Raw genomic sequence first — 72,089 nt, 5'->3', positions numbered from 1 at the left:
TCCTGGCGGCGGTGCAGGCCTTTCCTCCGGCCCGGTGCCCAGCAGGTTTGCCTGAGTCGGCGCAAACCGGGCATCGGGGAACCGCTTGACATCCTCGGGCCAGATGTCCTTGTTGCCCACAGCGGTAACACTGTGAGCTGCGGTCTACGGGGCTATTGCATTGAGCCCTTACGTGGCCACCCTCCAGGCATCTGAAGCACTGGAGGGGGCGAGAGTCAAGGGCTTGTACCCTAGCGGTAAACCATCCAATCAGCATTTTTCCTCCTTTACTGTGGATGGCGTTGAGTGCCGCTAATGGACACCTCACCCAGGCCGTGTTCAGGCCATTGGTGCCACGATGGAACGTGCCTACCTGGACTTGGCCTGCCGCGCAGCCACCTATCTGTGCCACTGCAAGCGCAAGTTCCTCCGTAGTAATGGAATCCTCCATATCAAGCACCCTGAATTCCCCAGTTTTCATTGGGCGGGTTACTTTAACGTCCGGGCGTCCTTTAAATAACTTAGTCAGATGTCTGGCCAATGTATCGGCTTTTTCCGCACTCTCTTTGCCGGGTACCTCTATAATTAGGGCTCCGGTTTGGGCTCGTTTTGGTTTTAGACCGGAATTGAGTCCCAATTCAGCCAGATTAATTTTACTGCGAGCCTCCCGCATTAGTTCCTCGTAGCCTCCATTGAGGCTTGTGAGGGTCACAGCTGCGCAGCGTGGCAGCTTCTTCCTTTTCTTGCCAGTTTTGGCAGGGCCGGCAGGTTGTTTGACCGGTTTAGCCTTGTTAGCCGGTGCATTGGCGCCGGCCAGTGGCTTATTTTTAGCGGGTGGGTTGCCCTCTCCGCTTGTTTTCCGGCCTGTCTTCTTCTGTCCAACTCCTTTCCTTCCCTTCTTTGTCACTGTCGTCCAGTTCGGTTGAACTGGGTTTCCAGCTGGACCTTTCGAGGGTGTAGGCGTGTCTGTGTTGATGTTAGCCTTACCGGCTGTTTTCTTGACACCCGGTCCTGGGGATTTGGCACTCAGTGTACCGGGCCTCTTGTTTACGACTGGGTTTTTGGCCTTTTCAGCATAGGTCGGCTTCGCCTTACCCGCTGCTGCGGGGCCTTTGTTACTCTTCGGTGTTGCTCCTTTCTTGGATATAGGAGGAACACTGCCCACGGTAGGGGGTATGGTCGCCCCAACCGGTGTTGGCCCTCCCTGCGGATTGACGCCAAATTTGGCTGCTAACGTAGCCGCCAGATTGGCGAACATTTCTTCCATTCTGCTCGTCAGCCTGTCCTCCAGTTGCCTCACGGGTGTCTCCCGTGTGTTCTAACTGCTGGAGCGTTTGGGGGAAGTAGCCGCCTTGATTAACGCTGACCTGCCGCCCAGAGCAGGCCTGCGCACCTCAGGCATCCCCTCCTGTTCCACCTCTGCAAGGATTCGGAGCCGGTTTCTCTCAGCCTCTTCTCTCTCTCTCCTTTCCGCCGCCTCCCTGTCCTCCCCTATGCTTTCCAACATGTCCCTTTCCTCATCGGATGATTCGGTTTCGGGGATCACATTGGTCCTTTTTCTCTTACTCTTGTTTTTACCCAGATCGGATGAGTCCGAGGGGTGAGCGTCCAACTCCGTCTGCCTCCCCTCTCTGATCCTGGACATCAGTCGCCCCACTTGCTCTTTGAGCTTACTGTTGTCCTCGCAAAGGGCAGCCAGCTGTGCGCGGAGATCCTCCATCTCCATGTCTTTTTCCAGCTGGCTGTCCCCGCCCATCCTATTGGCGAGATGCGCTACGGCTGCTGAAATCATTCAACATTTTTTGGTCTGTTCCTCTGATTCTCATGGCCGTGGAACAGACCTTATCCACTCCTCGGACTGCCTCCAATATGACATTGGGGAGGTCCACGGTGGGAGCCATTTTAAGTTCCTCCCTCATTTCTGCCTCCCTTATCCTTCTTTTCTTAGACAGGTCGGCCGGAATACTGGGGTCGTTTAGTCGACGGATCCTCTCATCTTCCTTCTCTTTTTCTTTAGCTTTTCTCGTAGCCCAGCCGGCGAGGCTGGCGAGACTAGCCTTACTTCTGGCTTCAGATAGAGAGGAATCCGACACGTTTATCACATCCTCCTCGTCTCGGTCGTTGGGTTCCTCCTCCGTCACATCATCGTCATAGGGTTCCAGTGGATCCTCTTCTGCCATCTCTATGTCGGGAGTTACCGTATTTTGTCCAAGAAGAACTTCGTTCGTTCTTTCGAGGACCACTCGGGACTCCTTCAAGAGAGCGTCCACCTCCGCCTTCTTCCTCACGCTGCTCAGAAGCTCATCGGTCTTCGAGCCCACCGGTGTATTTGCCGGTACAGCAAAGACTTCGTCGCCATCCCTGCTCGGTGTCGAGGCTTTAGATCTGGAGGGACTCCTCCGCGGTGGCTTAGCCTTATTAGCCGACCGATCTCTGACGCTCTTAGGTCCTCCTACGGTCTTTTTCACCGTCCTTGTGGACCTACGAACTTGGGGTTTGGGATTTATATTCCCTTCCCCTTGCTTACTCCTGCTGTTTGCCGATACCGTCGGCCTTGTCGTATCCCTCCCACTCTCTCGCTGAGAGTCGGCCGAAGAACCTCGATCCCGACTCTCTGCCTCCGCCCCTCGGGCACTTAAAGGTGTATGCTGCATATATAAATCTCCTCCCTTACCCCTCACGGCTCCGTCTGTCAGGGCATGCCCTCTCCGACCGGCCATGCCGCCGGCCGGGCCCCGAGTTCCCCCGGGGGACAGACTACACCGCTGTCCCGGAATATTCATCGGGACGGGTCCCTGCCCCTTACTCCCCCGCGGGCGCAGCCCATCAAGGAGCTAACGCACCGCGAGCTTTCGGGGGTCCCTCGCCTCCGACAACGAGGGCACCGTGAGGGGCGTTGCTACGACGGGAGGGGACTCCCCCGACGTTCCGGGCGTAGGAGGCTGCAACCCCTCCACCGCCCTTCCCGCCGAGGGAGCCGGCAGTGCATCCGGGGTCGCCGGCCGAGAAAATCCTCCGCACCGACGCCCCTATTGCCCACTGACGAACTTAGGGTAGGGGAACACCCCACCATACGCCTGCCGCGCGCTAAGCCTGACGGGGGAGCGGATCCGGCCGAGAGTCTCGATCCCGGCCCCCACCCCCGCCCGCCGCCCGCGACAGGCCAGGGCACAGGGTGCCCCCCAGATGTCGCAGTCGTCCGTCAGCGAGCTTCCGCTAGCGCCTCCGGTCTTTGCGTCCGGAGGCCAGACCCGCCAACCCCGACCTCGGAAGTGTCCGAGCGGCCCGACGGGTCTCCCACTCAGGTCGCCCCGGCCCCGACCTCGGAAAACGTCCGAGCGGCCCGGAACGACCCTCCGCGTTGAAGGCACCGTGGGACCACGTCCCTGGTGTGCAAGCCTTCAACACGGGCCTACCCTCCATCCAGCCCAGCACCACGTACTGAGCCGGATGAAAGGCGGTTTCCCCCCCTCCTAGGAGGAAGGGAACTTCGCAGTCCCAAGGAAGGGCGATCTAGACCCGCAGCGCACGCGACCTAAGTCACGACGCCTCCGTCCGAGGACGGAGCGCGGGCCTTTTGACCCCCCAACCAAGGGAACCACGGCCGACTCTACCCCCACCCGCAATAGGGACACCCCGAGCCACCCCCCTGCCGGAGCACCGGCGTGCAATGGGTGAATGGCCCAACCCCGGGATGGGGCGACGTAGGACGGGAAGTGCGCTCACCGAGCCCCAGGGCCGAACGAATGCCGGACCGGGCCATTGCCCGAGAGATTCGACACCCGCGATCAGCGCAGGGGCGAGGCGAGCGACCCCCGCCGCTACCTCACTCCCCAAGGAAACCTGCTCCCTTCCCGAACCTGCCGGAGCACCGACGTGCAATGGCCGAGAAGGGACCCCCATTCCCCGTGGTTTTTTATCGAGGTTTTCCTTCCTCTAGGCCGGCGGGAGGAGTAGAAACTCCCCCCTAACGGTCCCAGCCGACCGGGCGTTTGTAGTCGGGGTCGCCTTCCCCTACCGGCGCTTAGGAACCAGGGAGCAAGTCCCTGGCGGGAGCGCCGGACCCCGTTGTACCCCTCACTTCCAGCGTACTGGAAAGAAGGGTACGGTGTACTCTTAGACCCTGTACCTCCCTACCGGACCCTCCCGACGGTTAGACCGAAGGTACTGCCCCAGTAGATCACTGGTACAAGGAGCCCTCTCACCACGGCAAGGTGGCACACCACGAGAGAGAACCTAACCTTGAAACCGCCTGTAAAAATTCAGACGGCTTCATCGACTCCATCCGTTACCGCAATGACAACCCAGAGATCGAGCCAAAGCACGGAGGGACGGGAGGCAACACCGACGCGTGAACCTGTCAAAACCAAGGCGGCGATCAAGTCGATCGATTCACAATTGCGTTCCTCGACTCCCATTCCCGAGGTCGATCCCAATGATAACGATACCAGCCTGGATATCACAATCCCGTTGGACAGCAGCGACAGCGAGGCACCGGAGGTCGATCAGCTGATGCAGAGCAGTCAGCTGATGAAGCCAGATGACACCGAGACATCAGAGTCACAAAGGTTGAAGAATTAGAAATAGACTTACCTTGCGAGTGACTCGTGTCACTAATTATTCTTTTGTTAGGACAGATGTCATACATTTTGATATATTCGTTTATTTTATTGAGTTAATAATCAAGAGCTCTTCCAAACGAGCTGAATATTACAATAATGGCTAGATATAGTTTTATAACGATAAGAGTAACGTCACATGTAGAGAATAGGACTTATCACGTAATCGTGATGCATGACGACGAGTACTTTGTAATCTTAACAAGACCGATAGAGCACGAGAGCTCATAAGGATGTATTAATCATCCGAGGATTATATTTTCTTTTATTCGACGTATAGAGTCGAAATTGATCGTTTTTCAATATTATTTGGCCAGAAGGGAGATTTCGCGACGAAATAGGCCAACAGCGTAAAAGCAACGTCTATTAACGACATTTTTCGACAGATTCGCAATGAGTGAATCGAGACGAGTCCAAATGTGCTCAATATACGATAACTTTACCATCGGATTCAAATCCAGTGCGATCAGCTGATTAATCGATAGAATGATAAATTCGCGCGGATAACGATAGATCCTGATCATTTGTGATTACCAGACATTAAAAATATGTCAATTATTGATTTTAGATCGATATTTACAAAATTGACACTTTTGTATAAAAATCGTTAGTTTGGATAATTTTGATCAAACGAGAGCATGGATACATTCGTATCGTCTCACGGAACGAGCCTATATAGTTTATTTCAAAGAAATTGCAATATTTTGAATTTTGACACTTTTGGACCGACTTTGCCAATTGTGATGCGATTTAGTGAAATAAGGTTTCAAACGTTTTATTAGATCCTAGAGAGACCGTCTATATAGTTTATTTGCGATTTTTAACGTTATTTAAAGATTTCACCCCTCGGGGGCAACTTCGCCATTTATGATGCGATTTTGATTTTTAAGGGCTTAAACGATTTGTCTTGTCATACGGAGACTGCCCATATAGTTAAACATTAATATTTTTCATTATTGCGAGTTTTCACCATTTAGGGTGCACTTTGCCAATTAGCGACCGATTGAGTTGCGAATCGTCTTAAACGATTCCTAGTGATCCCTGGAAGCGATCCATGTAGTTTAATTTCAAACTTTTTGATTATTTAAAGATTTTCCAGAAAGTGGTGAAAATTGTTGTTAAGTCGAAATATGATGATTCAACGATATGTACGTGTTCGTGGGGACACATGGAAAGAGAATCTGACGTGACTTATGCAATTTTCATCATAATTAAGAAAATGACCATTGGGGGTCAAAACTCGTATTAATTGATTTTTTCAAATTATTATTTAATATTCGTGTTCAGAGGGACCAACCAAAGTCACCTATGGGAAAAAACTTTGAATTTTTCCATAATTACGGATTTTTACTAAATTTTGCAAAATTGTTAATTATCGAATATTTTCGTGATATTTCGATGGATTCATGTTCAGAGGGATGTGAGAAACCATCCTATGCTATTTAAATTCATTTTAAGGCATTAATTGAGAAATGCACCTGTTAGGGTCAAAATCCGTAATTGGCGTAATTTTAATATTTTATCTATAGATATAAGTTCTGAGAGGTAAAACGAATCCAACGAGCCATTGATTACTCAATTCGAGCCAATATTAAAGATTTTTATTATTTTTATGAAATAATTAATTAATGATATATATGCGTGTTTTATTGCATAAAATATATTGTGATGAGAAAAGAAAGACATATATCAAGTCAGAATTGCGTTTAGATGCGTGTATAATTATTGTGTTATCGTAGGTCAGTTACGTGACATTTCGAATTAAGCGTGTTAAATAAATATTAAAGATAGAATCATGTAGCGCGAACAGATATAAATACGTTGGATACCTTTTACAAGAGTTATAAGCGTTTTACTTTACTTTGGCCAAAAGGGAGAAAATATAATTATTATATTACATACTTACCGATACTTACCTGGTGAATCCTGAAGAATCTTAAAGCCAGCGTGATGAATCTGAAAAGGAAAAAGAGAATTAAATGATGTATGCATGAACGAATGTACATACGGGATTAGATAATTATGTAATGAGCAGGGACATCCGTACTTATTGTATTGCGTGCAAGAATGTATATATCAGGGGAAATGGAATAAGAATTAATGTCGGGAACGATATTCGCAGGATTCATCAATTTTATTACATATATTTGTTTGTTAAAAGAATAAGTTTTGTTATTCATGTAGTCGCATGTCTTTTCGTAGAATCAATTAAAATTCCAATGTTTTGATGCAAGCCGCGAGCTTCGAGCCGGCGAGGTAATACGATATCTTAGTTTGTTTACATCGAGCGTGTTCAGACCAGTCGACTACATGATGGAGAGAGAAAGCGAATACGGGCTTCGCAACCGAGTCTCATTGGTTGAGAGCCTGTGGGTGGGAACGCCAGCCCAGTGAGGGTATATAAGCTATCTCGAGCAACCGCTCGAGGTCTTTCCCTGGGAAATCGTCGAACAGTGAACGTCGGTTATTCCATATAGAATCACTCGGAAATATCTTGCGATACGTTCAGAGGAAAGATAGTTTTTCGCATAGCGTATTTTATAAAGCGAGTAGAGTTTAAGATTCGGGATTGAGCCCGGTTAACATCCGTTATCAGTTCCAGAGATAACTTTCTCTTTATTTCGTGTACTTTGTGCCGAAACAAATATATATATTTTATTTTTGTTATTGTTAAATACAAATCTAAATATTCATTCACATTTCTTATCCGATAATTCCATTATCCGAAACGCGAACCGAGTGCGAGTACGTGCCCTTGTCGAACGACATCGTGCCGAAAAACGTGACGAGCCACGCAGCCGGAAGATAATATTCCAGGAAGGAAGGAAGGAAGCTTCTCACTCAAGGCGACCGAGAATATCAGCGTTCTGTGTGATCGCTTAAAAACACAGTGGCGACCTTAAATACTTAAATCCAAGTAAGTCCTACAGATCCTTGATCAAATGTTCGGTCACAGTGATATAGGCATTGCTATTGATCCAGAAAGCACTTAATTCGATACGTGAACTTGGAAGTCCGATAATACATGGTAGTTAAAGCATCGTAGCGGTACTAGAAGGAGAATCGCCGAGATAAGGATAGGATTTTCCGTCGGGATTAATTTACCGAATAGTAGAAAGTAGGTTGAGACATACTTCGACTGAATCGCTTACTTAATAATAGTATTTGTCCACGGACGTCCAACGATACGCAAATGGCGACCGTGACAGGATTTGTGATCGATTAAATTTGCAAATTCGCAAAGACGACCGTCCGTTAATTGTCACTTAACGCGTTCATACCAGAATTTCGCAATAACGACCGTGATTTTGTAAATCGTGCGATACCTAGTATCAGCGTTAAAAACGAAAATTGTCGTTCGTGTGCGCGAGTCTCATTAGCTTAACGTGCGCGAATGAAATTGATTGTCACTGGTTTAAAGACGAACGATATGACGCATAATTTAATGAAAACCGTTGTAATACTCGATTTATTTTATCGCGATTAAATCTCGTGATAGATAAGAGTGAATAATAGTGAAAGTGATTGACGAATGAAAAACATTCCTAAATCAGTTCCTTGAAATAAATAAATATCCATTGCTATCCTGTTCTTGAGTGAATGGAATGCGAGAATATTATGTGTAACGACCGCGTGTGTGATTAAATATCGTTTGTGTAACAAAAACTCGAATTACGCGAGTGAATCATCGTTGATTAACGAGATTGAGAAAACGCTTACGCAAGTTTACCGCAAACGAGACACCGCGAGATCGATAAAGGAAATTCGCTAGATAGGTTTGATATAATTCGCGTGGCACTGCGAAACCGTGAATATGTCGGTGAAACATTCGCCCGTGAAAACGAGAAGTACGCGTCGACGATTAGATCGCGTTGCCGAAACAAATACGGCTGAATCTCAACAATTTAAGAACAACAGTGAAGATTCGATTTTCGACCCGGAAGATCGTAATTTAGACAATATGATTAATAACGCGCGTGATACGCATGATGCGTCGACCGGTGCGGAAGCATCCGGTTCACACCGTGATAATGTAAATGACGACAATGGCGACGTTAATGTTGCACAAGCCATATCCGATTTGGCCAGGCAAATGACTGAATATGCATTTAAGATGGATAACAAGGTAAAGGCGTTAGAACGAAGATTGGTACAGTCAGAGAACGCGAATCGCGATACTATTCGTGTAAGTTCGACGGATCGAAACGCGACGGAGAATAATCCGAACGAAAACGCGAACGTACGTGAAGTCGAGAATAGCCAAGCGATCGTACCGTTTAGATTACCTAGAGGAGGATGGTTGAAAAATCCCTTTTTCGAATTGTCTTACAAAGGCGATACCGATGCGCAAAACCCGATACTTTTTATGCGAAAGTTTAGGAAAGTAGCGTTAAAGGAGGAAGTAGCGGAGAAGGATCAACTCATTTTCTTCGTAAGATGCATGAAAGGATTAGCGGCGGATTGGCTAGAAATTCGCGAGCCGAGTAATATCGACGATGCGATGAATATGTTCAAAGAAAGATATTGGGGGGTACAAGCTCAAGCCAAGTTTAGACGAAGTTTAAATTTCGGCAAATATAAGCAAGCGTCCGGATCAATGTCCGAATACGCGTTACAATTGATTACACGAGCGAAAACTTTAGAGCCACCCATGTCCGAACCAGAATTGATATTTACTCTCAAAGATCATTTTGACGACAATGTCAGAAAGGAATTGAGACCGTCGGTAGTTAAAACCGTAGAGCAGATGATCGAAATGTTGGAAACATTAGATTATGAAAAGTCTAGCCGTAGGAATACGCGTGACGACACTAGAATATCGAAACCGGATAATAAAAACAGGAGTGACATCAGGTCATTTCCGAAATCGCAGAGGGAGAATTATTCGAAAACGCCGTACGACGCGAGTAGAACGTTCCCAACGCGACAATTAGCTATTACCAGTGGGTACGAAGATCAACGTGACAAATCGCAACAACGTTACGGGAATTACGCGAGGAGATATGAACCGCGTAACGATAATCCCCGATACAATGCGCACTTGAATCGTATTCGCGAAGCGCGCGATGATAAACAGAAAGAGCCGAAGATTGAATTTCCACCTTCGTCAGACGAAGAGGAAAGTAAGGTCAGTAGGAATAAATTACAGGTTAAAAATACCGACAAGCGTGATAGTAAACCCGGTAATTTCGATAAATATAAACCGAAAAGAGTTTCCGTAATTGAAAAGAAGCACATGGTGATGAGAGATGGTGTTCCGGTAATAACCGTGGATCAAGACGTAATTTACGACGGTGAAACGAATAAAAACGCAAATTACGCGAAACGTGCCGACAATAATAGCGATAGAAGTAGCGATAGCGATAGCGAGGCGAAACTTAGCAAAAGGGACTCGAAAAGGTTAAACATTCTGAGAACTTCCGAGATTATCAAAAATATCGACGAAGATTTCAAAATTGCCCAAACAGACAAGGTAAGAAATGGCAAGGCGCCATTGATTACGATAACATTCGACAATAATACCACAGCGAGAGCGTTAATCGATACGGGAGCGCAGATTACGGCAATTTCGCAAACCGTATTCGACGAATTGAAAAACGACGGATTAGTCGAAAATATTTTACCGATACGTAGCTTTAAGATAAAAGGCGCGTTCAACGACAAAGGAGCTTCAGTGACGAATAAAGCTAAGCTCACGTTCGATTATAACGGACGAAAATATTCACATGAATTTTACGTAGTGTCAAAGTTAGCATATCAAGTAATTCTGGGAATTGATTTTCTTACGAAACACGAAATGATAATGCATTGCGACGGAGAACTCAAGATTGAATTCGCGAGTAGCAAAGACAATACACGTATATGTTCATTAACTGTTAACGAGGCGAACGAACGTTTAGCTAAGTTGATTGAAGAAAACGCCGAATTATTCGCCGGTACTATAGGACGCGTGAATCATTACAAACACAAGATTGACATAAGATCGAGTGAACCGTTTAAGAAAAAGACCTATCCGATTCCTGAGAAACATTTACCTAGAGTTAGGGAATATATGAAAGAGTTAGAAGCTAAGGGAATTATTAAAAAAGCTGCTACGCAGTATATCAATCCGTTAGTAGTGGTGATCAAAAAGAATGGCGACATTCGACTTTGCTTAGATGCACGGGAAATAAATAAACGAATGGCTAACGACCATGCACAGCCACCTACGATTGAAGAAGTATTTAGGAGAATCGGTAGCAAAAAGTATTTCACGACTTTAGACATCTCACAAGCGTTCTGGCAGATTCCGCTTACGAAGGAATCAATGCAATATGCGGGTTTCATGTTCGATGGACAATCGTACGTATGGAAAAGAATGCCTTTCGGATTGAAGACAGCGGGAGCGTCTTTCACAAGATCCATGAGAGAAGCATTGGGAGACGATAGTTTCGATTACGAGATAGTATATCTGGACGATGTACTTATCGCGTCGGATACCTTAGAAGAACACATTAAGCATCTCGAGATCGTATTCAATAGATTGAGAATAGCGGGATTTAGATTAAACCTTGACAAGTGTGAGTTTATTCAGAGAGAAATAAAATTCTTAGGTCATACGTTCAACGAGATAAACGCGGAGATAAACGATGATACGCGATTAGCGATTATGAATTTCAAAAAGCCTACTAATAAAAAAGAATTGCAATCATTTCTTGGTTTGGTGAATTGGGATCGTCGTTTCATCGAAAATCTAGCGAGAATGACGAAAGATTTAGAGGTGTTACTTCGAAAGGGTGTAAAATTTAGTTGGACTAACGAACATCAAAGTTCGTTTAACGACATTAAACGAGCATTTGCGGAAGCACCTTGCTTATACTTGATTAAACCCGATTATAAATTTGGAATATACGTCGATGCCGCGAGAACAAGACTCGGTGCACGATTGTATCAATATAAAGACGGTAGTGAGGAAAAATATACGATAGCTTATCTTAGTCGTAAATTGAAAGGGGCCGAATCTAGATATACGATAACTGAACTTGACGGAATGTCTTGGTTTAGTATGGTCTCTGAGAAAATGGCATACATTGTTAATGGGTAGACACGTGAAAATACACACGGATCATAAAGCCTTACAATTTTTGAGTACCTGCGTAAAGAACAATAATCGTATAGCGAGATGGTTCGAATTTCTTCAAGAATTCGACTTGGAGATAATTCATGTGCCAGGTAAAGAAAATAAGATCGCGGATATTTTATCTAGATCAAACGACACGGAAATATCTAAAGACGACGAAACGCGAATAGCGATGATTAGAGACGTTTATGAGGGGGCAGATACCGAAAGATGGGTACCGTGGTTAAAACGCATACAACTGCAGGAAGAATCACTTGTTAAAGCTGCTGAAGAAAATCCTGAAAACGTTTATTGGAGAGATGGTTTAATTAGAATCAGGTTCAGGGAATCAGACAGAGTGGCCGTACCTGTAAAGAATACTTGGAGTCTCATTAATAAAGTCCACAAATTGTTAATTCATTTTGGGACGGATAAGATAATTGAGTTTGTCAAAAGATATTTCTACGCACCTAATATAGCCCGAATAACGCGAGACGTAGTTTCTTCGTGTAAAATATGTCAACTCACAAATTATTATACCAGAGCGACACAGGGCGTACAATACTACGAGTTACCTAGGAAACCGGGAAGAGTAGTATCGATGGATATATTCGGACCGTTACCTAAAACCAGATACGGATTAAAATATATACTAGTCATTATGGATCAGTTTTCGAAATTAACGAAATTCTATCCTATGAAAGATCAGAAATTGGACACGATATTGCGAGTGTTGGAGGAGAAATATTTTAGATTAGTCGGTAAGCCAAGGGAGATTTTGACGGACAATGGAGGTCAATTCATTACGGGAAGATGAAGCAAGTTTGCCGAGGCGAATGGCATAGCTACACGTAAAACTTCGCCGTACAATCCTCAGTCAAATCCAGTAGAGAGAGTGATGCGAGAATTAGGCAGAATCATTAGGGCTTACGCGAGCGATAGGCAACATACGTGGTACAGAATAGTCGAACGTGCCGAAAACGTGGTAAACGATACGGTACATTCGTCTACAGGCTTCACGCCCAACGACTTAACATACGGTGCGGAATTTCATTGGCACGTATGCGATGACTTAAGACCGGTAGGACCGATAAATCAATTGACTCTGAGGGAGAAAATTGTAAAAACGAGAGAAAACTTGAAAAAAGCGGCGGAATTTAGACTTAGGCAGGCCGAAAAACATCAGTTAGCTCAGGCATATAAAGCGGGAGATCTAGTGATGACCAGACTTCACCGAAGATCTGATGCATCGAGAAGATTGACCAAGAAGATACATGTAGTCTACGATGGACCTTACAGAATTCAGAGGGAAATCAGACGAAACGCTTACCTGATCGAAAGCCGTGACGGACAAGCCATTGGAGTGTTCAACAGCCGACAATTGAGGCCGTGTAGAGTGTCGAGATTGATCGACAAAGAGGGAAACAGCCATAACGAATCTGACGACGAACAGAGAGAATCCGAGGACGAGATACGGGTGTGTACAATACACACTAACGACGACAATATCGAGCCGGAGAGAAGATCTGACGATTCGGAGACTACCAGAGCAGTACAGTCGATACAAGACTTGCAGTCGGAAAACGAAGACCGAGCGGCGAACCTCAATGCAACATCCAATAACGATTACGTTAATTTAAAAGAGTACATACCACCGAAAGATTCGACCAGCGAAGATTCGTTGACACGCGAAAAAAATCAACGAATTACCAATGAGATGGTTCAAGAAAAGATTTACAATCAAGAGTTGGAAGAACAACACGAAAGTTGCTTTCGAACGAAGTTCAGATTACTCGACGAACAAGAAGAACCGACGAGAATCAGCGAACAAGACGTATTAACAAAAAGGGAAATGAGAGATCGAGTTAAGGTGATACAGCAAGAACTTGATATCCTCAAGGAAGAAATAGGAGAACCTTCCACAAGTTCGGAAGAAGTTTCTCTTATCCACGTCAAGAAACGAAAGTATCCGGGAGAAAAATCCAACGACGAGCAGTCCAAGGAGCCCAGCGAGAACGCCAACGACCTGAAAAAGAGAAGAAAAGGATTAATTAAAACATCAACACCGTTAGAAATGAACAAAATCATGGAGATCGACTATGAAAATGCAAGTCCAAGCTTGTCAATTATTGATGCAATTGACAAAACCAAAAGCGAAGGAGATAGGCCAGGGAGATCCAACCATGTTAGTTATGGCGTGAGCATCGATATGAATAACACCAGTTATGATCCGGATACCAGTATAGTTACAATGATACGAGAAAACGTCATTTCGAATGAAAATTTGATAACAGAGAATGAACAACGAATGGATGATCTATCGAAAGCCACCGTAGGATCATCCCATTTTGATCCGGTCACAAGTAATGTAATAAAATGAGATGTTTTGATTGGTTAACTTATGATGACGCGACGCGTGACGCGCTCAGTGGAAACTCAGCCTTAGTACCACTGTTGGCACTCCGTCCTCCATCTTTGCAATCTTGCTGAGCAGCGCCACCGGCGTCGGCAATGGCGGCGGCATGCGGGTGGCGGCTGGGCCTGCTCTAGCCGCCGGCTGTAAACTCCCCGTTCCGCTAATGGTGGGGAGCATCTTCATCTTTGGCGGTGTTGCACTGGTCGACGCCATTGGCGATCTCGATGCCGATCTTTGCGTCGCTTTTGCTCGCTCGCGTACTTGCACTTCCTTTTCGAGGATCTCACGGTTGACCTCCTTTGCCACCTTGGCGGACTTCCTCTCCTTTGGTGCCGCCACGTGCTGCTCAATGGCCGACGCCTCCGTTGACCGTCCTTTGTTTGTGTGTCTTTCGTTTGTTATCTCTTTGATTGACAACATTAACTATCTGTACTTCATCGTTCTCCCTTGGTTTTGCCTGATTGGCCACACCATCTTGCTTCTCCTTGTTGCGCTGTTCTTCTATTTCGGGTCGCCCCTCTTGATTGAGCATATTCTCGGTCCTCTCCATCATGGCCAAGATGTCCGGCTCGACCGTGATGTGTTCCGCGGCTGGTAAGTCAGGTACCAGGGTAACCGTCTCTATCGGTTCTCTTTCGCCTTGGCCCTCTTGATTCTTCACCAATTCCGTGGCCAATGATAATAATTCTTGGTCGCTCGCCTCCACTATTGCGCGGAATGGCACGGCATTTTCACCGGTGTATGGCGCTGGACGGCTGACCGAAATCACTGCGTCCATCTTGGCGATTTCCGTTTCGCCATACTTCCCGAACGCCGCGATCTCGCGGAGCCACGGCCTGTTGTCCGGCCTTTTCTCCGAACTTGGTAATCGCCTCCATTACCTTATCATTGGCCGCCCTCTCGATGGCCAATTCCTCCCTCGTTGGTATGTGCGCCTGCGCCTCCACCACCTCAACAAAGTTAGCCCCCCCAAGTGGATTATTGATATTTTTTTTTACCAATCGTTTGGTGGTTGATTGGTAGTATTTGGTACCGTATTCAAAACGTTTGGTAGTTTCTCGTTTTTTTTAGGAAATCGAAAACAAATTTTTGATCTTCTTTTAGCCCCCCCATTTTGACTGTGGTAGTTTTTTTTTTAATCGATTGGCGATTGATTGGCAGTGTTTGGTACCGCATTAAAAACTTTTGGTGGTTTCGCGTTTCTTTAGAAAATCGAAAAAACAAATTTTTGATCTTCTTTTAGCCCCCCAACTTTGACTGTGGTAATTTTTTTTTTCTAATCGATTGCCGATTGATTGGCAGTGTTTGGTACCGCATTGAAACCTTTTGGTAGTTTCGCGATTTAAAAAAAAAGAATTAATTGTCAACAAATTTTTAACCTTTTTTAGCGCCTCCACTTTGACTGTTGGGAATTTTAAATTCTGTTTTACCAATCGTTTAGTGGTTGATTGATAATGTTAAGAGATGTAAGTTATTGAAAATTTTATTTTAAAGCCTTGTGTCCACGATGCTAGAACTGTGTCCGAGTTTCGGTTTAAGCCAATAAAACTGCTACTTTTCTGTAAGAGCTGCAAGTTGATTGGCTTAAACCAAAACTCGGACGCAGTTCTAGCATCGTGGACACAAGGCTTAACATTCCAGTTACGTATAGTGACAATTGCACACATTGTGGGCATTCAGGAGCGCAACCGCTATCTATGTACATGTGTACACGCACTAGGCTCTGGGGTCACATGCGCATGCTCTAGGGCTTAGCTGCTCAGCTCATGCGCCCGTGTTTTAAGCCAGTGCAGTGGTGAATGTATTTGTTGGATTGCTTGCAATCTAGTAAATTATTATAATTGCACTACTCAGCACTCAGAAGAATTTCTAGAATTTACTAGATCGCAAGCAATCCAGCCCCGGGATTCTCTAACTCCTTAACGACAGTTTCGGTATTGTTGCGCAGCTTTTTTACCATATATAATACCTGCGCAACGATACCGAAACTGTCGTTAAGGAGTTAGAGTATCCCGGGGCAGACCTCAATATATTTGGCAGACAATTGTTTTTTTTTAATAAGTATTTGTAATTATTTGTAAATCTTTTAGAGAAATTTGGAAAACCATTTTCATAATTTGGAAAAGAGTACATACATAATTATAATGGCCTTGTTTACACCCACCGTTTGATACGCGTACTAAGTACTATATTTGGACTAAATTGGCTTAATTAGTACGTACGATGGTGTAAACAATAAAGGCCGTCACACACAAATTGCATAACGTCGTATAAGCATAGCATAAGACCGCTGTAGTGCAATTCTGTAACTCGTTATGCCGTCGTTATGAGCTATAACGACAATTGCGCAGCTTTTTTACCATATAAAATATCTGCGCAACGATAGTCGATACCTCATAACGAGTTACAGAATCGCACTACTGGACCAATGAGCATCTTACGTAAATTAATATGGCGACATTATGCTGGATGCTCATTGGTCCAGCGGTCTTGTGCTATGCTTAAGCCCCTTACACAATAGGCGATAGCGACAGCGACAAGGTTGCCGACAAAGCTATACCTTTGTCGGCAACTTTGTCGCTGTCGCTATCGCTATCGCTATCGCCTATTGTGCAAGGGGCTTTATGCTACGCTATGCATTTTGTGTATTATAACCTTAAGGTCTATCCAAACAAACTTGCATAGGTGATGAACCATATGCATAAAAAACGGATTGGTCTATTTCCTTATGCACATGCATATGGACCAATCAATTCTCTTATGTTTATATGTTTATGGGTTTATGAAAGTTTGTGTGGATATAGCTTTTAGCGGGGAGCACAATTCTGCACAACGCATAATGCGTAAGCATAAGAAAATTGATTGGTCCATACACATGTGCATAAGGAAATAGACCAATCAGTTTTCTTAAGGCCATCGCACACAAAATTGCATAGCTTAGCATAAGCGTAACATAAGACCGCTAAACCAATGAGCATCCAGCATAAAGTCGCCATATTGATTTACATAAGGTGTTCATTGGTCCAGCGGTCTTATGCTATGCTTATGCAGCCTATGCAATTTTGTATGCGATGGCCTTTATGCTTACGTATTATGCTTAATGCAAAAGTCTGTGTTCCCCGCTTTAAGGTCTATCCAGACAAACTTGCATAGGTGCATAACCATATGCATAAAGAAACGGATTGGTCTATTTCCTTATGCACATGCATATGAACCAATCAATTCTCTTATGCTTATGTTTATGCGCTATGCAAGTTTGTCTGGATTGACCTTTAACGTATTAAGGTATTATAAAGGCGTATCGTACCAAAATAGTACAAACGTCACGTGATCCGTTTTGTCGCTCAAACGATTGGTTTCAGCGGCTTGTGAAAATGCAGCTTTATGCCTCTTCTATAATACTCGTACTTCGTGGTTCGTAGTTCTTGCCGCGCGATTTATAAAATTTATCGACATATGGAGGATTCACACTGAGTCCGGCGTCCGACGTACGACATCCGATATCCAATAGGAGAGCTCGATTTCTAGAGAGTGTATCACGTGACATTTTCATCGTACGATGCTGCTCGTCGTACGAAATGTTTGTCAAGTTTTTCGTACGACGTACGACAGACAGACAAGCACGTCGTGTAGTTTATCAGAAGAAGAGGAGAAAGAAGGATTAAGAAGAATATTTATGAAGAAGGATTTTGATTACATAATGGATGACAATATGGTAATTAATAAAGCTTAATATAAAATGTATTTAAAAGTATTCTAGGTTATGTATGTTTTATCATTTTTTTGTACATTTATATTATTTAATAAATTAGTGTATATAACATTTAATTTATCACATTTTAGTACAAGCTTTGCGTAGATTGTGGCTTATATGTAATGGAAGATGATCATGTGTGTGAATTGCTGGATGCAAACTCTGATGAAGATTTAAAATTGCTGGATGCAAACTCTGATAAAGATTCAAATTTGATGACATCACCAATTGAAGAAACTCCTCTGTTTAACAAAGTCCAGAATATAGAAGAATTAATTAATGAAGTCTTTAAGCGGGCACCATTGTGGGACAGTACTTTACCATATGAAAAACGAGGTCCAACTGTGACTAAATTTTTATGGTCAGAGATTGATGAAATATTAAGTAAGTTGTTCAATTTTTGCAGAAAAAAAGGAAAATATATATTTTTCTAATTAATAGACAAAGAAAAGAGCCATTTACGGTTGTTGCGAATCGAATAAAGGAATATTCGCGAAGTGAATATTCCTGAGTGCGAACATTCTTCGAGATCGCTCGAATGGCTCCAAACCGCGACGGTTTACTTCCCCCCCTTTTTTTGTTGTTTTCGAGCCAACGGCCAGGTGTTTCTCGCGTGATCGCAAGCACCGCGACCAATAGACGATTTGGAGCCAATCAGCGTTTCTCACGTCACCGAATTCCTCGCGGCCTAACGCGAAGCTCCGGCCGCGATCCCTTGCCTGCTCCGGCCGGGACGGGCAGTGAGCCATCATAACTCGTACGCGATACATTTATCGACGTCGAGAACACGGAGTAACATAGCGAGTGCGAAATAGCGAGTGCGAAATAGAAACGCGCATACAGTGTAACCCGCTTTTAATAAAGGGACTGACTTTTTTCTTGTACTTATTTTCTTGTACTTTCCACGTCGCGCAGCGCGAAAACGTCGAGCGGTCCACTAACATTTAATGGTCCTTCGAGCCGGATAGTGAATAAAAGACCGGCATAGACGGTTCGACCGCCTCAATAGTGATCGCGTTGTGCTGCTCCGAGACAGACGGACCGTCGCGCTCACTCGACTCGCTCGAAAAGGAGTTCGCCGTTCGAACCGTTGCCCATCACGGTGTGATCGGACAGTCATTACCGGTTCATCGGGTACTTCGCGATACGTGCCCTCGACTCCGTGGCTCACTCCGAACATTGAGCGCTCTGCACCCGCTCTCCTAAAGATTGGTGCCTTGTGATTTTGTGAAGTGCTTCGGAGGCTCCTGCGTGACCTCCAGCAAACGTATCGTGCTCCTTGCGATACGCATCCGCCGCCCGACGGCGCCCTGCTTTGCGACGTGCTATACGTCCCTGCCTCCCGCGAGTACCTGCTACTCGCCGCGGAGTCGCACACCGAGACGTGTCAGACGTCACTGCCTCCCGCGAGTACCTGCTACTCGCCGCGGAGTCGCACCCCGAGACGTGCCAGACGTCCCTGCCTCCCGCGAGTACCTGCTACTCGCCGCGGAGTCGCACCCCGAGACGTGCCAGACGTCCCTGCCTCCCGCGAGTATCGCCCTGCTACTCGCCGCGGAGTCGCACACCGAGACGTGCCAGACGTTCCTGCCTCCCGCGAGTATCGCCCTGCTACTCGCCGCGGAGTCGCACACGAGCGTTTTCGCTCGACAAGAAGATTGACACGCAAGTGTCTGAAAGATTTCTACACGATCCAGACATCCGCTTGACATGTCTTCGGATCTCGAAAATCTACTCATTGCTCAAGGCAATGCGATTGACCAGCTCCGACGGTCGCTGATTAACTTCAAAAAGCTTCCCAAGGCTCAGGTCACTCTCCCTAAGACGAAGGGGAGACTGACGAATTTGGAGGGTCTCTGGGAGAAAGTACAAGCCCTCCATGTCCAGCTGCTGCAGACGGCTACGGCGGAGGAGAAGAAGTCGACCCACTACTTCAAAGACGAGGAATTTCTTGCCGCCGAGGACGCCTACCTCGACGCGGCGGACCATCTCCACGAGGTCATCGGTAAATTAAGTAGCGACGCCCCGAGCGCGCCGTATCGAGGTAACGAGTCTTCTTACCGCGACGCGCACTCCGGAGTGTCATTGCATCTGCCTCGTATCTCGCTTCCGAACTTTTCTGGTGCTTTCGCTAAATGGGAGAATTTTCGCGGAATCTTCGAGTCTCTCGTAGCAAACAGTGAATCGTTGACAAGAACGCAAAAATTACATTATCTGAAAGCGAGCCTCTCCGGCGAGGCCGCGTCGTTGATTAATAACATTCAAATTTCTGACGCGAACTACGAGGCAGCTTGGCAACTTCTTACCGACGAATACGACAACCGCAACGCGATTATTCACGCGCATATCCATTCGTTCGCCGACTTACCGAAAATGAAAAACGAGAACGTGACCGAGTTGAAAAAACTTCGCGATAGTGTGTCCGCATCTCTCGCCGCGTTAACGAATCTCAAACGTCCGGTCGATATGTGGGACGACCTCCTAGTTTATATTATCTCGCAAAAGTTCAGTCCGCGAACGCGAAATGAATGGCATCTTAAACGAGGCGACACGGATGCCTACCCTACGTATAAGGAGATTCACGACTTCATGACTCTTCGCATTCGCGGTCTCGCGGATTACCCTTCGCAATCCGAATCTGCGTCAAATGGTGCGCGCGGTAATAAAGCTCGTGCTTCGGTGAATACTGTTTCGCCCGTCAAATGCGTCCGTTGTTCCGGAAACCATGGTCTGGCAAAGTGTAATCAATTTCTAAGTCTGTCGGTCGAGCAGCGTCGACTCGCAGCGCGACAGCATAAATGTTGCTTTAATTGTTTGAGAACCGAGCATTTTTTAAACAATTGTCCGAGTAAAGGACGGTGCAATCAATGCCACCAAGCTCACCATTCGCTGCTTCACCGCGAGGGTACGGAAGCTGGTACTAAATGTACGCTTTCCGCGATTAATTCGCCGTCCTCAGCTCCGTCAGCTGTGTCAGTCGCAGCTGCCTCCGAGTCACCGGCCGCGCCCTCAGCGTTCGTTCAAAACGTGCATGCTACTCAAGATTTTGTGAAACAACCGCCTCATGTACTTCTGGCCACGGCGTATGTTAGTTTAAGTACAATCGAGGGCCGCACATTTAAAGTACGTGCACTACTAGATCAAGGCTCGACATACAGTTTCATATCAGAATCTCTTTGTCAGACTATGCGAACCAGGCGTCATCGTGCCGCGTTGAAAATACATTGTTTTGGAGAAAAATTTAATGGAGTCGCGCGGTCACAAGTTAATCTTACTCTCGCGCCCTGCGACAAATAAGGACCGATATTCCCCTTCTCGGGCTACGTATATCAAAGAATCACTTCTTATACAGCCTCTCAACAGAAGCCGGCCGCAATGTGGCCGCATCTACGCGATTTACTTTTAGCAGATCCTGATCCCTCATGTAATCACCCGATTCATGTATTAATCGGCGCGGATTTATACGGGTCTCTGCTACTCGACGGCCTACGTCAAGGCCCGGTCGGCACACCGACGGGCCAGCTTACGATTTTCGGATGGATCCTCTCCGGTCCCGTCGGCCCTGCGCGCCCGGCCGGAGAGTCCGCTTCTGTCCTGAATTGCGTATCCTGCGAGGATACGAATTCTTTAATTCAAAGTTTTTGGGAGGACGAAAGTATCCCCTCTCGAACTCTACTCACCGAAGAGGACGAACGTTGCGAGAGGCATTTTGCGACGACTCATTCTCGCGATTCACAAGGACGCTACATTGTGCGTTTGCCGTTCAAAAACGGCCCCCCTCGCGTCGGCGACACATTTCGAAAGGCTTCCTTTCTGTACTCCAATATGGAGCGCCGACTCTCGCGGAAACCAGAAATCGCCGCGCAGTATCACGATTTTTTAAGGGAATACGAATCGATGGGGCACATGGAGGCGGTGCGGGCGGACGAGCGCCCCCCTTACCCCCCGATATACATCCCGCATCATTTTGTTTTACGCGAATCGAGTACAACGACCCAGTTACGCGTTGTGTTTAACGCCTCTAGCGCATCGACCGACAAAACCTCGCTCAATGATTTCCTAATGGCGGGACCTAAACTTCAACAAGACATCGCCGCGATAATCCTGCGCTGGCGACTCTTTCGGTACGTGTATATGGCTGACATTGCTAAAATGTTCCGACAAATACTCGTGCATCGGGATGACGCGGACTATCAACGAATTCTTTGGCGCCCTCCCGACAGTCTGTTGATTCGGCTTTACCGCTTACTCACCGTGACTTACGGGCAAAAACCTCCGCCTTTTCTCGCACAGCGCTCCCTTCTCCAATTAGCTTGCGACGAAGGTAAAGACTTCCCCGACGCGGTCAATATAATCGAAGAGTCGACCTACGTCGATGATGTTCTTTTCGGAGCAGACGACCTTCTGTCACTGCTCGAAAAGCGCAAGCAACTCGTGGGCATAATGAATCGCGGATGTTTCCCCCTTCGAAAATGGGCCGCGAATTCAGCCGAACTTTTGACGGATATTCCAGAGGACCAACGGGAATCCTCGGACTATCCGATCAATCACGATGACACGCTCAAGGTCCTCGGCCTGTCTTGGTCTCCGCGCGATGACTCGTTTCGTTTCGTAATTTCGCCATACGCCGTGACAGTTCATACTAAGCGCTCCGTTTTATCGTTTATTGCAAAGCTGTATGACCCCCTCGGCTGGGCGTCACCGACAGTCATCGCGGCCAAGATGTTGATGCAAGAGCTCTGGCTCCGTAAAATTGATTGGGATGCTCCCATCCCCGATGATCTTCTGCATCAGTGGATCAATTACGTTTCAGACTTGCCTAATATTAGCAAAATACGCATTCCTCGATGGACAGGGATGCGTCAAGATAAACTCGATGTTGAATTGCACGGCTTCGCGGACGCCTCCACTCGCGCTTACGCCGCGGTAGTTTTCCTCCGAATTGTGCATTCTCCCTCTAACATTCAAGTCATCCTCCTCGCGGCCAAAACAAAAGTCGCGCCATTGAAAACCGTTAGCGTTCCACGCTTGGAACTTAACGCCGTCGTTCTATTAATTCGATTGATAGAATGGGTAAGAAACACCACGGGCTTGATGCGAGCTCTCTTATTTGGATGGACTGATTCCCAAATCGTATTAGCTTGGCTTCTACAACATCCATCCCGATGGAATTCCTATGTCGCGAACCGCGTCTCCGAAGTGCAGACGCGCCTTCCGACCGTACGTTGGCAACACGTTCGCTCCCAGGAAAATCCTGCCGACTGCGCTTCGCGCGGTTTTACTGCCGCCGATCTCGTCAATCATGAATTATGGTGGTCGGGGCCCCGGTGGCTTAGCTCAACCACGGCCGCGTGGCCGATCCCCCCGACTCCTATCAAAAAGGACATTTTACAAACGGTATCTTCCGAAGCGCGTAAAGCTACCGTTCATCTCGTCGATTCAACTCCTGAGTGGGATCTGCCCACCTCCTGCTCGAGCTGGATCCGACTTCTTCGTATTACCGTGTACATTCGACGTTTCGTGCAAAACTTAAAAAATAAAGTCGCCTTTTCGGTGATCGTCAAGTCTCCCTTGACCGCAGAGGAGATCCACGAGGCCTCCGTCTTTTGGCTTCGATCGGCACAAGCGACTTGTTTTTCGGATGACTTGAAAGCTTTAAACGCTCACGCCGCTGTATCGCAATCAAGTTCCTTACGCTCTCTCCACCCCTTTATCGGGAAAGATAAATTAATCCGGCTTGGCGGGCGGCTCGAAAACTCCGCGCTGAGTTACAATGAGCGACACCCCGTCATACTTCCCAGACATCATATTGCCGAACTTTTGATCGATCAAGCACACCGACGCTCCCTCCATGGAGAGACTCAACTCACGCTTAGATGTCTCCGTCAAAATTATTGGTTAATTTCGGCGCGAAGCATGATCAAATCTCACATTCATAAATGTGTTACATGCGTTCGACATTCCGCGAAAACTCCGACGCAACTAATGGGTGATCTCCCGAGTCCCCGAGTAAATCCTGCTCCTCCGTTCTCTCACACGGGCATAGATTACGCCGGACCTATGAACATTACCCCCGTTGTCGGTCGCGGTCAAACGGGGAGCAAACACTACGTCGCGGTATTCGTTTGTCTCGCCACTAAGGCGATCCACCTCGAAAGTGTGGAGGATTACTCCACCGATGGATTCCTCGCGGCATTTCAACGGTTTGTCAGTCGCCGCGGACTGCCATCGGACATGTACAGCGATAATGGCACGAATTTTGTGGGTGCTGACCGCGAGCTCCAACGCAGCTTCCGCGCGCTTGTGAACAACCCCTCCCTTAAGGAAATTCTCGCTAACGACGGTGTACGGTGGCATTTCGTGCCCCCTGCGGCACCACATTTCGGCGGGCTTTGGGAGGCTGGAGTGAAGAGCTTTAAGCACCATCTCAGGCGAGTGACTGGTGCTCGCACTCTGTCTCGCTCTGAATTCGTTACGCTTTTATGTAAGATAGAGGCTTGCTTGAACTCGCGACCGATCTCTCCACTTAGCGACGATCCGTCCGATTATACCGCTTTGACGCCTGGTCATTTCCTTATCGGCCGATCGCTCACGAGCGTACCGGAGGAATCCGTCCTCGAAATCAATGCGAATCGTTTGTCGCGATGGCAACACGTACAATTAATGCTCGAACAAATCTGGCGTTCTTGGTCGTCGGACTATTTACATTCATTGCAACAGCGCGTTAAATGGACCGAATCTCACGATAATCCGAAGGTTGACGAGTTAGTTTTACTTAAGAATAACCTACTCCCTCCTTCAAAGTGGGAACTCGCAAGGATTCAGCAAGTCCATCCCGGACTTGACGGTCGCGTTCGCGTCGTCACATTGCGCACCGCCAATTCCGAGCTTAAACGACAAATAACGCAGATCTGTCGGTTGCCTGCATCTATCCGTCCACCGGGACCCGTAGAATCTCGTTAAATTTAAGTCAGCGTTTTTCTTCTCTCATTAGATTTAAGGACATTGTGTTAACTCTAACAAATGTATATAATGTATATAAAGTTGTATAATAAGACGTCCACACGCTCCTCTGTGCGACCTTGTCAATCCCCGTTTGTTTCGCATTCCGTCGAATACGAGGCGGGCGGCATGTTGCGAATCGAATAAAGGAATATTCGCGAAGTGAATATTCCTGAGTGCGAACATTCTTCGAGATCGCTCGAATGGCTCCAAACCGCGACGGTTTACTTCCCCCCTTTTTTTTTGTTGTTTTCGAGCCAACGCCACAGTGGGCCGAAACAGATCAGAAGCTGGACAAAATTCAAAACCTCATGTAAATGAAAAAATGCATTTTTACAGAGAGTTTTTGAGGTCGCTGAATTCGAATTTAATCTCAAAAATGTCCGTTAGATCCCCGCTCTCGGCATTACCCAGGATCAACGACGTGGACGTGGCGAGGATTTGATCCCTGTGTGTGTGCTTGTGTGTGTGTGTGTGTGTGTGTGTGTGTGTGTGCTTGTGTGTGTGCTTGTGTGTGTGCTTTGGTGTGTGTGTGTGTGTGTGTGTGCTTGTGTGTGTGCTTTGGTGTGTGTGTGTGTGTGTGTGTGTGTGTGTGCGCGCGCGCGTGTGTGCGCGTGTGCGTGTGTGTGTGTGTGTGTGTGTGTGTGTGTGTGTAAAAAACTGGTTTTTACTTAGTACTTATATTTTTTATTTCATTAAGAAGCTCTTGTCCTGAAATTGTTAATCTCCATCAGAATTGTTTTGATCACATTCTTCAGAAGAACTGTCGACACTTTCTGAAAAAGAACTTCTTTCTTGTGTAGGTGCTTGTGGCAGTTTTAAAAGAGCGATAACTTCTTTTGGAAGTGGTCTTAACTTTTTAGACGGAACTGTTATCTTGGAACTAATTACGGGATCGGATGAGATAAGCAATGCGTGAATTAGATCAGTCATAGTATGCAGTCTTGAACACTTTCTCGTATTATTTTCACGGTATTTTTTCATATCTTTATTTCGCGATTCCTGTGCTTCCTCAGAGAGTTGACCAATTGGCAGTACAGCGTTTTCTATGATCGCTGCACCATGAATCAAAATTTTATGTACAGAAGCTGGCATAAAATACCAATCATACAGCTCTACGTAGAGCCTTGCTGCACTGAGAGCTTTTAACCCAAATGCTTCGCTATTGATTTCAAAGCCGGATGCCAGAGTTTTTAAAATCACAGCAAATTGTTCTATTAAACGCATGTCAATTCCAGTAATGTTAGATGATGTAATTGGATCCTCAAAAAACCTACGAGCTGTGTTCCCGTCATTAGTAGTTCCGCTTCCTCCTTGCTTAGGAATGTCAACCAGCAAACCCATCCTACTCTTAAACGCTGTTTGAACAGCTGCTTTCTTGTTTTTCAAACTTGTTTTTTCAGCAACACTTCGAGCTTGCCACTTTTTGAATTCTAAGCGGTAGGAAATATGCAGCAAACATTCGAAAAACCTGATCCAGGCGTGTAAAGGGGAGAGGCCAAATTGAAAAGTCGACGGATCAGTTTCTCTTTTGATAGCTTCGTCAATGTTATTCATCATCTTTGGCTTTGACCCACAAACATAACATTTTTGTGAAGAAGCTGTTTCAGTAAGGGCATTGCAGACTTTACCGTCTACCATTGTCAACACCAAAGAGTGTGTAATTTTTATGTCCCCTAATTCGTCATGTTTAATAACACTTGGAGAAAGATGATCTATTTGGCATTGAATGTGATCTCTTTCAGCTTGAGATACTTGAGTAGTTTCTTTTATAAACTGAATTCTTATTGGTATACAGCCTCGAGGAGATGCCGGGCGATTATTTCTCCACACAATTATTTTTTCTGGTGAATTAGATACAAATGTATACAGCTCTAAGGGTACGAGTGAAGTAATGAAAAGGCTTTGGTCATCTAAATCTGAAAGAGATCGTTGCTTATACAATGAGTGGCCTGTACTACCATCAAAACCCCATTTTACGATCAAAATTAAATTTGAGAGACATGCGGGAGAGAGTGTGCGCAGAACAGATTCACTGACCATCACTAGACGTTTTGTTAGATGATTTAGAAGTGATTGTAACTCTATTTCTGCTCTCTGCTCAGTCACCGTAATATTTTCAGGATAACATCTAGTTTTGGCTTCTCTTATTTTATGGTAAGATGGATATAAATCGACCCCCCTTACTTTTGCTCCTAATCTGATGTTGAGATATTGATGTTTGGTCAACTTATTGGTCACAATCATGGCTAATGCTTCATCAGCAGAGTAAGGTATAAACATCAGATTTCTTTTTAGATTGCCATCAATATTTTTAGAAGTTGAAAGTGCTACATTTCTTACCGCTTTCGCACCTGCAATGTTTCCCTCTAAATGAAGATTTACTGATGCAGCATATGCTAATTCAGTTCCACTTGATCTTCGTAATTCTAGTGTTTTTCTAAGCTTTGTGCGATTACAAGAGTTGTCAAATAATTTTTGTGGTCGTCCCCTTTTAGTACGAGCACTTACAGAGAATGGCGCTTCAATTTGAGAATCAATTTCAATAGAAGGAAACTTGACTTTTTCATTTAACCAAGATTCATTCTGCTTCAAAACTAAATCCCAATGTCTTCGGGCTTGACACAATTTTCTAGAAATATCCTTGCAAAAATTTGTAACAACTCGCAAAACCTTCTGTCTTACCTCTTTATGACGATTATCTAACTTTAGATTTTGAATCACATAATCTTGTAACTGCTTTGTCTTAAAATCAAATGACGTTGACGGATCTCTTTTTGAATACAAAAATAGAAATAAATCTTTTCTTGTAGGACTAAACTCCATTTTATCTAGAGCTATCTTTCACGGCAATCAATGCTGCAATGTACCTAAATATCTTATGCTATGCTATGGAATAATTGAATCAGATTGATGCACGCCTTCTGGTGTGTGGATCAAGAAAAATAGGAAGCTGCTCGAGGCTGATCCGAAGATTGGCCTAAGTTGACGAAGAGCTGAAAAGCACGACAAAAATCGAGAAGATTTGGGAAATCCAGACTCGTCTCAAGAAGATCGATTCTTAAGAAGGTCCGAATAAATTAAAAACCAAGGTTTTCTAATAATAGAGAAATCCTTTATTTGCTCTAAAGAATTAATAATTCTGTTTGCTGGGCCGCCCGTTCTATATACTCTGCCGCCCGACTAGATTAAGGCCTATCTACATAAGACGCAGAACGCGAGTCGCAAGCACACGCACAGTCTACATGTAAATCTAACCTCTATACACAGAGAGGTTAGATTGACATGTAGACTGTGCGTGTGTCTTGCGACTCGCGTTCTGCGTCTTATGTAGATAGGCCTTTAGACTAGAAAAACGCCCGCGGCGCGGGGGTTTTTTTAGTCTGCCATATTGAATCTGCAATTTTAAATTTTTGAATTTTTATTGCAAAATCGTCATCAGCGATCTCAAAAACTTATATATACCGACGTACATGTGAATACAACAACATTTAGCATTTTCGTCCGCCACATTAAATCCGCCATTTTGAAATTAAGTAGCAATATTTTTTATATACCCCTTACGCTTACCTTTAAAATGAGCCTAGAAAGAAGTCGCTATCTTTATTTTTGTGGAAGATATGAATTTTTGAAGGACCATCAGGATATTATGTTCCACTAGGCACGAACGGATTAACTATTACGCCATTTTTGAAAGCGCACGTGAGCGCACAAAAATCAGGCATGATTTTGAAGTTTAAGTATCAACTAACAAAATGCATGTGGTCTCCAAGTGGAACGATGTGGAACACTCAAAATATATTTAAAGAAAAATGACAAATTTTCTTTTCATTACGTTTTACATCAAAAAACCAAAGTTTTTTCATAATATTATTGTATAAGCTGTACTTTTTTCCCATTAAAAATAAACAGTTATATTAAAAATATTCCCAAATAAGCCCCAAGGCTTACATTCAACGATATAATTATAAAATAAACACATATATATTCTGTATGAGAGGTACGCAATTTTAATTGTTATTTACATTGTCAGTACTGAATGAGAACAAGAACACCATTGAAGACCTTATGCTTATGGAAAGTATTATCTCAGGAAGTAAGAAAAACAAAAATATATTGCAAAATAAATTTAGCAACAAGTGCAAAAATGGATTTTTGTCCAGCTCTTGGCCCACTGTGCAACGGCCAGGTGTTTCTCGCGTGATCGCAAGCACCGCGACCAATAGACGATTTGAAGCCAATCAGCGTTTCTCACGTCACCGAATTCCTCGCGGCCTAACGCGAAGCTCCGGCCGCGATCCCTTGCCTGCTCCGGCCGGGACGGGCAGTGAGCCATCATAACTCGTACGCGATACATTTATCGACGTCGAGAACACGGAGTAACATAGCGAGTGCGAAATAGCGAGTGCGAAATAGAAACGCGCATACAGTGTAACCCGCTTTTAATAAAGGGACTGACTTTTTTCTTGTACTTATTTTCTTGTACTTTCCACGTCGCGCAGCGCGAAAACGTCGAGCGGTCCACTAACAACGGTCCAAGCTTGGATCTTAAGTAGCTTAATAATATTTCTATATTATACGCGTATTTTCCAACATATTAGTTTAGTAAATACTCGTATCATATAGAAACATTATTAAGCTACCTAAGATCCAAGCTTGGACCGTAAATGGCTCTTTCCTTTGTCTATTGTATATCTTAATGGTCTTTATATATATTAATTAGAAATTTTTATATTTTTAGAATTGCTATATATGGATATTGTCTTTTTTCTTTTTTAAGATTTACATCCAGGTACTGCAAATACTAAGTGGCGTAATTTACGAGATACTTACGTCAGGAAATTAAGCGAATAGCAAAAGTATATTCCAAGTGGAAGCGGTGCTGAACCTAAGGCTAAACTAGTATCATGGCCATATTTCGAATTGCTAGGATTTTTGAGACCAACAGTAACGCGTAGAAAGTTCGTAAATAATATTATTATATGATAGACTGTAAGTAAGATGTTTAAATTAATTAATTTTCAGGACATTCAGTAACATACAACCACCTGCATCTTGCAGTACTAATAGTGATAAACATTATATCGAGCAACAAAATGTTGATTATTCTAATCAACGCAGATCGGTAACATCAGATTATTCACTAACACAACAAAAGAAAAATCCATCCATAAAGAGAGAAAAATCTGAAATATTAAAAAATATACAGACACCGAATACCAGTTGCAAGAATATAGGTACGACAAATTTTCAGATTTGACGGTTTAACCCCGGCGACGGTTAGGCCCCGGTCTCCCCTACGGATATTTTTCACTTATCTTGAAATTCAAATACAAATGATAATATTTTTCTTTGACATTTTGTAAAGTCATCCTGTGATAATGTACAAAGCTGTGTTGTTAAATAATTACAAAAAGTTATCACTGGATCAGATTTTGTAGCGTTTATAGACTTATCTGTCACTCTTATTTCTGACAATACAGATTGCTGAAGTAATGATAAGTCATCATTCTCTTTGTTAGTATTTATACGTCGTTTCTTTCCTGCTTGCAGATATACACATACATGCACACATAAATATATAAGTAGGGGAGACCGGGGCCTAACCGTCGCCGGGGTTGAACCGTCAAATCAAATATCTCGGAACCTGTATATTGTGCGAACTCGCTATTAACATTGTAAACGCTGCTTATGGTACCCATGTGACCAACGGAGTTTCGGCAGGTTATCTGCCGTGTTATGATTTTTACGAGGGCAAACGTGTTTTCGGAAGGTGAAAGTGAAATTTTCTGCGCGTGGAAATTTTGTAATATCTGCAATAATATTTGCTCTCCAAATCTCAAAGTACGTGATTATAAAGAGTAATGCATGTTGAACACGAATCCAGTGTAGTTTTTTCATTATCGTTGATGTCTAATATTTCGTGGGCGATCAAACCTGAAACTTGTGCTTGGGGCTTATCCGTCAGTAAGCACCCGGGGTTTATCCGTCAGTCTCGTCACTGTGGCGCGCCGGGCGCACGACTTCGGCTCACGGCGATTTCAGGTTAGGTTTCCCTCGAGCGTGATTCTGTCTTCCCTTGCACGTGCGTCAGTTTGTATAGGAGGGAAATGGTACGCACGTATCGTCAGAAAACGGGTGTTTTGGCCGACCGAAAAGATGGCGGACCGTTGTTTTCGAGATCGCTCGCGCTCACAGCACGTCGCGGCGTCGGCGAGGTACGGCGAGGCACGGCACGGCTCTGAGATCCCGCGATTTCCGCGCGAGAGTTGACATGCCGCGCGCGCGGTAGATCGTCCCGACTCCCGGCCGCGGTAAATCGTCGTTGGTCGTTGTGTCAGTGATCGTCTCGGCGTCATTGTCGCCGCCGTTGTAGTGGTGGTGGTGTCGGTGGTGGTCATCGTCGTCGTCGTCGTCGTCGTCGTCGTCGTCGTCGTCGTCGTCGTCGTCGTCGTCGTCGTCGTCGTCGTGGTGGTGGTGGTGGTCGTGGCCGTCGTCGTCGTCGTCGTCGTCGTTGCTCCGTACAAAGCGACGTAAATCACAGAATCCCTGGGTCCTGACGGAGCGATTCCGACGACGTGTCGTCGTCGGCGCGTCGAGGAATCGGCGCGAGGACGCCGTCGATTCCCGTCGACAAGGAGCAACTCAAGAAGGCAGTTCTTGCGGTGAGAAAAGATAAAATAAAAAAAATGCCACACAAACAGAACCGCAGCCTTCGACGAGCAGTGGGCGTAAATCAAAATCAAGGAAGCAGCAGCGGTCGGATTCTGACGAAGACTTGGATAATACGTGCTGCGTGTGCTCAAAGAAGTTGACAATAAACAGAGCATATGGTAAACAGTGCATTGCGTGCGAGCGTAGGGCACACAACACATGCGTGCGCTTGTCAGGATCTGTATTCACGTGCCTAAAATGTTTTATGGAATAGGTAAAACAATTATTTTTTAATAAATTTTTATATTTTTCTCTTAAAAAACAATTATTAAAATGTATCCTATCATTTTTCAGGATTAGATGTATGTATATGTATTGAAAATGCAGTGTGACGGATAAACCCCGGGGGGTGACGGTTAAACCCCGGCATTTTTGAGATTTCAATTTTTCCACCGTTGTCGTTTTTGCTCTATACCGGTTAAACAAAGCGACGTAGATGAAAATTTCCTATATAAATTTTGTAGCTAAAGGTTCACTCTTTACAGTGGTATACCATATTTAACTAAAATTATTTATTTTCTTGTTAAAAATCGGCACCGAAAAAAAACTGACGGTTAGGCCCCGGTCTCCCCTACATCTAATTATCAAAAATTGAAAAACCAAAGATGAGACTATATGAGTTTATTGTTTATGAGTTTATTGTTTATGTTCAAGGTTTGCAAGCTCTATTTTTTATGATTTTACAATTACAATAATTTTAAAAGAGGCAAACGTACAATTATATTACGTAGAGTATATAATGTGGTTAATCTTATGTAACTATGTTCAAATGAACATAGCAAAACTGTATTAAGTTTATTTAACTCAGTTTTTTCATCAAAGCGTACAAAACCCGTATTAAGTTAAAGTTTATATAACTGAGTTCTTTATTTTAAAAGCTTTTGATTCATTGCAAAAATGTTGAATTACGACATTAAAAGCAAGAAACTATATTAATTTCTTTGCGGTATAATTTGCATTTAAAGAAAACCAAAAGTTTTGTTAAAAATGTATACATAAATTTTATATTATATAAATTTCGTTTATATTATTATAAATTTTATATAATAAAATTTATTACATAACAAATGTTACATTAAGATATATAATTATGTATGAAAAGGATTTAAAGAATTATAATAAATATTATTCAGAGAAAAAACATTTATATTTATTTCCTGTATGTGTGTACATTTATTTTTATACAACTTATACTAAAAAGATATAATATTTTGTAATTGCTATGATTCTTAAAATATAACATTAAATTGCTTTATGTAGATGCATTTAACACATATGCATCTTGCCAAGGTACAGAGCCTTCTTCTACAAAATATTGAGCAAATATATCTCTAATCTGTGCTGCTAATCGCGAGTGTGTATTACTTCCCATTGAACGAATATCTTCAAAAGCAGTTGCATTTTCTTGTACAAAATGTTGACACATATTAATACTATTTGCATAATGTGGCGTTGATAATAAAAAATTATGAAGGCAGACGGTTGCTTTAACTATGCTTTCAATTGTTTTTAGTGATGCATTAATAGGTTTCCTATAAATTCTCCATTTACTAGCCATAATGCCAAACGCATTTTCCACAACACGCCTGGCTCGACTCAGTCTTTTATTAAATATTTCTCTGATTCTATTCAATCGATTACCGGGATATGGTCTAAGAGTATATTCATTAAGTTGGAAAGCAGCATCACCCACAAGCATATATGGAACAGGAATATTAGAATTTGACAGCGGACATGGAGGTGGTAACTCCATTTGTCTATTTTCAAATCGCTGTCCCATAATAGATCCTTTGAAAATTCCTCCATCATGATGCCTTCCTTGGGCACCAATATCGACCATTAAAAACTCATAAGATGCTGATACTACCGCCATGAGAACAATGCTGCGTTGCCCTTTATAATTATAAAAAGTCGACCCTGCATGTGGTGGTGCCTGTAAAAAATGTTTATTTTAAATATAGATAAAATTTATCTGATATAGATGAAAGTATGCAAAAATTTTAATATGCCATACCTGTATTACAACATGCTTCCCATCGATAGCTCCTATACAATGCGGAAAGTTCCATTTTCTAGAGAAATCATCTGCTATCTCTTTCCATCGTTGTTGAGAGGGTTGAAATAAAACACGATGTTGTAAAGTCTCCCAAATAGCTTCACATGCCTATTGAATTAGGGATTGTCCCGATTGCGCACATTAAAAATCGGACACGACAATATTTCCCGATCGGACACATTCCCGATCGAACACGGTAACGATCGGACACGGTGTCGATCGGACACGGTGTCGATCGGACACGGTGTCGATCGGACACGGTGCCGATCGGACACGGTGTCGATCGGACACGGTGCCGATTGGACACGGTGTCGATCGGACACGGTGCCGATTGGACACGGTGTCGATCGGACACGGTGTCGATTGCACACGGTAACGATTGCACACGGTGTCGATCGGACACGGTAACGATTGCACACGGTAACGATTGCACACGGTAACGATTGCACACGGTAACGATTGCACACGGTGTCGATCGGACACGGTAACGATTGCACACGGTAACGATTGCACACGGTGTCGATCGGACACGGTAACGATTGCACACGGTAACGATTGTACACGGTGTCGATCGGACACGGTAACGATTGCACACGGTAACGATTGCACACGGTGTCGATCGGACACGGTAACGATTGCACACGGTAACGATTGCACACGATGTCGATCGGACACGGTGTCGATTGCACACGGTAACGATTGCACACGGTGTCGATCGGACACGGTAACGATCGGACACGGTCCCGTTTGGAAATAAAATACGAAAGTTTATATATATATGTTTGAGATTGTAAAACAACAATAAACTAAAAAACTGTAGCATTACGCGAGGTTAAAAAATCTGTGATCGTATTATGTATTTATATTAATTATTTACAGATAGCACATTAAGCGGTAGGCAGGTTAAAAATCTATATAAGGATACGTATTATACTCTAATGTCGTATACTTCAAGTATGAAGTCGATTGACATATTTCCTAACCTCAAGCCGTCCTCTCATTAGAGTGCTTTATTATATTGCTTTTACAGTCTCGAACAGTACATAAAATTTCGAAATATTTGTTCTCTTTTAGACTAAGTGGCGTTAAGTGAGTATACTTTTGTCAAATAAAAAATAACTTGTTTATCTTAATAATTTGAAGTTAATTCTTCCTCTTTATACATAATAAGATACACTAGTGTTACTTATTAATAATGTGAGATTGCAGTTTACTGATTTACAGCAATGTTTTAGCAATGATTTAATAGAGATTTAGCTCCTTTTTCTTTCAGTAGCGCAATAAATAATTATTTTACTGTCAGAAATGACGTATCTCTCTATCTACGTAATTTACAGGAGTACTGTAAAGGCATGCATTTACAGTGAGGACTCCAATTTCAAATCTGAACATTATTTGCTGTTTGCTAACCTTTAATGTGTTATGTTTAGCAGCTGGTAAAGGTACATACTATTGTTGACATTTCTATTAAAATTACTTGTGTACGAAACTCTAATTTATAATGTTTTTAATTTAGATTATTAAGTATCACTTTCCTTTAACTTGATAGGAGCTGGGGATGAGATATTCTATGCATCTATAGTAATTACATAAGCCTGGAATATCCTTAGATATTAAAGAAAAAATCCATTTACAAACCATAAGATTCCGTTAAGCGAGAGTTGATTATTATTGTCTCCGTTTTCAGAATCTTGTGAAATGTTATGGAATCATCTACTGTGATTAACTTGGTTGCTGTGTTTATCATGGAATGATCAATGTGCTTCTAATCTTTACACATGTTTGCAGAATGTATAAAGCGTTTATATTTTTAGGCAGTTAAAACCTGTGTATACTTTATTAATCGTCTTTAACGAATTATCCACAGAATGCAGCGTAATATATTATCTAAGCCGTGTTATTTAAATAATGTACGTGTCGTGCATGTATGAGCATATTCTCACAAATACATATAAATTGGTAAGTAAAATTTGGTAAAATTAAGCTTATAATTATAGTTGTAATATATAATATATATATATATATATATATATATATATATATATATGTAAATACATAATATGGAGACATACATCGGATATAATACCCTTATGAAAAAGTACACTCAACTTTGATGGTTAACACCCAAAGTTAAGTGTCAACACTTAAATTTAGATGTAGATTGAGTGTTGACCATTAAGGTTTAGGTAAATTGTGGGTTTAATCCTCAATGATGAGTGTATATTGGGAGTTTATTCTCAATAATAAGTGTAGGTTGGGGATTAAGCCCCAATGTTTAGTGTAGGTTGGAGATTGATCCTCATCGTTGGATGTTGGTTTGGTGTTAAGGATGTTTTACCTATAGCTATATGAAGTATAATTTTGTTTTCTTGATTGAAGACTTTGCATGTATGTCAAACAACTCAAAATTTTTTATATGTTAGAAGGGATTACTGTTAACAGTTTGAGTATGATTTTTTGTTATTTAAATAATTAGTATTGTTTAAACAATTAAAAAAATTTTTTTGTGGCAAAAATTTTTGAAACTTAAAATACAATATCAATGATGTATGTTTTACACATAAAAAAAGTTTAAGAAATATCTTAATGGTTTATTTATATTTTATTTATATTTACAGCAAAGTGTCGATTCTCTATAAGGGATAATGTTAATTTTATCAACTTTAAACTTAAATAACTCTTAAATAACTTCAAAATTTTACAGAGTATTTTTAATTTAATTTAGAAACAATTTACAGCACTTTTTGAACATATTTGAAATACCTCCAATACATCCTTAATTACAATAACTTTTAAACCAGTAAGAGAATTGTGCTGAAATTTTACACAGATACTTAGACGTAATAATAGAACAATCTATGAAATTTTTAGATTTTTGGTAATGCTTTTGAGATGGCACACATACATCCTTAACAGAGTGTTAACCTTTAATGTTCTATGTCGATTTAATCAGTGTCGCCATGATCCCTTTATCGTTGGGTGTCGTTTAAATGTTATTGTGTTAATTTTCGTTAAGTCTTAATTGACGGCTTGGTTTATTAGAAAAGTGTTTCAGATAAAAATTGAAAGGTTTGAAGGGGGCCAATAGACGATCTTATTGGATTTTGGATCCAGGGCCTGTATTGAGCCCAATAGGGTCTAAGTCAAATTTTTTAAATGAAAACCCCTATTTTTTATTGTACCATCTTTCTATATAATATTTTTATATAATATATAATACTTTTTGAGATATTCAAGGAAAACTTGGTAACTTTTTCAATATATATTTAGCTTGTAATATCTTAATGATTGTTTGCCAGAGAAAAAAAATTGTGGTACAGAGGACTTTTTAACTTAATTTTATTTCAAAAATGTGCTGTTGCAATAGTATACTCCAATTTTTTTTAATTATTTGTGTATGCATCTTCTTGGAGTGTTTACAAATATTTAAAAAAATTGGAGTGCTATTGCAACAGCATATTCTTAAGACAAAATCAAGTCAAAAAGTCCTCTATACCACTTTTTCCTCTGGCAAACAATTATCAAGATATCATAAGCTAAATATTGAAAAAGTTACCAAGTTTTCCTTGAATATCTCAAAAAGTATTAGGCAAGTAAAAGAATTTTTCAAACAAAAGTTGTTCAAATTAATTAATAGAGAAAGATGGTACAATAAAAAATAGGAGTTTTCATTTAAAAAATTTGACTTAGGCCCTACCCAGCGAGAAATGACCCATCGAACTGACCCGTCTAATTGACGTCGAAATCATCGATATTACATCATATCGAAGTAATGCTCGAAATTTGAAGCTTATTTCGATGTTTGTGCTATATGACATTTTTTAAAAGAAGAGATTATTTGTGACATACATTCATCGCGCCAGACTGTAAACAGGCAAATTATGTATTTTCTGTTAAGACATCGATATTTCATCATTTCGATATCCATTCGAAGCTATTTTGATTTGCCTGTCAAATATATAATAACATTCCCATTATATAGAATGCAATATGAATAAAAAATTATATTGTATTGGCAGACATGGATAATGTAAATATTTTATGATTTGAGCATTATAATAATTGCGTTACAATATTTGTTCCGTAATTTCTGTCGCGATCGCGGTCAATACCGTACGGTGACGCCATCCGTCAGACGCCCTCAAAACGAAGGGATTTCGCGCCGCTCCCCGCGTCAACCCTGACCGCGAAGTTTTTCCGACGAGTATCGATCCGTCATGCCGTGATCGCATGATCACGAAAACACGGCTGATTGGTCGATGCCCGTCACGGGCCCGAAAGTTCCCGAAACGCGAGAGCTCCGGGACCAGTAGTAGTCTCACGTACTCCGGAACACGAGGTTGTACACCGCCGTGCGTCCGTTCTATTTTCCGTTTCACGCGGGCTACATTCCGTCGTGCATACGGCTCACTTGCTCGTTACGAGCACCGCTAATTTGTCTCGCGCCGATCGAGCGTCCGCAGCAATCCACCCTCGCTACCGCGAGCGGTGAAACATTGCGTATAAGTCGCGCCGCGCCTCGCCATCATACAACTCGAGCTCCACAGTTCAATACTGTGAACATTACGCGTCTTGTGTCCCGAACGAGTGCGACAGCAATAGACCGCCGTAAGAGCGTCTGCCAGTGCATATCAGAGTGCACTTTAATTGGCCATCGCCACCAAGATCGGTCGTACAAGACCACGTCACGTGACCACCGCGTCGAGCGGTCTCCGCATTACGTGCGCGCAAAGTGACGCCCGAAAACACACCCAACTTTAAGGGTTTTTCTATGGTATTTTTTTAACGGTTAACACCAAAAGTTGAATGTATTTTTCCATAAGGGATATGACGTTAAAGATTTGTAAATGTGGTTGCAGTAGTCCTGAAAACAAGAGAAAAATGTTAAGGACAAATTAATAATATATTTAACAAAATTATACTCAAATTTAATAGTAGATACTCAACATGTTGAAATCCCATTGGTTCTGCTTCTGATGTTGGTGGCGGAATTAAATAACATGACTGTAAATTATCTACGTCTTGGTACTGCTGTAATGACAGCTTTGATGAGATTGGGTCGTGGTGTGATAACTGCTGCAATAGTTGTTGCTGAGACTGTAAATTATCGACATGTTGGTACTGCTGCAATGATGACGGCTCTGTTGAGATCGGGTCGTGGTGTGATGACTGCTGCGGTAGTTGTTGCTGAGACTGTAAATTATCGACATGTGTCAGGGGCGTTTCTCACGTTGGCGCATCGAGGGCCACCCTGCATATCATAAGCCCGATCCGCGAGATAAGCGGGGAGTGCATTCACATACTTTTCCACTTCTGCAGGTGAGTATTTTGAATGCAGCTGCCCACTGTTATCCCGAATTGTCTGTTTGATAAGCCAATCGCGGTGCAGGACTGTAAAAACAAAAAATCTATACAGTATACTCTAAAATTATCGTATGATTTTAAAAACTCTATGTCAACCAGTCACAAACACTTGGCCACCATGAGGAAGTTTTGAGAAAACTTCTCGTTCTCAGAACATTTGCTGCTAATTCGCACCCTCATACGATGTGCTTTATCTCCTTTGAGCAGAGCATATGCCCAGTCAGCGTGGCTCTCTTCCACATTTATCAATTTACTATAAGCAGCTTTGGAGCAGAAAACTCCATCTCCAAGAGGTACCTGGTTGGGAAGAACACACAAAGTTAATAAAATTAGAATAATTAGATGAATGGGAAGCAAATCAAAACTCTGTCACAGACGAACTCCTTTAACCTCACTCACGGAGTGGCAATTCACTCACCTTTTCCTCTGTGTCTGATGAAGCACCACTGCTGGAAACTAAACTGGCAGAAGATACTAAAGACGGTGGCCGCATTCCTATGTAGGATGTTATATTTGATATATAACATAAATAACATGTGGAGCATTATATTGCATAATAACCTTTGCATGTTAAAGTGAATCGCGTAGTTCACATCAACGTTTTCCAGACCTGTTACGTTTCGATGTCTGAGGCAATCATGTATTATATTTCTTGCGTCATACATTATGATTTCAACAGTTGTCACACCCTACTTCCATGAAAATATCACAACCAGCACTCAAGTAAACTTTGTAATTATAGCCGTCTTGGAAAGTATGCTAATTTTTTCATTATACCGCGCGTTGAAAATAAAGCGTCACAATTTTGCTTCTCGGAAACCCGGTACTTTTCAGAAAAATTGCCCAGACAAGAGTTATCTAATTTCAGGGGACAATTTTTCTTAAAAGTGCTGTTTCCGAGATAATTAGTAATGGTTTATTTTGAACACCTGGTATATACTTTTCTAAATTAATATTACTGTTATTATTTATTATTACCAATATATGTACATGTAATATATTACTTTACTTGTAAAACTAAGTCAATATTAACATGATAAATATTCAATATTTTCATTTTCGGGTAAACTGTTCAACCAATGTTGCACATATTGCGGATAAGGTCGTGGAAACTTACTTATCCAGTCTTCTATTTTTGTCATTTTTCCTTCTAACTCCGCTAATTTCTCCAGGTTTGCCTTTCCCACTGAGTCCAATTGCTTCTGAAATTGGTCTTGAATTTTTTCCACTTTTGCTTCAATCCTTTGCAAACATTGCAGAATGTTTGCAATATTCTGATCTTTCCTCACTTCTCCAGGTATATTTTTCTTCTGTTCTGCTTGCAATGCAGATTTCAATTCTACATTCTCTCGCAACAAACACGTAATATCATCTCTGCAGTGACTGGTGCATGAGTTGTAGAACTTTCATACAGACTCCTCGATGCTAATAATTGGGCATGGACTGCATCGGTAGCCTGTTTCTTTGTCTTTTTTTATTTTTCTGAAAGAAAAAAAATGTATTAGTACAGCTAAATTGCCATATGTCTAACATTTGCAAAAATTATACTTACATTTGAATCACGATTGCTCGTGATGGTTAGATTTTACCTTCTTCTAACACAGCATTATCATTATCAGTACTGTCCGGTTCTGACTGATCTCCACCCAATACAATGGGCCAGCTTATTCTCTTCCTAACCATAGCACTTTCCAATGCCTCTCGAGATTCTGTAAAACAAAAAGTAAAAACTAAATTGAATTGCTTTCGTTAACTGGAAACAAATGGCTGAAAAGACCATCTTTGGGTGATTTCAGAGACAAAAATACTAGCTGAGTGGATTCAATCATCTTTGCACAATTCATCATCATTTTTTTTAGGTTATGGTTTTATAGGCTAGGCTTTTAAGAGAATATTACTTACCAGCAAGCAAGCCGATGTGGGCATACCACTTGTGTTCTCTCCCGTCCTTGCTGCCGTGCGTGGTGTTAAAGGTATGAAATTTCATTCTATCGAAGTCCGTTAAGGACTTCGGATTAAATGATACTCGTTCACCTTTTCCGATTTTTAATTTAATTTTCTGTATTGGCAGTACCTCTGTTTTATTGCCACTTTTATATTTAACCAGCGCGTACCACCCGGAATTGTCAACTAAATTTATGACTTTACTGGGAACTCTAAAGCTAATTGTAACGCAAACGAAACGTGGTGTTGAATGGCGTCGATGCCGATACACCCAACGACTGCCGGCCGCCTCAGTGTCAGTGGCGTCGCCTTGCTGATCCGTCAATCACCGCACACGTCGATGCGCAGAACACTGAAAAGCGTTGCCTCAGCGTTGCAGAACTTTCACGAAACGTTTTATACAGCGTTTGATAAGCGTTCCAAAAGCGTTTACAACCCAAAAGCGTTGTGTAAGCGTTCTTACAACGTTCGAAAGCGTATAAACGCTCAGAAAACCTTCACCAAATGTTTGTCAACGCTTTATAAATCGCAAGTCAAGCGACCAATCACAAACGTAGTTGCCGCGACGCACGCATCTTACCGTTACGGAACGTCACCACAGCCAGTGATCGCGTGACGCCTCAGACTGAATTCATTATCGATCAGTTAAAAAAGAATCGTTGTCGATCAAGACAATTACACGAAAATGAAACGCTACAAACGTTTTTTGTTCACTAATGAAAATATCCCTCACTCCACCGTTTGCCGTCGGCGACAACGAACTGCAGGACAAATAGTGTTGTCGGAATCTCAAAACTGTGACAATCCCGACCAGGTCCCGGTAAAATATTGCTCATTTATCATTAGATATAATTATGTATAATTAAATATAATTATAAAGATAAATACGTTTATTGACTCCCCTCAGGGTTGCAAGGCGTTTTGTAGGGACGTTCCCAACCCTTTATTCAATTCTCATCCAATACTACCCTTCTCCTCTCACTTAACCCTTTGGACCAACGGCTTAACGTCTCTTTCCGAAAGACGGAGCCCAGTTTGCTCCGCACAAGAGCCTATCTAGCTCGGAGGGCGCAGCTTTCGGAAAAAACTTTCCATGTCTACATGGTTCTAGTGGACTCGAACCTGGTTCCTCAGATTACGAGTCTGGCGCTCTACCACTAGACCACACTGCCGCCTTAAATATAATTATATTTAATTACATATGATTATATATAAACAATTTTTTCCCGCTAAAAAATTTTTATATAAAAGCATGTCTAAATCTATAGAATTATATAAATTTATGTAAAATTATTGTTACGTCCAACCCCGGGAATAGAGTAAGAAAACTGGGAAGCAAAGGAAAGGCTAACCAGAGGGGTCGGGGTAAGGAAGGACGCAACTAGATTGCAAATGTCGCTCGCAGGGAGTGAGTCCCGATTGCGCACATTACAAATCGGACACGACAATATTTCCCGATCGGACACATTCCCAATCGGACACGGTAACGATCGGACACGGTGTCGATCGGACACGATGCCGATCGGACACGGTGTCGATCGGACACGGTGCCGATTGGACACGGTGCCGATCGGACACGGTGCCGATCGGACACAGTTACTATCGGACACATTTAGTTGCATTCGGACACGGTATCGATTGCACACGGTGCCGATCGGACACGGTAACGATTGCACACGGTGTCGATCGGACACGGTAACGATTGCACACGGTGCCGATTGCACACGGTAACGATTGCACACGGTGCCGATCGGACACGGTAACGATTGCACACGGTGCCGATTGCACACGGTAACGATTGTACACGGTGTCGATCGGACACGGTAACGATTGCACACGGTAACGATTGCACACGGTAACGATTGCACACGGTAACGATTGCACACGGTGTCGATCGGACACGGTGTCGATCGGACACGGTGTCGATCGGACACGGTGTCGAACAGACACGGTGCCGATTGGACACGGTGTCGATCGGACACGGTGCCGATCGGACACGGTGCCGATCGGACACAGTTACTATCGGACACATTTAGTTGCATTCGGACACGGTATCGATTGCACACGGTGCCGATCGGACACGGTAACGATTGCACACGGTGCCGATTGCACACGGTAACGATTGCACACGGTGTCGATCGGACACGGTGTCGATTGCACACGGTCCCGATCGGACACGGTAACGATTGCACACGGTGCCGATTGCACACGGTAACGATTGCACACGGTAACGATTGCACACGGTGCCGATCGGACACGGTAACTATTGCACACGGTGCCGATTGCACACGGTAAAGATTGCACACGGTGTCGATCGGACACGGTAACGATTGCACACGGTAACGATTGCACACGGTGTCGATCGGACACGGTGTCGATTGCACACGGTAACGATTGCACACGGTGTCGATCGGACACGGTAACGACTGCACACGGTAACGATTGCACACGGTGTCGATCGGACACGGTAATGATTGCACACGGTAACGATTGCACACGGTAACGATTGCACACGGTAACGATTGCACACGGTAACGATTGCACACGGTGTCGATCGGACACGGTGTCGATTGCACACGGTAACGATTGCACACGGTGTCGATCGGACATGGTAACGATTGCACACGGTAACGATTGCACACGGTGTCGATCGGACACGGTAATGATTGCACACGGTAACGATTGCACACGGTAACGATTGCACACGGTAACGATTGCACACGGTGTCGATCGGAAACGGTGTCGATTGCACACGGTAACGATTGCACACGGTGTCGATCGGACACGGTAACGATTGCACACGGTAACGATTGCACACGGTGTCGATCGGACACGGTAACGATTGCACACGGTAACGATTGCACACGGTAACGATTGCACACGGTGTCGATCGGACACGGTAACGATTGCACACGGTAACGATTGCACACGGTGTCGATCGGACACGGTAACGATTGCACACGGTAACGATTGCACACGGTGTCGATCGGACACGGTGTCGATTGCACACGGTAACGATTGCACACGGTGTCGATCGGACACGGTAACAATCGGACACGGTCCCGTTTGGAAATAAAATACGAAAGTTTATATATGGGACATTCCACGTCAACTGAGACAGAGCTGTGCCCAAAATTTGTCACGACCAAAAAAATCGTTCCTGGGCACAAAATGTTCGTACTCTCATGTACTTTCGAAGGTCACATGGCGCTTGCGGAAAATTCAAAATGGCGGTCAATAGGGAGCCCATTAACCCCATTAAATATCACATTTCATCCGGAAAATGACGATCCCCAAAATTTGTCACGACCAAAAAAATCGTTTTAGGGCTCAAAATGTTCGTACTCCCATGTACTTTTGAAGGTCACATGGCGTTTGCGGAAAATTCAAAATGGCGGATTAAATATGGCCGCCCGTAAAGAAATGTCACTTGATTCGGATGAAACTCGGTACTAGGGGATTTTCGAGGTCGCTAATTCCGAATGTAAAGTCGAAATTTAGAAATTCAAAATGGCGGATTAAATATGGCCGCCCGTATTGCAGAAATGTCACTTGATTCGGATGAAACTCGGTACTAGGGGGTTTTCGAGGTCGCTGATTCCGAATGTAAAGTCGAAATTCGGAAATTCAAGATGGCGGATTAAATATGGCCGCCCGTAATGCAGAAATGTTACTTGATTCGGATGAAACTCGGTACTAGGGGGTTTTCGAGGTCGCTGATTCCGAATGTAAAGTCGAAATTTGGAAATTCAAGATGGCGGTCAATAGGGAGCCCATTAACCCCATTAAATATCACATTTCATGCGGAAAATGATATTTAATGACGATGAAATGACGATCCCCAAGTTGATGATCATCATTCATTGAATCGTTGTTTGTATCTTGAACATATTTCATATCCTTTCTAAAAAAAGGCATGTTAAGTCGATAGTCGAATTTATTGTTGCCGCTTTTCCGCGATGCTGATTGGTTTTCTCGCTGCGCTTACTTCATTTGCAGCTGTCATCGTATATTTTGACAGTTGTGTGTATCAAGAAATTAATAGTGTAATAGTAATAGCATAATGTTAAAGCTAAATAGCGCGCGCGAAGCGCGCGTCTGTGGTGCTAGTAACATAAAATTGTAATTATGTGGAAAGCTCTCTGCGTTTACCAGGGTTGAGACAAAGAGGCACTTGCAGTTGTTCAATATTAAACGTTATAAAATTGTACATCTTATATAATCTTATCATATCTAATCAAACGAATAACAAAATAAAATTAAAAAAATTTTTAAATTTCAAAAATAAAAATAATAAAATATAAAAAATAAATAAAAAAAGAAAGTAATGCGGGCTTCGAATATTGATATTGAAGACAGTCTCAACCCTGGTAAACGCAGAGAGCTTTCCACATAATTACAATTTTATGTTATATGAAATATGTTCAAGATACAAACAATGATTCAATGAATGATGATCATCAACTTGGGGATCGTTATTTTCCGCATGAAATGTGATATTTAATGGGGTTAATGGGCTCCCTATTGACCGCCATCTTGAATTTCCGAATTTCGACTTTACATTCGGAATCAGCGACCTCGAAAACCCCCTAGTACCGAGTTTCATCCGAATCAAGTGACATTTCTGCATTACGGGCGGTCATATTTAATCCGCCATCTTGAATTTCCGAATTTCGACTTTACATTCGGAATCAACGACCTCGAAAACCCCCTAGTACCGAGTTTCATCCGAATCAAGTGACATTTCTGCATTACGGGTGGCCATATTTAATCCGCCATTTTGAATTTCTAAATTTCGACTTCACATTCGGAATTAGCGACCTCTAAAACCCCCTAGTACCGAGTTTCATCCGAATCAAGTGACATTTCTTTACGGGCGGCCATATTTAATCCGCCATTTTGAATTTTCCTCAAACGCCATGTGACCTTCGAAAGTACATGGGAGTACGAACATTTTGAGCCCTAAAACGATTTTTTTGGTCGTGACAAATTTTGGGCATAGCTCTGTCTCAGTTGACGTGGAATGTCCCATATATATGTTTGAGATTGTAAAACAATAATAAACTAAAAAACTGTAGCATTACGCGAGGTTAAAAAATCTGTGATCGTATTATGTATTTATATTAATTATTTACAGATAGCACATTAAGCGGTAGGCAGGTTCAAAATCTATATAAGGATACGTATTATACTCTAATGTCATATACTTCAAGTATGAAGTCGATTGACATATTTCCTAACCTCAAGCCGTCCTCTCATTAGAGTGCTTCATTATATTGCTTTTACAGTCTCGAACAGTACATAAAATTTCGAAATATTTGTTCTCTTTTAGACTAAGTGGCGTTAAGTGAGTATACTTTTGTCAAATAAAAAATCACTTGTTTATCTTAATAATTTGAAGTTAATATTCTTCCTCTTTATACTTTATACATAATAAGATACACTAGTGTTACTTATTAATAAGCTATCAAATGTTTTTAGGTATCAAAAGAAAATTCACTTACAATGTCCGAGAGTCCATTAAGCGGGAGTTTATGATTATATCCTTTACTAGAATCTTGTGCAACGTTATATACAGAAGTATTAACATTTATGTATCATACATTCTTGTAGCCATTGTAGTTTTTGGGAAAGCAAACCTTTATCTTGAAAGAATTTTTGTAGAATGGCATTTATGTTTGATCATAAGATAGTGTATATATACGAGTCGAAGTAAAATGTCGGAAAGCAATATTATATATATATATATATATATATATATATATATATATATATTACAACTATAATTATAAGCTTAATTTTACCAAATTTTACTTACAAATTTATATGTATTTGTGAGAATATGCTCATAACATGCACGACACGTACATTATTTAAATACCACGGCTTAGATAATATATTACGCTGCATTCTGTGGATAATTCGTTAAAGATGATTAATAAAGTATACACAGGTTTTACCTGCCTAAAAATATAAACGCTTTATACATTCTGCAAACATGTGTAAAGATTAGAAGCACATTGATCCTTCCATGATAAACACAGCAACCAAGTTAATCACAGTAGATGATTCCATAACATTTCACAAGATTCTGAAAACGGAGACAATAATAATCAACTCTCGCTTAACGGAATCTTAAGGTTTGTAAATGGATTTTTTCTTTAATATCTGAGGATATTCCAGGCTTATGTAATTACTATAGATGCATAGAATATCTCATCCCCAGCTCCTATCAAGTTGAAGGAAAGTGATACTTAATAATCTAAATTAAAAACATTATAAATTAGAGTTTCGTACACAAGTAATTTTAATAGAAATGTCAACAATAGTATGTACCTTTACCAGCTGCTAAACATAACACATTAAAGGTTAGCAAACAGCAAATAATGTTCAGATTTGAAATTGGAGTCCTCACTGTAAATGCATGCCTTTACAGTACTCCTGTAAATTACGTAGATACAGAGATACGTCATTTCTGACAGTAAAATAATTATTTATTGCGCTACTGAAAGAAAAAGGAGCTAAATCTCTATTAAATCATTGCTAAAACATTGCTGTAAATCAGTAAACTGCAATCTCAGATTATTAACAAATATTTAAATGCAATAAGCAACTGTAATGTAACTTATTACGTATAAAGAGGAAGAATGTACTTTTAATTATTAAGATAAGCAACTGACCTCATATCTGGACGAAAGTATACTCATTCAACACAACTTTGTGTGAAAGACAAAAAACATTAAAATATTTTATGTGTTTGGAGACAGAAGTAATGTTAAAGCACTGAAATCTGACAGCGTGAGGTTAGGAAATATGTCATGTCAATCTATAGATGTAGTATATATACTGGCTGCACTAGTTCAACATAGAAAGCAGACCTAAGGCCTGTTCTCTTCAGCTGAACTTTTTGCACGGTTCATCTTTTCTCTTTTTCTCTCCAACGTGAAAAGAAAAAGATGAAAGATAAACCGTGCACAAATTCAGCTGAAAAGGACAGGCCCTAATAGGCCGGTATTCATAGTTGAATTAGATCTCTAAAAAAGTAGGTATACTCGTCCGCCATTTTTCTTCCAATGGAATGTAAAAGGTTATGTTTTTGTAAACGTCAAACCGCTTTTTGGTGTCGCGATTAATATAAAAATTTAACTTGAAGTTAGTTTTCTTTATTCTGATTGATTAAATTTCAATCCAATCTCAATCCCAATCCGTAGTTTGATCACGGCTTAAAGCCTTGTATCCACAATACTAGAAGTTGCTCCGAGATCTCGGACGGAGAAAAAATTGATCAATCACATTTAAACAATTCGGCAATTGACCAATGCTTTGGTTAATTCTTTCTCCGTTCATGATCTTGGAGCGATTTCTAGCATCGTGGCACAAGGCTTTAAAGGCTTCTACACACAAATTGCCATAACCATAAACATAAAACGTAAACGTAAGCTGAAATCCAATCAAAATATTGCTTTAGCTTTATGTATTCTACAAGACGATACAGAATTGAAATTCTACTTCCTTCTGCTTACGGCCAACTGTATCATCATTTCAATCATTTTCTAGAATACATAAAGCTAAAGCAATATACTAATTGGTTCTTCAGCTTATGTTTACGTTTTACATTTATGGCTATGGCTATTCATGTGCGAAAGCTCTTAAAACGGGGAGCACACTTCTGGATAACGCATAATGCGTAAGCATAAGAAAATTGATTGGTCTATATACATGTGCATAAGGAAATAGACCAATCAATTTTCTTACGCTTACGCATTAGTGCTGGTCTCTACAACCATGCTTTAAAGGATATTTAAGGTCTATCCAGACAAACTTGCATAAGTGCATAACCATATGCATAAAGAAACGGATTGGTCTATTTCCTTATGCACATGCATATGAACCAATCAATTCTCTTATGCTTATGTTTATGCGCTATGCAAGTTTGTCTGGATTGACCTTTAAGCGGGGAGCACACACTTCTGCACAACGCATAATACGTAAGCATAAGAAAACTGATTGGTCTATTTCCTTATGCACATGTGTATGGACCAATCAATTTTCTTATGCTTACGCATTATGCGTTGTGCAGAAGTGTGTGCTCCCCGCTTTAAGCTCTAAGCCGTAAGAAATTAACCAATCACAATGGAATGTGAGGAGAATACTTGATTGTAAGTGCTGGTCTACAACCTTGCTTTAAAGGATATTTAAGCTCTAAGCCGTAAGAAATTGACCAATAACAATGGAATTTGAGGAGAATATTCGACTGTGATTGGTCAATTTCTTACGGCTTAGAGCTTAAGTACCCTTTAAAGCAAGGTTGTAGACCAGCACTAATTGGTCAATTTCTTACGGCTTAGAGCTTAAATACCCTTTAAAGCAAGGTTGTAGACCAGCACTTATGCGTTATGCAGAAGTGTGTGCTCCCCGCTTAAGGCCATCGCACACAAAATGCATAGCTTATGGGTACTTTCCGTTTCACGCACGATGCGCATAATGCATCATTTATCCTTGTTATTCATCGAGTGTTAAACAAGGATAAATGATGCATTCGATGCATTATATGCATCATGCGTGAAACGAAAAATACCCTCATGGCTTCTGCACACAGGACGCGGAAACGCTTGCCGCGCGGCAAGAAGCGTTTTGGTTCTTACGGAAAAACAACACGTTGATTGGCTACTGCATCGCTTCATGCCGCGCGGCAAGCGTTTCCGCGTCCTGTGTGCATAACCTACAAAATTGTCACCAATTGCTACAACATTCAATAGCTAAAAAGGTATTCTAAAAAATTGTTTGTTTTTTTTTGTCTTTTCACACTCGCACAGGTAGGACACAAGTAGGCTTCCGCAGTTTCCGCACGATCAGTGCGGATAAAATAAAAACTTGCGGATAAAAGTCGGCGAAACGAACGTAAAAGAGGTCGAACCAATCACGAGCGTTCCGCCAATTCCGCATTACGCATACGTTCCGTACCATGGGATTGCACCATAAGGGTGCGTTCTGCGTTCCCACTATACGCGTCGCGCGTCGCGTCACGACGCCGCGTCATGAGTTATCCAATCAAAACGTTTCATTTTATGACGTCATTTCCGACGCGAGATCTTGTCGGAAATGACGTCATAAAATGAAACGTTTTGATTGGATAACTCAGGACGCGGCGTCGTGACGCGACGCGCGACGCGTATAGTGGGAACGCACCCTAAGCCATTAGTATAAGCGTAGCATAAGTGCTGGTCTACAACCTTGCTTTAAAGGGTATTTAAGCTCTGAGCCGTAAGAAATTGACCAATCACAGTGGAATGTGAGGAGAATACTCGACTGTGATTGGTCAATTTCTTACGGCTTAGAGCTTAAATACCCTTTAAAAGCAAAGTTGTAGACCAGCACTAAAGGCCATTGCACGTATCAAAGTTTTAGTCATAATCGTAAGGCCGTAAGAAAATAAACCAATCACAGTCGATTATTCTCCTTAAGCTCGAAGATAATCGAGTGTGTGTTGTAGATAATACATTTAGCTGTACTATCTATTATAAATACTTAGGGCTCGGCATATTCCGTATACACCGAGCTAAACGAACGAGAAGTGGGAAGGACAAAAGGAAAGCCTCTCCCACCTCTCTACACGTGCGAGAGAGCTGAGCTCTCAAGAACAGGCGGGCATCGGTTGTAAGCAGAAGGAATATCAGCTTCGTTCGATAACGGTCAATATAGGCAAAGTGGGCCGGACTGTATCAAATAATATTAAACCAATTTTTCTCCATCAAACTGGTGTTTTCCTTTTATTTCAACATGGTAGCAGAACGTGGTTCCGCTCTAAAGTGAAAAGGTGAATTTCGCTCTTCAGGCTACGGGTTCAGTCACGAGGGAACGTCTGAGCACTGTTCAAAAAGGAATAAGATTGTGTTTTGAATACGAAGGAAAATTCAAACACTGTATACAAAATGGACAAGGAGATCAAGATTCCAGTATTTGATGGAGAAGATTACAGCGTGTGGAAAATAAGAATAAGGATGTTCTTGAAATTGAAGAAATGTGAGACAGTAATAACAAGAGAAAGAACAACAGCTGATACAGAAGAAGATTGGATCGAGCAAGATTTGAAGGCTATGAATATTATATACAGTGCAATCTCCAATAAGCAGTTGGAATTTGTGTGTAACGAAGATTCAGCTTATAAGGTGATCAAGAAATTAGATAATATGTATTTGAAGGAGTCAACAGCACTACAGATTGTCTGCAGAAACAAGTTAGAAAAATTGAGACTGAGTAATTTCAGTGACACTGCGACGTTTTTTAATGAATTTGAAAAATCAGTGAATGAGTTGAGAAGTGCTGGTGCAAAAATAGGTGAAAAAGAGAAGTTAAACTATATGCTAAATACGCTACCAGAATCATATAGTTACATTGGAGATCTAATCGATACACTGAGGGAAGAAGATCAGACTGCTGATTATATCAAAACTAAGATTAAATTGGCTGAAATGAAGAATAGAAGTGAAGATCAAGGGACGAAGACAAATGTATTTGCCGCTAAAAGGAATCAAAGAGGAAGGTGTCACAAGTGCAACAAGGAAGGGCATTTTGCAAGAGACTGCCCAGAAAATGATCAAGCCATGAAAAACAATGGAACGTGGAGAGGATCATCGCGTGGCCGAGGCAGAGGTCGAGGTGGTAGAGGCAACAATACGAAAGGACGTGGTTACTCAAATTATCAGCAACAAGGAGCCAGAAATGACGGTGAGAAGAATAACACGGGAGCGAGTGCTTGGGTAGCAAGAACGTGTTCAGCTCAAGGTGAGAAAATACATAAAAACGATATGTGCGCAGTGGAATGGCTACTTGACAGTGGATGTACAGACCACATCGTGAATAACGAACGTTATTTTGAAAGTTCAATTGTATTGAAGGAACCGGTAAAAATTTATTTAGGTGATAATCGCGTAGTTAAAGCAACGAAAATCGGAAATATTACGACTTATTTTAATGCGTTTGGTTGTGAAAATAGAGTAGATATTAAAAATGTATTTTACGTAAAAGAAATGAAAGTAAATTTAATAAGTTACGGAAAATTAACGGAAAAAAATACAATTATATCGAAAGGTGATTTAACGAGAATTATAGATGGAAATAATAAAGTTATAGCGGTTGGATATAAGGAAAATCGTGTAATTAAATTGAGAGGTACGTTAAAAGAAAATTTAAATTTTGTAAACAATGCCGAGCGAGTAAATAGTATAAGTCAAAAGGAGAAATGGCATCGTACGTTAGGACACGTAAATTTTGGCTATCTAAATATACTGTGTAAACAACAGTTGCTAGAAGGTGTTCCGAAAGATCTAGAATCTGAATTTATGAAATGCCAGACGTGTATTGAAAATAAAATGACAAGTCTACCGTTTGAGAACAATAGAAAGAGAGCAAAAGAAATTCTAGAAATTATACACACTGATGTGTGTGGTAGCTTCAAAACCTCGGGGTTAAGTGGAGAGAAATATTTTGTTTCCTTTATTGATGATTACAGTAAGATAGCTAAAGTTTACTGCATTAAAGGTAAGGATGAAGTTTATGATTGTTTTGTGCGATTTATAAATGAAAGCGAGAATATAACTGGCAAGAAAATTAAATACTTAAGGTGTGACAATGGCACTGAATATTTGAATAATCGTTTTTATAAGCTTGCAAAAGAGAAAGGTATAATTTTAAACAAATGTCCACCTTATGTACACGAACTAAACGGTACGGCAGAAAGGTTCAATAGAACTATAATGGATATGGCGCGTTGTTTATTAGCAGAGGCAAAAGTAGATAAGAAATATTGGCCAGAAATAATATGCGCTGCTACGTATCTGAAAAATCGAACATTAGCAAATACGATTGAGAAAAAGACGCCGTATGAAATATTCTTTAAGAAAAGGCCAAATGTAGAGCATTTATGTATTTATGGTAGTAAAGTATTTGTAAGAAAGCCAGAAACAAAGCGAACGTCTAAATGGGATAAAAAGGGAGATATGGGTATTTTACTGGGATATGATGAAGTAGGATATAGAATATTAATGAATAATAAGATTATTACGGCAAGACATGTAGAAGTAGTAAATGAGAATGTAAAATATATAAATTTTGATGAAAATGAATGTGAAAACGAAAGTACTGTTAGTGATGAGAATGATAGCGTTTTTGAAAGTGCGGATGAAAAAGATAAAGAAAATGTTAAAAATAAAATTAAAAATGATGAATTAAAAGTTCCTCGTAGATCAAACAGGGAAAGAAAAAGCCCAGTAAGATATCCAGACGTTGAAAGTAATAATGTTTATGTAAATTATTGCAGAGTAGAGAGTCCGTGTACATTTGAGGAGGCGATAAATAGCGAAGAGAGTGAAAATTGGCGTAATGCAATGAATCAAGAATTAGCATGTATAGAAAAAAATAAAACGTGGAAATTAGTTGATAAGCCTAAAGATAAAAGGGTATTAGATGTTAAGTGGGTGTATACGAGAAAATCAGATAACCGATATAAAGCTAGGTTAGTTGTGAAAGGTTTTCAACAAACAAATGTAATTGAGGACATATACGCTCCAGTGGCAAAAAGTCAAACATTAAAAACGTTATTTTCATATTGTTGTAAAAATGGTTTGAAAATTGAGCAAATGGATGTTGAAACAGCCTTCTTAAATGGCAAGGTCAACTCTGAGGTATATGTTGCTCAACCTCAAGGTTACGGTGATGGAACGAACAAAGTTTATAAAGTGTATAAAGCTCTGTACGGATTGAAAGAAAGTCCTAGAGACTGGTATGAATGTTTTGATAATTGTGTTACAAAACTCGGATTCGTAAGAAGTAACGTAGATCTTTGTTTGTATAAGAAAGGAAAAGGAAAAGATGAGATTTATTTGCTAATTTATGTAGATGATCTATTGATTTGCAGTAAAAAGAATAGAAATATAAAGAGAATTAAAGAATCGTTGTCAAAAGAATTTAATATGAAAGATTTGGGAGAAATAAATGAGTACCTGGGAATTAATATAAATTATGATTATAATGAAGGGAAAATGAAATTGAACCAAACTAAATACATAGAAACATTAGCAAATAAATATCAAATAGAAAATAGTAAGTTATACAATACTCCTATGAAAACAAATTTAAAAATTGATAAAGCTGAAAATTATGAGCCGAATGTAAAGTATAGAAATTTAATAGGAGCATTATTGTATATAAGTGCGAATACAAGGCCAGATATAAGCTACAGCGTAAACTATTTGAGTAGATATCAAAACAGTTATAATGAGACACATTGGAAGTATGCTTTGCGAATTTTGAAGTATTTATATTTGACAAAAGAATTGAGTTTATACTTTGATAGGAATGAAAATTGCGAATTAGTAGAATGCTATGTTGATGCCGATTGGGCAGGAGATAATATCGATAGAAAATCCACATCAGGATATTTAATTAAATTATTTGGAAATGCAATCGATTGGAGATCTAGAAAGCAAAAATGTATAACAAAGGCATCAACATATGCAGAATACGTGGCCTTATCAGAGTTAGTAAGCGAATTAAAATATATTCGAGAATTGTTGAAGTTTTTTGAAATTAAAATTAATGTACCGATAAAAATTTATGAGGATAATTTAGGAGCATTGAATATTGCAAAAAATGGAAACTTTACCAAGAACTCGAAGCACATTGAAATACACTATCATTTCGTACATGAAAGCGTAAGAGAAAAATTAGTCGATGTATGTAAGATTGAAACGAATGATAATGTAGCGGATATATTTACGAAAGCGTTATGTAAAGAGAAATTTGTTAAATTTAGAGAGAGTTTGAATTTAAAGTAAATGAAGTAAAGATAAGAAAACAGTACAGCGTAAATGTAAGGAGGCGTGTTGTAGATAATACATTTAGCTGTACTATCTATTATAAATACTTAGGGCTCGGCATATTCCGTATACACCGAGCTAAACGAACGAGAAGTGGGAAGGACAAAAGGAAAGCCTCTCCCACCTCTCTACACGTGCGAGAGAGCTGAGCTCTCAAGAACAGGCGGGCATCGGTTGTAAGCAGAAGGAATATCAGCCTCGTTCGATAACGGTCAATATAGGCAAAGTGGGCCGGACTGTATCAAATAATATTAAACCAATTTTTCTCCATCAAACTGGTGTGTTTTCCTTTTATTTCAACAGTGTGATTGGTCTATTTTCTTACGGCCTTATGCCCGTATCAGACTACGGATTGGGATTGAGATTGGATTGAAATTTGACCAATCAGAGCAAAGTTTACTAAACCTGAGATCAGTTTTCTCTGTTCTGATTGATTAAATTTCAATCCAATCTCAATCCCAATCCGTAGTCTGATACGGACTTTATGATTATGGCTAAATCTTTGTTACGTACAATGGCCTTAAGAAATTAGCCAATCACAATCTATTATTCTTCTTGCGGTCGAAGAATAATGAACTGTGATTTGTCAATTTCTTACGACTCTTGCGACTGCGACTCATTGTAGATGGCCCTTAAAACAACACTCAACAGTTGTGTCTGCTGAATGCGGCCAACAACAAACCGGAAAAACCGTCGAGAGGTTAAAAAATCTGTCATCGTAATTATATAAGTATTAATTATTTACGGATAACATATCAAGCAGAAATCGGAGAAACAAATCTGTATAACAATACGTGTTGCTAATTTTACGTAATTCTAGTATGAAATAGAGTCGTGACATATTTCCTAACCTCACACAGTCACCCCATTTCAATATCTTATTATTTCTTCTAACAGTCTCGATCTGATATGTAAAATTTTCAAATATTTTTTATTTTTTAGCAAAAGAAGTATTGAATAAGCGTCTAAATTAATTCTCCTTGTTTGTAAGAAAATATATTACTGTTATTTGCAGGTATTGCTTACTGCATTTAAATATTTAAATATTAATAATCTGAAGTTAGATTAAATGATAGATTAGTGATGTATAGCAATATTTCAATAATTAATTATCTTTTCTTACTTTCAGTGGCACAACAAATTATTATATTACTGCGACAAATATCATATTTCTGTCTACGCAATACACATAAGTACCATAGATAATGAATTTACATAGTGTAAGACTCTAATTTGAAATCTAAATATATTATTTGTTTACTAAAATTTAAATAGGTATTTTTAGTAGCTGGCAATGGTATGTACTACTGCTGACTATATTTCTACTAAAATTATCTGTATATGAAATTGTAATTTATAATGTTTTCAATTTAGATTATTAAATATCAATTTTCTTCAACTTTTACAGGAACTAGGAATGAGATATCTGTGTACATCCATAGTAATCAACAAAACAGATCTTTATCTGTCAACAAATTAAGAAAAATTCCTTTTACAAACCATGAGATTCTGCTAAGCGAGAGTTTATTATTATCGTCTCCGCTTTCAGAATCTTGTGAAATGTTATGGAATCATCTGCTGTCACTAATTTAGTCGCTGTATTTATCAATGTGCTTCCAGCATCAACACATATTTGCATAAACCATTTATATTCATAATTAGGTAATATATATATGGGGCATTCTTCGTGAAATCAGACACCCCCCCTGTCCAAAAATTGGGGTCACCTAAAAAATTCTTTTGGGGCTCATTTTATAGCTACACATATGTAGTTTTAGTTGAGCTGTGGCCTTTTAAAAAATCAACATGGCGGACCCCAATATGGTGGCCGAAGTCTGCGGGTAACGAGGTACGACAGATGAAATCGTTACTTGGAAGTTATAGACTGTCATAGAAAAATGTGTTAATGTGTTTATTTAGTAGTTAGCATTGAATCCATGGAAAAAATAAATTTTTAGTTTGTCCAAAACCAATATGGCGGCCAAATTATCCGTGAAATGCTAAAAAATAACTATTTTGTTCTTTAAAAATTACAAACTGCGTTCAATTTTCATGAAAATTTATATCATGATACATTTTAAGATGTTGATCATAAATTAACAATTGGGACGTCGTATTTGAATATAACGAAACCCAATATGGCGGCTGTATGTTCGAAAAATGCTAAAAAATAATGACGTCGATATTCAAATCATACAGACTCGTTCTAATTATTATTAATTTGAGTGTTACGGTATTTTTTAATTGCTTTTTTTAATTTACTTTTTCAAATTTTTAAGAATTTTCATTATTTTTTTATTTTTGACTATGATTTCGTTATTGCGGTGACAAAATTTGAACGTGGTTGATCAAATATGGCCGCTTTTTTCAAACTTACAAACTTGTGTTATTTGTGGCCGGACAATCTGTCTCTCCTGCCTTCACTGGCTGGACAGTCTGTCTCTCTTGCCTTCACTGGCCGGACAATCTGTCTCTCCTGCCTTCACTGGCTGGACAGTCTGTCTCTCTTGCCTTCACTGGCCGGACAATCTGTCTCTCCTGCCTTCACTGGCCGGACAGTCTGTCTCTCCTGCCTTTACTGGCCGGACAATCTGTCTCTCCTGCCTTTACTGGCTGGACAGTCTTTCTCTCTTGACTTCACTGGCTCGAAAAACTACCTGTCTTGCCTTCACTTACTTATTCAATGTCAAAATAGAGAAAAAGTTCATATTTTGTCGACCAGTGTAACCAGAAATGTACTTAAGTTAACAAATGAGATGATTTTTTATCGGTTTATGGACTTATTCAGATACTAAGGCATATATGCCGTATCGCGTAAACTAGATCTGATAGACCACAAATCTGACGGTATACTTGGATTCTGCACCTTACAATTACCTAGGAACACTTAACAAATCGCAAGCAACAAGATGTGTAATTGGAAAGAGTTTGTATGATTTGAATATCGACGTCATTATTTTTTAGCATTTTTCGAATATACAGCCGCCATATTGGGTTTCGTTATATTCAAATACGACGTCCCAATTGTTAATTTATGATCAACATCTTAAAATGTATCATGATATAAATTTTCATGAAAATTGAACGCAGTTTGTAATTTTTAAAGAACGAAATAATTATTTTTTAGCATTTTACGGATAATTTGGCCGCCATATTGGTTTTGGACAAACTAAAAATTTATTTTTTCCATGGATTCAATGCTAACTACTAAATAAACACATTAACACATTTTTCTATGACAGTCTATAACTTCCAAGTAACGATTTCATCTGTCGTACCTCGTTACCCGCAGACTTCGGCCACCATATTAGGGTCCGCCATGTTGATTTTTCAAAAGGCCACAGCTCAACTAAAACTACATATGTGTAGCTATAAAATGAGCCCCAAAAGAATTTTTTAGGTGACCCCAATTTTTGGACAGGGGGGGTGTCTGATTTCACGGAGAATGCCCCATATATATATCTGTTAGGGAGAATTCACAGCTTGGCAGAATAGTAGAAAACAGAAAAGCCAATCAGGACTTGCGCTGGTAGTAAGCATACTACAGTATGCATGCACAGTGCACTCTGCTTACTACCAGCGCAAGTTCTGATTAGATGCTGCTTTTTCTGCTTTCTGCTATTCTGTGTCAAGGTGTGAATTCTCCCTTAAGGTCTATCCAGACAAACTTGCATAGGTGCATAACCATATGCATAAAGAAACGGATGGGTCTATTTCCTTATGCACATGCATAAGGTCCATATGGACCTTATGCATGTGCATTGGTCCATATGGACCAATCAATTCTCTTATGCTTATGTTTATGCGCTATGCAAGTTTGTCTGGATTGACCTTTAAGCGAGGAGCACACACTTCTGCACAACGCATAATGCGTAAGCATAAGAAAATTGATTGGTCCATACACATGTGCATAAGGAAATAGACCAATCAATTTTCTTATGCTTACGCATTATGCGTTGTGCAGAAGTGTGTGTCCGAGCCCTTACACTCAAACAATAGGTCGAAAATGTAAATATATATACATTACGGGATTTATATATATATTACAACTATAACTATAAGCTTAATTTTACCAAATTTTACTTACCAATTTATATGTATTTGTGAGAATATGCTCATACATGCACGACACATACTACGTTTACGCGAGCGTTACTTCTGTAGTAACTTACGATAATTCCTTCGCGTAAACGGGATTTTGTAGTAACTTACGATAATTTACTCCGCGTAAACGGGTAAATTATCATAAGTTACTACAGAAGTAACGCTCGCGTAAACGTAGTAACATACATTATTTAAATACCACGGCATAGATAATATATTACGCTGCATTCTGTGGATAATTCGTTAAAGATGATTATTAAAATATACACAGGTTTTACCTGCCTAAAAATATAAACGCTTTATACATTCTGCAAACATGTGTAAAGATTAGAAGCACATTGATCCTTCCATGATAAACACAGCAACCAAGTTAATCACAGTAGATGATTCCATAACATTTCACAAGATTCTGAAAACGGAGACAATAATAATCAACTCTCGCTTTTTTCTTTAATATCTCTGAGGATATTCCAGGCTTATGTAATTACTATAGATGCATAGAATATCTCATCCCCAGCTCCTATCAAGTTGAAGGAAAGTGATACTTAATAATCTAAATTAAAAACATTATAAATTAAAGTTTCGTACACAAGTAATTTTAATAGAAATGTCAACAATAGTATGTACCTTTACCAGCTGCTAAACATAACACATTAAAGGTTAGCAAACAGCAAATAATGTTCAGATTTGAAATTGGAGTCCTCACTGTAATTGCATGCCTTTACAGTACTCCTGTAAATTACGTAGATACAGAAATACGTCATTTCTGACAGTAAAATAATTATTTATTGCGCTACTGAAAGAAAAGGGAGCTAAATCTCTATTAAATCATTGCTAAAACATTGCTGTAAATCAGTAAACTGCAATCTCACATTATTAATAAGTAACACTAGTGTATTTTATTATGTATAAAGAGGAAGAATTAACTTCAAATTATTAAGATAAACAAGTTATTTTTTATTTGACAAAAGTATACTCACTTAACGCCACTTAGTCTAAAAGAGAACAAATATTTCGAAATTTTATGTACTGTTCGAGACTGTAAAAGCAATATAATGAAGCACTCTAATGAGAGGACGGCTTGAGATTAGGAAATATGTCAATCGACTTCATACTTGAAGTATACGACATTAGAGTATAATACGTATCCTTATATAGATTTTTAACCTGCCTACCGCTTAATGTGCAATCTGTAAATAATTAATATAAATACATAATACGAGCACAGATTTTTTAACCTCGCGTAATGCTACAGTTTTTTTAGTTTATTATTGTTTTACAATCTCAAACATATATATATATATATAAACTTTCGTATTTTATTTCCAAACGGGACCGTGTCCGATCGTTACCGTGTCCGATCGACACCGTGTGCAATCGTTACCGTGTGCAATCGACACCGTGTCCGATCGACACCGTGTGCAATCGTTACCGTGTGCAATCGTTACCGTGTCCGATCGACACCGTGTGCAATCGTTACCGTGTGCAATCGTTACCGTGTCCGATCGACACCGTGTGCAATTGTTACCGTGTGCAATCGACATCGTGTGCAATCGTTACCGTGTCCAATCGACACCGTGTGCAATCGTTACCGTGTGCAATCGTTACCGTGTGCAATCGTTACCGTGTGCAATCGTTACCGTGTGCAATCGTTACCGTGTGCAATCGTTACCGTGTGCAATCTTTACCGTGTGCAATCGTTACCGTGTGCAATCGTTACCGTGTGCAATCGTTACCGTGTCCGATCGACACCGTGTGCAATCGTTACCGTGTGCAATCGTTACCGTGTGCAATCGTTACCGTGTGCAATCGTTACCGTGTGCAATCGTTACCGTGTGCAATCGTTACCGTGTGCAATCGTTACCGTGTGCAATCGACACCGTGTGCAATCGTTACCGTGTGCAATCGTTACCGTGTCCGATCGACACCGTGTGCAATCGGCACCGTGTGCAATCGTTACCGTGTCCGATCGGGACCGTGTGCAATCAACACCGTGTCCGATCGACACCGTGTGCAATCGTTACCGTGTGCAATCGGCACCGTGTGCAATCGTTACCGTGTCCGATCGGCACCGTGTGCAATCGACACCGTGTCCGATCGACGCCGTGTGCAATCGTTACCGTGTGCAATCGGCACCGTGTGCAATCGTTACCGTGTCCGATCGGCACCGTGTGCAATCGACACCGTCTCCGAATGCAACTAAATGTGTCCGATAGTAACTGTGTCCGATCGGCACCGTGTCCGATAGGCACCGTGTCCGATCGACACCGTGTCCAATCGGCACCGTGTCCGATCGACACCGTGTCCAATCGTTACCGTGTCCGATCGACACCGTGTCCGATCGGGAAATATTATCGTGTCCGATTTGTAATGTGCGCAATCGGGACTCACTCTTGAATTATACCAGAAACAGTAGATTTACCTAAACGATATGACATTGCGAGTGATGACATTAAATCACCAGATGCTAAGTATCTGCAAATATATATTAACATTATAAAAGTAAAAATATATATACAAATAAAAATATATTCTATTGACAGGATAAAATACATAATAATATATAATGTCAACATACCGCAAGGTTATTAACAGCCGGATAGCAGGTGGAATTGGTTTTCGACAGTTTGTTTCTTGTTTTCGTATAATTGGTTCAATTAAATTAAGTAATTCATCGAAAGAATCAGGCATCATTCGTGTATAATTATAATACCAAACCACGTCCCAAAAACGCATTTCTTGCACCAATCTTGAAACTTCACCTCTATTTTCTCGTCCAAGAATACATGCTCTAATCCATACTCTTTTTCTCTTTTTCTTTTTATTTCTTATTTGATTTATTCTCTGCAAATAATTTATCTTCAATAACAAATTTAACAGTTTTCTTTTCTTTCTTAAAAGCCCTAAAATATCCATTTTAAACGCTTTCAAAATTCTTTTTGTGTTTAGGTTATACTTTGATATTCGTATACAGGATCCGATTACTAATCGTACGTGCTGATCGTGCACAATTTGAACTGCTTTTAACATACGACCAATCGGACGTCGGACGTCGGACGTCGTACGTCGGACGCCGGACTCAGTGTGAATCCTCCAATAGTATCACATAAGGTCCATGGAATACAAAAAAGCTTAAGCAGTAAAACGTAGGCAGTAAGTGAATCAACATCCCGTCCCAGCACGGGACAGCGAGCCGCGAGTGTATACTTTGCCGCAGGTTATTTAATGCTTACAATTAGACACACATCAGCGTAATAATGTATATATGCGTAATGCTCTCATGGCCTTATTCTCGAACTGAGTATACATGGTATTCGGAAAAACAGAAACTGTCGTTTAATACGTTTCACAAATGATTCGAGCATTTTGCAGTTTCCTTGCCTTATACTTACTTGCTTTTGTCGCGTCGTCTTTGGTGTAGGATCTACTTAATTAATGCATGTTAATAAGACTTTTAAGTATATATGACCTTTAATTTTAAATTTCAGATATTTCATTAAGCTAACACTTAACAGGTGCATTCTGTTGAGAAACCACATTTCAAAAAAGTTTTCTAAAAAGTTATAGAGGTATAAATGTGCATGGAATTTCGCAAAACGTAGCTAAGGAAATATTGACAGGTTTTAAAACCTATCTCACACCTATCATATCTATCTTCACAGAAGTCTTTTATCTATACTCAGGTATCTAACGTTACTTAATAATATATGTGGATACCTTCAGGTCCTATTAAACATCAAAATTTCATTTATGTTTTTTATCATTTCCTACCATTACAAGATGATTCAAGTTACTCTACACAAATTTGACTGAAAATTAAGATCAAGTTTTAACATCCAAATCTATATTACTAGACCTCGCGCGTCCTTTACCTTACCAAGGTGCTCTTTGTATGTAAATATCTATTTAAGGCTGCGGTCCACTTGACGCTACAAATGCTTTGAAGCGTTCTTCTTCTCTTTCTTTCTTCATTGAAAGAAAGGAGAAGAGGAATGCTTCGAAGCATTTGGAGCGTCAAGTGGACCGCAGCTTATAATTAATTCTTTTGTTTTGCTGTTTACAGTCAAGTGAAACCTGTGCAAGAGTGTGGACCTCTTTTGTACAATAATTACGGTGATTTTGTAAGCAATTACTGGAACTTTCAGATAAATGAATAATTTTGGTCATTCATTCTTCGATAATTTTATCTATATACCTACACAAATCTATATGCGGGTTTAAGTAACGGAATACATCTTCAATTTCGAAGGTATGGAACGAATTTCTAGAACCCTATCAAACTACGCAATGAGAGTTTTCATCAAAATAAGAATAATAATATTATTCTTTAATATACTAAGAATATGAATTTTTTTAGGTGAATGTAAGTGCGATCGACATATGTATTCCTATTTTCTGCATGCATATCAGCAAACGAATAAATAACAAATAAACAAAACACAACAAGACAGAAACAAAAACAAATAACAAAGGACAACTAATAAACAAATAACTTTATGACAATGCCTAAAAAACCGCGAGTTCCAAAAGAAGAAGCCATCAGAGTCTTAGAAAAATATATCGACCATTTCAAAACTTTAACGCTCCCAAAGTACACATCGGAAGTTTGGGTTAACACAAGTAAAGAATTGAATTTAAAGTGGAGCGCGCACGATGTGTATATAGCTGTTCGTGAAGACAGACGGTTCATTTTGTCTACTGCGCGGTTGAATAAAGATGTCATTGTTCCAAATAATAATGAAGATTGTTCTCACCTTAGCGGCAATTCCTTTGAGCAGTCAAGATCCAAGGCTGAAGTTGATTCCGATTTTGAATTCTTCGATAATCCTGAATTTACATCGCTCAAGACTTGGTTTCATTTAAGTTTGAATGTTGAATTATGGAACAAAATCAAGCCACGATTTTCTGTACCATACGGTGAACAAGGCAGAAATTATGACATTTTGAGTCCAAATGAGTAGACAGATATTATTTTCGACGCCTTCTTCAAACGTTATCGGTTCCCATGTGCTTATATATTCAAGAGAGCAAAAGCGTATCCTTCGCCAGACAGTCTCCATTACATACAGATCATTGGCAAATGTAAAAGTAAAAAATGTTGTAATCCTTTCTTTGGATACGTCGAAAAGGAGCCAGGTGTTGACGAGGACCTGCATGTAAAAGTAAAAACTCGAGATACATCACTTGATAATCATGAAGTTGTGAAGCGTCCCCTTCGAGGTGTGAAGAGGAAAGTTATTGGTAAAGAAGTCGCGATAGAAGGATGCTCAAATTATCGAAAAAGAATAGCGAGGGAAAATGGACAAATTGGAGAGATGGAACCTCCAAATATGTATAAACGGAATATTCTCGATCAAGCAAAAAAGGAATATGTAGATTTAGAATTGAATGTTAAACCGACTGATGGTCGGGATCTGATACGAACCATTGAAGGGATGATGACCACTCCACCCTACGTTGGATCTATACAAGCAGTCGGATCAAATCCTTTTTTTGTTTTTTATATGACGACACCACAACTACATGCATATAATGAATATTGTCGACTAGATAATTGGTCGTTAATAAATATTAACACAACCGGTAGTATTGTACGAACTATCAAACAATCGAATAATACGGAAACAAGACACATGTTTCTATCCGCGATAGTCATCAACTTTGATAACACTACATTAATAAATTAACAAATTCTTTTCTTCGTCAGTGAAAAATTAACCAGAGATATATATTTTTTGACCAAACTGACTTTATTATCGAAGATTCTTAACTCGACGTTTCGACACTGGTTTTGTGTCCTTTTCAAGAGATTTCTAAAAAGTATACATAACGAAGTCATTACAAGCACGCTGTTACAGAAACAATGTCACACAAGGAACAATTAAAAAGGAAATATCTACCTATCTAATCCTGTTCACAATTATTTCTGCCATATGTAAAGTTCTTGCAGTTGTAGCAACTTTGTCAAATTCTTAAGAGTCGCAATACAGTGTCCCGTAATCATAATGCAAACGGAACCGACAGGAGACACGTCGTTCCGAAACGAAAGACGGCGATCGACTAATCATCGAAATACAAACAAGTGACTAGGTCAACGGAATAAAAACATACACATAGAGAGAAATGATTAGGTAGTTCTTATAATTCTGTCGTATAGCGGATTGAGATTTTCAGTGTCTTTCTTTAAATTAATCGCGTTCATTTGTTCTTTTTTTATGTAAAACATCTCCGCAATCTCTCTCTTCCTCACATTTCTCTCCCTATGCATAATCTCCGTATCGGACCATTTGAAATTATGTCCGTGTGTAAGTCGGTGCTTACTAACTACGGAGTGCTTATTCACATCTTTTTTAATGTCGCTTAGATGTTCCCTAACACGAGTCTCCAAATGTCTTAGAGTCTGTCCAATGTAGGAGGCGTTACAGTCATTACATTCAATTTTGTAGACGACACCTGTTTCCTTCATATTTACGAGTTTGTCTTTGCCACGTTTTATAATTGAATCCAATTTTTTGGGAATCGTGTAAAGGACATCCAAGCCACATCGATTTACAGTGCGGCGAATATTCTCACTCAAACCTTTAATGTAAGGAAGAGCAATGTATCTGCGGGCGTCGAAAGTATTGCTTACATTATTACAGTCGGTGATGTTATTGCGATAATCCAATTCTTTTAATCTCTTATTAATTTGCTTATCAATCAGATCGTCAGGGAAGCAATTATTCTTAAGGATGTCTCTTACAATTTTAATATTGGAGCTATGGAATTGTTTATCAGAAAGTAAAATTGCGCGGTCAACTAGGCATAATTGTGAACAGGATTAGATAGGTAGATATTTCCTTTTTATTTGTTCCTTGTGTGACATTGTTTCTGTAACAGCGTGCTTGTAATTCGTTATGTATACTTCGTTATGTATACTTTTTAGAAATCTCTTGAAAAGGACACAAAACCAGTGTCGAAACGTCGAGTTAAGAATCTTCGATAATAAAGTCAGTTTGGTCAAAAAATATATATCTCTGACTACATTAATAGTTTCTCAAATGATATCGGAAAGACAAACTACAGAATTTATAGAATATTGGTTAAGAACATGGATTAGAAATAGCGCACACAAGCCAAAAGAGGCTGTTTCTGATTATTCTCGCGCTCTTTTATCTGCCATGTCTCTCGCTTTCAACAATCAAACTATAAAATCTTACGTCGCTGACCAATTTGCAATTGTGTCCGGTACAAGTCAAATTTCAAAGTTCAGCACATACATCCGTGCAGATGTTGCACATCTCATACATGCTGTGAGTAGATGGAAATGCTTCGAGAAAGTCAATCACGCGTGCATACACGAGTTTTTTATACGGTGTGTAGCTCTGATGGTAGATGCTGAAACATTCGAGGAGTTCAGAGAACTAATTTTCCTAACTATCATCGTCGCGGTGAACGATTATGAAGATTCTATAATCGCATCAAAAATATCACCGAAACTTGCACGTAAGAAATTGGAAACTTGTATTGCAATGGCTACAAAAATAATTGATATACCCGATCGTGACGACAATCTCGAAGACGTTGAATCTATTCTGGAAGATGTACATCATGATAGCGATATCACGTCCGTAAGAAATTGGATTGATGGAATATTAAAAAACGCTAAAAAAAACTACGCAGATCGGATTCGAGTTGAATGCATTTTATTTGCCGAAATTCGTAGAAAGATTAATTATACTCGCGACAGAATTCCCACTGTGGACTGGCGTTGCAGTGCCTAATGGTAAAAAACATGCAACATCGAGTTATGTAGAAGGATATTTCAACGACTTGAAAACTCGCATACTGACAGGAAATCCATTAATAAAACGGTTGCCAGTGCGTATAGATCGCTTTCTAAAAGTCCATCTGAAGGATATTATTGGTGGTGCGCTAATGTTCGAATCAAAGTTGACAAATTTCAAGGTAGGACGGTTAACAGAAGTTCAAACATCAAAACTCAAGACAATCAGTGACAGTCGTTCGGTTGTTGCGAAAAAGGTCAAATATCAATTTGAAACCGAGAGTCGTGTCGATTCGCGTTCAGAAGATGAATTCGCCTGTCATGAGATACCAAACACAAATGTTCTGGATGTCGCATCATTTGGTAATGAATGCAATACTTTAACAAGCGATGGCTTAACCATTTCACCCGTCATGTATCCTGATGTTAAGAAAAATCACAAAAATGTACCCATAGAAGATTTATGTGTTAGTTATGTACAGAATGCAGATGATTCAGATTTAAAATCACACGAAAATTGGCGCAATAAGGGTCGACTGAAAGATAACATATTTTCAGCATCTATTATCGAAACAGATGAAATTGATAATGTTTTCGTTGAAACATCTAATTACAACATTCAGATTTCTGACACGTCAAAATCACTAACACACTGCAACGACAAAACTTCAGGAATCAACTTGGTACACTTACCTATTCATGAAAATCATTACGTTATTGAAGTTTCTAATGAATTATCAATCAATAATGAAGATCAAAAGCCTACACCAATAGATAACTCGGACGAAAGTAACATGAACAACACATTTCCGACTCAAGTTGGCGAGAATTATAATGATTATTCTGAGCTATTTTTTAATGATCATTGCTTGGAATCGGCAGATAATCAAGATCTTAACAATAACAATCAAAAACCATTGTCGAACTTATCACCATATAGCAGTACCATCAATACCCAAAAGCCGTTGTCAGCATCATCACCACTTGATAACACTTTGCTAAAGCCTGAAAGCTTAAGAGATAATGAAGAGAAAGAAAGGAAAGTGAAAATAAGAACTGAGGAACAAAATAAAAATGAGATTATATCAAGTGGAGCGAATGTTTCGATAAATTACAGAAACAAAAAAAAAAGGTTTTTATTTTAGGAAATATCCAGAAATTAAATATGTCAATGCTCAAATGCATAAGAACGTGAAAAGGAATTATTTATTACGAAACGGTAATTGCACAGGCATGATTAAACTTGATAAAGTAATGTACAAAATATATAATACTTGTGCATTCGATTCCATCGTACACATTTTACTACGCTGTGTATTTGACGACAATTATTACGCGTCAGTACTAAAAGATTTGGCCAATGAAGTAGGAAAATTTATTTTACTTTTTGCTGAAACCGGTCCAACGGCAAAAATTTATCAAATACGATTGTCCCTTTTAATGCCGCACTATAAACCTATAAGAACTACTAAAGTAGGAAATATAACCACATCAATTTCAATAGGTGCTGAAGATTGTGTGACTATCGTGTGGGAAAAAGTATTTATTGACGAGCCAAGTGCATTCAAGTTATTCACATGTTCTAATCCGGATTGCAAAACAACTACAATCTCTCAATCGTATTTGACTGTCAATCACAAAATTATCGCTAAAGAGGGCTTCAAAGCCATGGAAAAAGCACTTAACTACTTCTCATGTTATTATCATGTAAAATGTACTAAGGAGGGATGTTCAGGGAAGGGCACTATGACGATGTCATTGAACTCCCATATTTTTATCGAACTGGACATTCGAGTAAACATCAAGTCAACAAAGGAATGGGATGCAGATTATCGGACTTCCCAACTACTATACATTTGGCTAATATTGAGTACAGGTAACTTCAACAGATACTTATTATACCAGTCGCATATAATATTGTTATATTTAAACTTTGAAATATAATTTTTTTTACATGCAGACTCGCCGGTGTAATACATTTAGAATCAAGCCACTATGTTGCATATTGCAGAAGAATCGATAGTCACTGGGAATTGCTGAACGATTTATATACGTCAGTAAGATCGTGTAAGGCGGATACTGAGGTAGTACCCGCTGCCGTTATGTATGTTATAGAATATCATAAAAACATATTGTAGTATTTAATATAGATATAGGCGGAATTAACTTTCTTGACGTTAAAAAACTTTTTAATGTTTTTTTTTCAAAAGTTTGTTTTTTTGCCAGACACTGGATTTTACAGTGTAGAATAATAATTAAATTCAGGATTAAATTTTTTATTTTATTTTGTTTATATCTAATTTAAATTTTTTTATTTTTAATAAAAGTAAATAACACTTTCGCTATTTACCGCTAGTTTTTAATCATATACAATTTTGACGTAAATAGTTATTACAGAATCGTTACAGAAAATTCATAAATTCTCTGATATAAAAGCGATGTGTAATACATATAAACGAAGCGGATGTGATATATAAACTAACCCAGGGAGAAACTTTATGAGGGCATTGGCCTCGAAATCACGCCGGTGGGTGATCTCGCGTTTCTCCCTGGGAAGCGATGTATGATATATAAACAAAGTGATATATAAACTAAGCGATATATGATATGTAAAACTAAGCGATGTATGATATATATATAAACAAAGTGATATATAAAACTAAGCGATGCATTATATATAAACGAAGTGATATATATATATATATATATATATATATATATATACATATATATATATATAAACTAAGCGATTTATGATATATATATATATGTATAAAAACGATGTGATGATCACTATATGTTGCATACACTATTATATAATTAGTTACATACACATGTTACTTACTGTCACTAAGTAATTACATATACACTTTATATTTATAAACAACTGAGATAATAAAGTACATACCTTGCTAGAGATATAAAAGTACCTGCAGACTATAGATAGTGGTTATTATTTGTAAAATTTCTCAAAACAAATAGATTTAACTTATTGAAAATTTGGATAATATATATATTTTTACGTTTTTTGAATCAATTAAGTTTAATGTAAATGGATTACAGTTTTAGTCATAGCTAGATAGAAATCTCTATAACTAGACTTAAAATCTTATGGTATATAGGAAAAAAAATAGTATACAAGAAATATAATATATAAAAAAAAAATAGACCGTCTGTCTTCACAAATAGTTATATGTATATGTCGCAGGCTTATTGCAAAATCAGCCTTTTTGCAAAAAGCTAGCTTTTTTGCGAAATGCCGGCCTTTTGCGAAAGCATTTGATTGTTTCTTTAATAAGTCTAACGTATTTTAGACTTTTTGCATAGTTCCTGGCCTAGCACCAGCCCATGTGTGCCAAAAAGCCTAGAGTGCGTTCAGTCTTATTGGGCGCGTTCAGCAGACCAAGCCGCTCAGTAGCACTCGAACGTGATTGGCTCTTACTTTTAGAACCAACCAATCAACGCAGAGTGTTGATAAGACGAACTCAACAGTTGTGTCTACTGAACGCGGCCATTGGGATCAGTGCTTCGCAAAATGGCCTTTCGCAAAGAGGCTAGTCTTTTTGCAAAAGGGCTGATTTTGCAATAAGCCTGCGACATATATACATTATGTAATTGCTCACCATCAGACAAATATGACTTGTAATGGTAGAAAATTATAAAATGTAGTGTAACTTCAGGATGGATTCCAAACAAAGTATTATATGTGATACGTCCATAAATTTTATAAATCGCGCGGCAAGAACTACGAACCACGAAGTACGAGTATTATAGAAGAGGCATAAAGCTGCATTTTCACAAGCCGCTGAAACCGATCGTTCGAGCGACAAAACGGATCACGTGACGACTTTGTACTATTTTGGTACGATACGCCTTCATAATGGCCTAGTTTACACCGACCGTTTGATACGCATACCAAGTACTGTATCCGTATCAAATCCGTATCAAATTTCGGTTTACACCGGGATAACCCGAGATTTGATACGGATTTGATACGGATATAATACTTGGTAAGCGTATCAAACGGTCCGTGTAAACTAGGCCAATACCTTAATACGTTAAGGCTATAATACACAAAATGCATAGCGTAGCATAAGCATAGCACAAGACCGCTGTACCAATGAGCATCCAGCATAATGTCGCCATATTAATTTACGTAAGATGCTCATTGGTCCAGCGGTCTTATGCTATGCTTATACGACGCTATGCAATTTGTGTGTGACGGCCTTTATTGTTTACACCATCGTACGTACTAATTAAGCCAATTTAGTCCAAATATAGTACTTAGTACGCGTATCAAACGGTGGGTGTAAACAAGGCCATTATAATTATGTATGTACTCTTTTCCAAATTATGAAAATGGTTTTCCAAATTTCTCTAAAAGATTTCCAAATAATTACAAATACTTATTTAAAAAAAAAACAATTGTCTGCCAAATATATTGAGGTCTGCCCCGGGATTCTCTAACTCCTTAACGACAGTTTCGGTATCGTTGCGCAGGTATTATATATGGTAAAAAAGCTGCGCAACGATACCGAAACTGTCGTTAAGGAGTTAGAGAATCCCGGGGCTGGATTGCTTGCGAGCTAGTAAATTCTAGAAATTCTTTTGAGTGCTGAGTGGTGCAATTATAATAATTTACTAGATTGCAAGCAATCCAACAAATACATTCACCACTGCACTGGCTTAAAACGCGGGCGCATGAGCTGAGCAGCTAAGCGCTAGAGCATGCGCATGTGACCCCAGAGCCTAGTGCGTGTACACATGTACATAGATAGCGGTTGCGCTCCTGAATGCCCACAATGTGTGCAATCGTCACTATACGTAACTGGAATGTTAAGCCTTGTGTCCACGATGCTAGAACTGCGTCCGAGTTTTGGTTTAAGCCAATCAACTTGCAGCTCTTACAGAAAAGTAGCAGTTTCATTGGCTTAAACCGAAACTCGGACACAGTTCTAGCATCGTGGACACAAAGCTTTAAAATAAAATTTTCAATAACTTACATCTCTTAACATTATCAATCAACCACTAAACGATTGGTAAAACAGAATTTAAAATTCCCAACAGTCAAAGTGGAGGCGCTAAAGAAAGTTAAAAATTTGTTGACAATTAATTCTTTCTTTTTAAAACGCAAAACCACCAAAAGGTTTCAATGCGGTACCAAACACTGCCAATTAATCGGCAATCGATTAAAAAAAAAAATTACCACAGTCAAAGTGGGGGGGCTAAAAGAAGATCAAAAATTTGTTTTTTCGATTTTCTAAAGAAACGCGAAACCACCAAAAGTTTTTAATGCGGTACCAAACACTGCCAATCAATCGCCAATCGATTAAAAAAAAAAATTACCACAGTCAAAGTGGGGGGGCTAAAAGAAGATCAAAAATTTGTTTTCGATT

General features: G+C 40.4%; 2 protein-coding genes and 1 pseudogene across 5 annotated transcripts; 1 reads left to right on the top strand and 2 right to left on the bottom strand.

The window, feature by feature from the left end:
- Positions 1-17,813: 17,813 nt before the first annotated feature.
- LOC139781561 (uncharacterized) lies at positions 17,814-30,391 on the top strand (annotated as a pseudogene).
- Positions 30,392-32,732: 2,341 nt separating this feature from the next.
- LOC139781560 (uncharacterized) lies at positions 32,733-34,612 on the bottom strand. The gene is made up of 3 exons (XM_071720402.1): positions 34,574-34,612; positions 33,598-33,747; positions 32,733-33,516 (listed from the first exon to the last, which is right to left on the bottom strand). The coding sequence occupies exons 1-3, from the start codon at positions 34,610-34,612 to the stop codon at positions 32,836-32,838; spliced, it is 870 nt and encodes a 289-aa protein (XP_071576503.1). The 3' UTR covers positions 32,733-32,835.
- Positions 34,613-36,974: 2,362 nt separating this feature from the next.
- On the bottom strand, positions 36,975-41,248 carry LOC139781558 (uncharacterized). Of its 4 annotated transcripts, XM_071720399.1 has the most exons (8): positions 40,906-41,248; positions 40,556-40,712; positions 40,121-40,485; positions 39,422-39,613; positions 39,111-39,300; positions 38,943-39,030; positions 38,582-38,832; positions 36,975-38,503 (listed from the first exon to the last, which is right to left on the bottom strand). In XM_071720399.1, the coding sequence occupies exons 4-7, from the start codon at positions 39,494-39,496 to the stop codon at positions 38,655-38,657; spliced, it is 531 nt and encodes a 176-aa protein (XP_071576500.1). In that variant the 5' UTR covers positions 39,497-39,613; positions 40,121-40,485; positions 40,556-40,712; positions 40,906-41,248; the 3' UTR covers positions 36,975-38,503; positions 38,582-38,654. The 4 variants fall into 4 exon arrangements, with proteins under 4 accessions (XP_071576500.1, XP_071576501.1, XP_071576499.1 ...); XM_071720400.1 differs by lacking the exon at positions 40,906-41,248 and having other exon boundaries at positions 40,556-40,865; XM_071720398.1 differs by lacking the exons at positions 40,121-40,485; positions 40,556-40,712; positions 40,906-41,248 and having other exon boundaries at positions 39,422-39,874.
- Between the last annotated feature and the right edge of the window lie 30,841 nt (positions 41,249-72,089).

Source organism: Temnothorax nylanderi, unplaced genomic scaffold (genome assembly GCF_030848795.1).
Source record: "Temnothorax nylanderi isolate EJ_2023f unplaced genomic scaffold, tnyl_v1.0 TNYL_tig0346_pilon, whole genome shotgun sequence".
Lineage (NCBI taxonomy): Eukaryota > Metazoa > Arthropoda > Insecta > Hymenoptera > Formicidae > Temnothorax > Temnothorax nylanderi.
This window is presented reverse-complemented; position numbering and strand designations above follow the sequence as displayed.

Coding starts and splice junctions, on each gene's coding strand:
- LOC139781558 (XM_071720399.1), bottom strand. CDS start 39,496: ATGCGGCCACCGTCTTTAGTATCTTCTGCCAGTTTAGTTTCCAGCAGT. Junction 39,301..39,421: donor CATCAGACACAGAGGAAAAG/GTGAGTGAATTG, acceptor CTTCCCAACCAG/GTACCTCTTGGAGATGGAGT. Junction 38,833..38,942: donor TCACCTGCAGAAGTGGAAAA/GTATGTGAATGC, acceptor GATAATTTACAG/TCTCAGCAACAACTACCGCA.
- LOC139781560 (XM_071720402.1), bottom strand. CDS start 34,612: ATGTCAATCGACTTCATACTTGAAGTATACGACATTAGA. Junction 33,748..34,573: donor TTGAAGTATACGACATTAGA/GTATAATACGTA, acceptor CTAATTCAATAG/GCATGTGAAGCTATTTGGGA. Junction 33,517..33,597: donor GGAAGCATGTTGTAATACAG/GTATGGCATATT, acceptor CATTTTTTACAG/GCACCACCACATGCAGGGTC.